Source organism: Diadema antillarum, unplaced genomic scaffold, assembly GCF_040938485.1.
Source record: "Diadema antillarum isolate AM-2024a unplaced genomic scaffold, OU_Dant_1.0 seq00000381_RagTag, whole genome shotgun sequence".
In the NCBI taxonomy this organism is placed as follows: domain Eukaryota; kingdom Metazoa; phylum Echinodermata; class Echinoidea; order Diadematoida; family Diadematidae; genus Diadema; species Diadema antillarum.
This window is the reverse complement of record NW_027271379.1, coordinates 1-72,089: the sequence shown is the minus strand read 5'-3', so window position 1 is coordinate 72,089 and position 72,089 is coordinate 1. Positions and strand designations below refer to the sequence as shown.

Genomic DNA, 72,089 nt, shown 5'->3' with positions numbered 1-72,089 from the left:
ATCTTTGCGCGTTGCAGAATCATGGCACGAAATGTTGAGTTAAAATAGGGTTAATGTTCATTGCTATTGAATCATTCCCCCCCCCCCCATTCTTCCTTGTGTCTTTTCAATCTTATGTAAAAGAGTACAATTGTGTAATATTTTCCTTGCAAAGCTTGCATGATGATTGAATATTGTTCAATAAAAGAGCTCATGTCCCTGAAAGTGGAGTAATCAAAGGTCATGCTTATGTTTAATTCATTTCAGTCTAAGTCAACATTTTCATTTTTTTTTTTTCATTTTTACATTGTAGCTTACCACAATTTTTGTTTTGCTTTCAGCTGTACTGTCATTCACACATCCGAGCTTTACATCTTGCAATATCTGCACTTCACAAGACTTCACGCACATATCTTTAAATGAAATACCCTTGTGTTTTGCCTCCCTTCAGCTCGCAGCATTCAGCGACCTCCTCAGGAACCCCGATTCCCTGGTTCGTGCCTATTGCCATGGCAACGTGAGCTTGGAACCATTGTTCTCCCTGCCACAGGGCCTGGACGACACCGTGCTGAGGGGAGCGCTGTGTAAAGGAAACACCACAAGGCTGCTTGAAGCTGTCCTAGAAGAGGTAATTTTATTTCTTGACCCCATGAAATAATCCATACCTCTTGCAAGAACTTCCTCTGTGCTGATGTTCAGAATGCCAGTGAATGAATTTCAAAGGAAGATAACTACATTGTATATTTATCCTATAAAATTTACCAGTGTGTGTGTTTGTGTGTGTGTGTGGGGGGGGGGGGGGGTTAAATGCCTTAGGATATTTTCCAATACAGTGTACCACACATCTGCATTCATAAAATATAATGTTATATGTGAGAATGGGCGGTTTAGATTAAAATTTTCATTGCAGGTTTGATTGTTCATGAAAATTCAAAGGTTTGAAATGCTGCCAGGGATATATAAATTCGGGGACCAAAATGTGTGTGCATATCTGGATACAGTAATCTGAGCCTTGTGCAGTGTTGAATGCCAGTCATGATTACCCACATGGCTTTAGTTAAGTCATCCATGGAAGTACTTTTTCGTATTCCTGTTGCTTTGCCTTTCAGCGGCATGAACGGCAAAATCATCTTGCCCTTATTTCAAACATCAATTTATCTTGATAGCATGAAATTTGGCACAAGGGACCAATGTGTGATTTCTTTGAATGAGCAAAACACATCTTTGTCATTGTTGAATAATGTATTGCCATGGTAGCAACATTTTTGTTAATCAAAATGAAAAATCTGCAAAAATGTTGTGGATTGAGCTAAATCCCTCAGTTTTTGCTGAAGGAGTTACATGTTCTCCTATTCATTGATATTTCTAGTTATTTCGAAGTAATTACTCATGTGTGTTTCAGATGATTTGATTTCCTGTGGCATTGCTATTTTAAGCTGCATGGCACTAGTGTCCGTGAGAAAAAAAACCCCCAAAACTCTCCTCTTCCACTACATACCCCACTGTGCTCAGACAAAGCTTTCTAGACCCTTATATTCATGGTTATGTGTGCCTGCTCACACCCATTCTTACATTCTCCTTTTATATTCCCTTTGCCCTATGCCAGTTGGCCGACCTGCAGAATGGCTTTGTGTTTGACTTGAACGGCATCCTGGGGTCCCTGCTGAACCAGACTGGGCAGCTGGGGGAGCTCTTCGACGACCTGCCCCCTTTCCTCCGCGACTTCCTCTTTGGGTTCAACACCACTCAGCTCGACCAGCTGTCCCCGATCTTTGACCTTATAGGACTCTTCTCCAACCAAACTGGAGCACCATTTGTGGATATGTGAGTAGCTTTTCTTTTCAGTCTGTTTTTATGTGATAAAACTGAGCTGCCTGATCTAACATGCTACCAGTTTCATACATATTGTGTAAAGACCAACAAAATAGAGAGAAGGGAAAAAAACCCCACCAAGTCACCATGATGTAAGAGGGTGTCTTCAAACACTATGAAATTCCAATACTACAAACAGATAAGTCCTTCCATTCTTCACCAATTAGCACAGACACAAGTATCTGGAAACTACAAAAGTGTAACTGTCCATGAACAGAGATTACCTAAGCCTCCCCGATCCCTGTTGTTACGTAGCCTTTCTGTTGGACTCAAGGCACATTGTTACACCTGAGTTAGTCTTTTGACAAGGCCCTCTCGCTCTATGATCTATGGCTATTATGGATGAGCGAAGTGAGGCCAGGCGTGCATGACAGCGCGAGGCCCCACACTGTCCAACTCAGCTGAGCTTGCTTTGTTTGCCCCCATTCACTCACAACCATACAACAAGATGAGGGCTTTGGCAAAAGACTACACCCAAGTGGGCTCGCTAAACTTTGCAGCCAGGTCAAGTTTGGATAGATTACTCAAAGCTGATGATAAAGCTTTAATAGCAAGTTAACCCGTTGAGGACGAGTCCCGAATATACTCGGGAAAGTGTCTATGGGAAATGCATGTTGTAGCAAAATCAAACCGTCCTCAACGGGTTAAGCTGAGTACCAGGGTGCATATTTTAAAAGGGTTAATGTATTCAAATTCATGATTTTCTTCCGTCGACATGTTTTCATTGCAACTGATTGACAAATTGCCCTACATCGACGTAAATAAGCACTGAATTGATCAGTGTTTTTCGTAGTAGCCATGATAAAAAATCATGGGCGTACATACTCGAGCAGGATTTGAACCTACGACCTCCTGATCACCGGACAGGCGTCATCTCCACTAGACCACCGAGCTTTCGCCCGAAAGCAAGTGTTGGTTCTAATCCTTATAGCATGCAGCGGGTACTGCTTTGTTATTCAAATTCATGATTTTCTTCCGTCGAGATGTTTTCATTGCAACTGATTGACAAATTGCCCTACATCGACGTAAATAAGCACTGAATTGATCAGTGTTTTTCGTAGTAGCCATGATAAAAAATCATGGGCGTACATACTCGAGCAGGATTTGAACCTACGACCTCCTGATCACCGGACAGGCGTCATCTCCACTAGACCACCGAGCTTTCGCCCGAAAGCAAGTGTTGGTTCTAATCCTTATAGCATGCAGCGGGTACTGCTTTGTTATTCAAATTCATGATTTTCTTCCGTCGAGATGTTTTCATTGCAACTGATTGACAAATTGCCCTACATCGACGTAAATAAGCACTGAATTGATCAGTGTTTTTTGTAGTGGTAGCCATGATAAAAAATCATGGGCGTACATACTCGAGCAGGATTTGAACCTACGACCTCCTGATCACCGGACAGGCGTCATCTCCACTAGACCACCGAGCTTTCGCCCGAAAGCAAGTGTTGGTTCTAATCCTTATAGCATGCAGCGGGTACTGCTTTGTTATTCAAATTCATGATTTTCTTCCGTCGAGATGTTTTCATTGCAACTGATTGACAAATTGCCCTACATCGACGTAAATAAGCACTGAATTGATCAGTGTTTTTCGTAGTAGCCATGATAAAAAATCATGGGCGTACATACTCGAGCAGGATTTGAACCTACGACCTCCTGATCACCGGACAGGCGTCATCTCCACTAGACCACCGAGCTTTCGCCCGAAAGCAAGTGTTGGTTCTAATCCTTATAGCATGCAGCGGGTACTGCTTTGTTATTCAAATTCATGATTTTCTTCCGTCGAGATGTTTTCATTGCAACTGATTGACAAATTGCCCTACATCGACGTAAATAAGCACTGAATTGATCAGTGTTTTTCGTAGTAGCCATGATAAAAAATCATGGGCGTACATACTCGAGCAGGATTTGAACCTACGACCTCCTGATCACCGGACAGGCGTCATCTCCACTAGACCACCGAGCTTTCGCCCGAAAGCAAGTGTTGGTTCTAATCCTTATAGCATGCAGCGGGTACTGCTTTGTTATTCAAATTCATGATTTTCTTCCGTCGAGATGTTTTCATTGCAACTGATTGACAAATTGCCCTACATCGACGTAAATAAGCACTGAATTGATCAGTGTTTTTTGTAGTGGTAGCCATGATAAAAAATCATGGGCGTACATACTCGAGCAGGATTTGAACCTACGACCTCCTGATCACCGGACAGGCGTCATCTCCACTAGACCACCGAGCTTTCGCCCGAAAGCAAGTGTTGGTTCTAATCCTTATAGCATGCAGCGGGTACTGCTTTGTTATTCAAATTCATGATTTTCTTCCGTCGAGATGTTTTCATTGCAACTGATTGACAAATTGCCCTACATCGACGTGAATAACAAAGCAGTACCCGCTGCATGCTACAAGGATTAGAACCAACACTTGCTTTCGGGCGAAAGCTCGGTGGTCTAGTGGAGATGACGCCTGTCCGGTGATCAGGAGGTCGTAGGTTCAAATCCTGCTCGAGTATGTACGCCCATGATTTTTTATCATGGCTACTACGAAAAACACTGATCAATTCAGTGCTTATTTACGTCGATGTAGGGCAATTTGTCAATCAGTTGCAATGAAAACATCTCGACGGAAGAAAATCATGAATTTGAATAACAAAGCAGTACCCGCTGCATGCTATAAGGATTAGAACCAACACTTGCTTTCGGGCGAAAGCTCGGTGGTCTAGTGGAGATGACGCCTGTCCGGTGATCAGGAGGTCGTAGGTTCAAATCCTGCTCGAGTATGTACGCCCATGATTTTTTATCATGGCTACTACGAAAAACACTGATCAATTCAGTGCTTATTTACGTCGATGTAGGGCAATTTGTCAATCAGTTGCAATGAAAACATCTCGACGGAAGAAAATCATGAATTTGAATAACAAAGCAGTACCCGCTGCATGCTATAAGGATTAGAACCAACACTTGCTTTCGGGCGAAAGCTCGGTGGTCTAGTGGAGATGACGCCTGTCCGGTGATCAGGAGGTCGTAGGTTCAAATCCTGCTCGAGTATGTACGCCCATGATTTTTTATCATGGCTACTACGAAAAACACTGATCAATTCAGTGCTTATTTACGTCGATGTAGGGCAATTTGTCAATCAGTTGCAAAGGGTTAATGTATTGTTTTCTTGTCAGCAAGTGCACTGACCATATCAAAGGTGCATCTCTGTCTATGTTTCTCCTCTGGCAGACTTGGGGATGCCTTGGCAATGGTTGAGGGGATGTTCATGCAGAGTACCTGGTGGGATGAAGTCCGACGTCAGCTAGCCATCCAGTCCGTTCTCCTCGATGCACAGATCTCCATGTGGCAGAAAATTCAAGGTATTGTAACACAAACAAGCTGCGACAGCAATGCCTCGTCGTTGATCCCATTTTACATGGAGTGGCAATGATTGTTGGTTGCTTGTGATGAATTGATTCTGTCTGGACATGTACAGACCAGAAATGCACAGAACTGGTCTAGATTTAGCTTGAGAATTAAGAAAGAAAATTTTGATTGCATATCATTAATGCGCTTGACACATCACATACAGTGTACAGCTGTGAGCCAACAGACATTCAATCCTGAATTCACACTGATACATCCATGTGGAAGATACGCTTTGGTTTCATCATTCATAAATTGCGCAGCGTTTTGGATTCATGCTGAAACAACAACAGTCCCTCTAGATTTTAAGGAAAATGTTTCAGGCCTCCAGATGAGAGACATTTTGTTTGGAATTTGCCCTCACCAAGCACAACTGAAGTAGTCATATCAGCCTCTTATTTGATATGCAATGTATCTTTAAATATGATTCTGTACCCCCCCCCCCCCCCCCCCCACCCCACCACTTTCTTGCAGTATCTGTGTACGATGTAGCAATTGAGGCTTGGAATGATTATCATACACTTCTATTTGACAGTTTTGAGACTTCCATTAACCCGTTGAGGGTGAGTCCCGAGTATACTCAGGCAAGCATCTATGGGAAATGCGTGTTGTAGCAAAATCAAACCGTCCTCAATGGGTCAATGCGCCTGAGACTGTAACCGTTTTACTCCCTCTTAACCACAGATGGTACTTTCCTGGAGCCACTCTTGTTGAATCCGTACAGTGAAGCCATTGAGCTCCTTCTTCAGTTGGGTCCCAATGTCACTGAGGCTGTTCTGTCCACATTCATCAACCCAGCAAAGATTGAGGTAAGGTCCACCTGGCATTATATAGTCTCCATGTAACTTTCATGTCAGCGCAATTTTTCGATCGCCTTTAATAGACCTAATATAGTGTGATGGCATAGACAGTTGAATATATAGGCAAGAATATACATCATAAATGATATACCATGCATGCAAGAATGTCCAGAGAGAATGGTAAAACATACAGTGTAATCCATGGTGGATGTAAAATTAATGAAAGAATGATACATATCCTTGACGTAAATTGCCCATGCAACTATTTACCCCATTCATATATCATATGACTGCTTACTGTGATTCGTCTGCAATAATTGTAGTTTTCCTGCGTTCTCGTGATTGTGTACTTTGCATCGCCTAACTTGTGTAAAGACATTTCAGATTATCCTAATATCGTCTGAACTTTGCAAAATGAGTAGATATTACACAATATACTCACACACATGCTTTCATTTTTTTTGTGGTCATTATTTTAAGTGGTCTTTATAGACCAGTGGACAATCATATTTTGTTTCCTTCTTGGTCAAAAATGTTGCTTTGTCCTCTTCCAGAAGAGATGCATGACTCTGGTAGAAAGATATCGTCTAATTACACCAATGGATACGAGTCCGTTTTGAGTCTGTGGCAACTACTATGATTGTAGATTAATATGCAGGGAAATGTATTGCCCATTATTTGCCTCTACAGGCTGTATATGCAAAGAGTTAACATGCAATGTCTCTACAGTGCTTAAAACAGGTGGCCACTTATACAGGTGGCTGCTATCAACAGGTTTTACCTCACAAATAGCACTTTCATGTACATGTGTACATCATTCGTGTGAACTATTTCTCCCTGTCGTACAGGAGCTGATGGCCTTGCCTCCAGGGGAACTGGCGCTAGTCTTCTGTTCAGACTTCATCGAGTATCCAGCTGGTCTGGACGTGACCCACGCCCAGGAGCAGCTGTGCAAGCTATCTGTCAATGCAACCTGGCTAGACGGCCTCCTCTATATAGGGGCGTCTATCTTCCCGGACGTTGCCCATGCTGTAAGCTGCGATTTTGTGTCTGTGTGGGCTGTGAGTCAGGGGGTTGGATGGGGTAGCAACTGGGAATGTGGGGGAAGAGGATGGAGAAGAGAATATACAGTGTGGAGATGCACCAACATTAATCATTCTTTTAATATCAATGCTACATTTGGCAGTTCAGCAACTTAACTACATGTATACAAGAGAAGTGTGTATTTCTCCTTTTTGGTAGTATGTACTTAATTATTTAGTACTTGACAGAGCATATTCGATGCGTGAAGACTTTTTGATGTTGTAGACTAGTCTATACTTTTTTCAGTGTAGTTATAGAGCATACCTACATTTTACATCACCTCATATGCACATGGGCACAAGTAATGGAACATGAATAGTAACTTCAATGGATTGAATTTAAATCCTATGATATGAATAATTGTTTTATTCTATTTATTGTACTAGTGTATGATATTTGAGTACCTTTACACTGCTCTATCCCATCATTTCTAGCTAATGTATGTATCTTCTGTTGGAAATGATCACTGACGAGCATATTACGTATATTGAGTTGAATTCATTTAACCCATTGATTATGGGAGCCTAGTGGATCCTGCACAGAGTCTATGAGTGCTTCAGACTTTAAGAGGGGAGGGGTTGATATAAGTAGTGGCCAGGGCGCTCAGCTGTGGAAGTTAATATGTAATTGATATCTGTACTTTGGTTTCTCTCCCTTCAGATTGAGACATACTTTGTCCTCACAACGGCCAACGTGTCGTCACCAGCGCTGAGCCACTACTTTGAGAACGCCACCTTCCGCAACATCCTGCACAAGCAGCAAGAACTCCAGGATGCCATCTGGGCTGCTCTCAGCCAACCCATTGACCTGGGGGCCCACTTCGCCGACCTCGACCTCAACATCACGGGCACCCCGGAGGAGTGGCTCGCCATGCTGATGCGACTCCAGCAGGCAGCCACCCCCCAGCTCCAGAGCAACTTGTGCGTGCCACTTTGAACATATTCTCTGTAGCTTAGATCAATACTAGGGAGCTTTAGATTTTCGCAACAGGGATGTTCAGAGAGAAAAAAATGTTCTGAGCTTGCACTAAAACATGCGTCAAGTTGATCTATTCATAGCTTGCGTCCCCTGAAACTTTCCACTACGCCTTCTGGGCTATTTTTATGTCCGATCAATTCATGACGTATAGAGCTACTTCATGCACCCATCAAATGGGGGGTGCCATTTTATTTTTTATAGGTTGCGTCTCTGCATACTCTAAAGCTACTTTTCAGCACGACGCAGGGAGAGAAGAGAATGACTAGCGCAATCGTCGTCTCAAACGTCCGCGCGTCAAATCTAAAGCCCCCTGTTGAGCCATAATACAGAACTGACAAGTCTCCTTGTTTCGGCAGGGGACATTTTGATCATCTCTTCAAGTGTCAACAAGAGAATATAAAATAATACTCCCTGATTTTGAATCAATTTTCACCTTTTGAGTAGTCTATGATATGCAAGTACCTATTAGATTGCCCTTGGGAAACTCCCTAATTATGATGTGTTAGCAGTCATGGTAATTGTTAGCAGTCATGGTAATGTTCCTCTTTATGAAAAAAAGAAGAATGTTTACATAGTATCACATGTTCAAAGAATCTCTAATTATCAAATAAATTATGTAACTGCTCTTTAGGTGTTGGTAGCTTAAAATAGTGACTTATCCCCTTATGGAAATAACAGAAAAAAAAAAGAAAATATGTCAAATTTAATTGAAGACCTGGATATAAGAATGACCCAAGTCCAATTTTTGACCAAATTCAGTTTGACATGGGAAATTGTAGCTTATGCATGGACTCATCTTGTGTATAAATGATAAATCCTAATTACCCCCGGAAGTGCCTGAAATAAATGAGTTAAATCTTATATGAATGTAAGAATGAAGGACTTGGGTCATTCTTACATTCATATTATAGCGCCCTCTCTCGTTCTTCTCTCATCTCTATAGCAGAATATCATGTATATGAATCAAAGAACGACCCAAGCCAATCACACAAAATGGCCTCTCCACAATTAATGTAAATGTTAATTGTCATAATGTTATACATGTATGTTCTAATTTGTATATACAATGTTGCCTTCCCATCACAGTTAAATAGAATATTATTGGACAAATAAAAAAGATATGAAGTTTTTTAAAGTTTACTCGAAATGGTCTTCCATGGACTTGGGTCGTTCTTATATTCAGATACTCAATTGCATACAATTTACAATAAAGATTTAAGCATTTACTAGTTATTTTAACTCCAAAAGGTAGAGGGCTATTGGGTCCACTGTTCATGAATTCGTTTAGACCTTTTGCGTTACACCTGTATTTCAATTTCAGTATTTATGACAGGACTCTGAAAGAATTTCCGATGGTGCTTATTTTGTTTGAGCATTATATGATTCACATTAACCTACAATTTGATGTATTTTAAAGAGGTATGTGTACAAAACTAACTGACCCTAACTGCCCTATACATGGTTTACATGTGTACTTAACCCTAAAGAGACTGGGCTATTTTGGTAGCTCGAAAGACTGGGGGGGGGGGGCCTAAAGGGCCCCCCCTTAAGATCTCGGCCGTGGATCGCGCGATCGCCGCGGAAATTTGCACAATGGTAGTGTGCGATGTAATCTACAAGATCGTATATTTAAATTTTCCAAAATAGTCTTCTTTTATTTTATTTTGATTAATTATGCTAATTTATGCGAGAAATCAGACTTTTTTATCAGACATCAGAAATCAGAAATCAGACTTTTTTATCTAAATCAGTAAATAAAGCTCCAAAAGTGCTCTTTTTTGGTCTAGATATTCTTTGTAGCATTCTTAGCAAATGTACTTGAAAAAAAATTCGGTATCAAAATTAATTTCTTATTTATTTTATTGTTTTATGAATTTCTTATGTATGTCTTTGTTTTTTCGACCTTTTGTTTTTGTTGTTTTTTTCAGCAAAATTTGTGGCAGACCCTTTTTGAAGCATAATACTACTAAAACAAATTGATTTTAGCCATTGAGAGTAAAAATAAGCATATTTATATGAACCATGTGATAAAACTCAATTTGTATTGACTTTGTACACAAAATCACATTTTTGAGCCATTTTCGGTCTCACGTGCATGTACAAAAAGTTACGTAACTTCAGAACCGTACCCCCGGGCGTCACAAATTTGGTGTCAAAATGTGCGGGAAACTCGAAAGAAAAAAGTCATAGAGCATCGCGGCGAGAGCATTGTGTGTTGCTGAGTAATCGCGCGAAATGTCGAGGGGGGGGCCTTTTAGGGCCCCCCCCCAGTCTTTTTAGGGTTAAGTGCCAACGGAACAGTTGAATAAGATGTGGTGTTCTTTCTGCATTTGTGACAATTAACAGTCTGATGGGACAATTTGAATCGATCTTTGAGAGCTTGGATGAGATTCCTGAGGTTCAGAAGCTCTATGCCTTCCAACTTGCCCAGGACGTCATGATTCAAGATGCCACTATCATCTTGCACACAGTCATCTGTGAGTATATCATACTTGTATCTTGTAGTTTTTTTTTGTAATCATGATTATATCCAGTATTTGCATTGTTATTATTCTATCTTCGTGAATCATGTCTGAAAATCGATTAGTGGTAGAGCCGAGTTTAGTAATTTTCTTCATAATGTAGAACACATCGGCTGAGTGTAAGCTCAAACACTTTCACTGTATATACAATGAACTCTCTCTTTTTTCTGGATACTCAACTCTTATGCATATCTTAAGAACAAAATTTAATATTGTTATTTCAACTAGAAAGCATTCTGGAGTCTTGCAATCACTTGCCAGAGTTTCTGACATGCTATTCACATGGATTTACCCATCTTGTAGAAGAATTTCTAGGTTCATGTATAGACTGCTTCAAATCTACAATTGCACCTGTTTTAAAAGGCCATGTTTGTATAGTGGTCACTACAAACTCTTCCACAGAGGAATGATGTCTGTCAGACCTTGTGTACAGCAGCCACCTGTCTAATGTGCCTAGCATCTTTGCTGGATATTCTTTTGTTGGCAGTATGTCATTGTGCTTAGCAGCTACATGATCTCTCAAAACTTTGTATGGCAAGCAGCTTTCCTACTTGTCGTAGAAGCACAATGCCTCTACATGGCATTTTATGTGTTTTCATAAACAGCGCTGGCCTACGAGGAGGTTCCCATGTACGGTGGCGAGACTGAAAAGTTCTTGGAAGGCATAGTGTTCCTCACGCAGCGAGGTGGCGCTATTCAGGCAGCCATCGCGGAGGCGTACGAAGACCCAGCAAAGGTCAGAAAATTTTCACAAATATCGAGAGTGATGTTGATTTCAGTTGTGGGAGAGGTGTATGGGTATGGGAGGAGAAGGCAACTGAAACATACAAAGTGTGGATAAGTTTTATGTGATTCAAAATGATAGACTCAGGTGTATGCAAATTTAAAGTATAGACAATAGTCCAAGCATGAGGTGGTAAATGCCCCAAACATGTGGCTTGGGGTTCATGGACTTCAGATGAAAATAATATAGCAAAAAATTCAAAGGGCCATCAAGATATGCGACGACATTTAAGTCTTACAAAATATGCTTGTTCCTCTTTGGAATAGTGTCACTAAGCATTAACATTATTCGTTATCCGCACCCAAATGTGTAATGCGCACACTCACTTGCATACACAAGATCATCTGCCGTATTAGATATGCTTGGATGTAAATGTTTGAAATTGTTCAAGCCATGCTGTTGACAGTCTGTGGAAAATGTGTCAGTGTCCAGTGAAAATTGTGTGCTTCAGGAATTCACTTTGCACCATCACTGGGCCTGATTTACAGTCTTGTCTCATTGTTGCTTGAGCTTGCACTGTCTGTGAAACTGTAGAATAGCGTGGCACGCACCCAAATTAATATTTTATGAGCACAATCACCGCTGTAGTGCACACAAGCATGAGATGTTTGTTGATAGTCTGTCACAAAGTGATACTGCAATGGCTGCTTAGAAGAGAGTTTGTATGATATCAGTATTTTCTAATTAATGTGTGTGATTCTCACTACCACCACCAGGTATTAGCCCTTGCAGACATCGATGATTCCGTCATGTTGCTCTGTAACGCCACCCTCCGCCAGTCCCTCCTGGAGCTGCCGGAAGAGGACTCCCAAGCCCTGGACAGCACCCTGTGCGGAGTGGACTACGGGCTCCTTGGGGTGGAGTTCATGGACTTGATGCAGGTGGAGGAACTGCAGTATTTGGTAAGCGTACCTCCAGGCTTCACTACTCCTCCTGGTCATCATCCTCCTTTTCCTCCTCCTCAGGTCCTCATTCTCATCCACCCTCTCATCCCCCTTCCCATGCTCCTTTTGCTGTTGTTGTTTAATCCCTGATTGTGTAACTTACATTGTATCTTTGTTCTTCTCATTTGTCCTATTCTTGTCAGCCTTATATACAATTGTACCATATTCTTGTTTCTGTTTGACAGGTTGTTTGCCATCAAAGAAATATACGTACATAACAAATTCCAAAAACAATACAATTCGTTTCTTTTTTTTTGTTTTTTTCATGATGTACAATTGTTGAATATGTTACAACAGATATACAACAAACTGTACATACCAAAATGCTTTTAATAGATATACAACTGTACATACCAAAATACTCTCAATGCTTTTAATTTGTGTGTGAAAGGCTATATGATAAGATCTTTAGCTTAATCTGCCTCATTAGTTTATTCAAGCCAGAAATTGATGATTTCAACTAATTTTAAGGCATTGTCTTGTAGATTATGATGTCTGTGTTGCATGTTGCCTGGGGGTGGAATCTGCCTTCCCTAGATATAGCATAGCCAAAAAAGCCCAACAGCCTAATTAGAGTCATTACTCTTGCCCTCTCATTCTTCCTCCTCTGTCTTCAGCTCGCCTATGCCTTCCATCCAGAGTTCAATCGCACTGAGCCGCTCTACTGGAATGTGACAGCCTCCTCTGTACTCTACGCCGACCTGCTAGGGCAGGTCGAGCGCCTTGGTCCTGCCCTGGAGAAGTGGGCTCTCGTGTTCAATCAGACTGGATTCATGGCCTTTCTGCCGGCCCTTACCCCTGCACAGATGGCGGATGCCTGGAACATGCCTTGGTGAGTTTGGTTGTCATGCCCATTGGCTTGCTCCATCAGCATTTGATAAGCATTTTTATTTACTTGCATTTATTTTTCTTTAAAGGATAAAAGAAAAATAGAAAACAAGAAAAAGGAAGGAATCTGTGCTTGCAAATATGTAACTGAGAAACAAGTTGAACTGTTTTATCTTTATTTTGAATGATGGCAGATGCGTCAAGGATTCAGTTAGCAAGTTACTTCTGCACTTGGCATGCCTGGAATTTTGATATGCGATTGAATGTGCTGACGATGTGGTTGATCATTTTATGTCTGAAATCATTTTTTTTTCATTGCACTTCTGATATATTTGTGCAGAATTGTAAATGAACTATAATCATTAACCCTAACTAGGCCGGGGGGGGGGGGGGGGGGGGGGGGCTCCGAGGCCCCCCCCCTCGACATTCCGCGCGATGTATCGCAATCGCAAAAAGCTATTGCCGCGACGTTTCATGACTTTTTTCTTTCGAGTCTCCCGCATCTTTTGACACCAAATTTGCGACGCCCGGGCGCGCGGTTCCGAAGTTACGCATCAATTTGTACATGCATGTCAGACCAAAAATTGCTCAAAAACGTGAATTCGTGTACAATTTCAATGCAAACTGTGCTTGCAGGCAAATTTCATAAAAGCATGATTATTTTGGTGTTTTATTGATTAAAATCAGTGAATAACAATCACATATTTTCTTGTTTGGAGCAATGTCGTGAACAAATTCCATCGAAAAAACAATGAAAAACATAAATTCGAAAAAAACAAAGAAATACATAAGAAATTCAAAAAACAATAGAATACTTAAGAATTTTTTCTGATATCACAATTCTTTTTTATTACATTTGCTAAGGACACTAAAAAGAATATTTACACAAAAAATGTGCCTGTTTTGAGCTTTATTTTGTGATTTATACCAAATAGTCTGATTTCATGCATCATTATGCATAAATTAGCATAATTTAGCATAGATGATAATTTTTTGAAAAATTAACTTCATGGTATTTTAGATTACATCATAGGCAATGTGTGTGCCAATTTTCGTCGCGATCGCGTGGTCGACGGCCGAGATCTGGAGGGGGGGCCTGGGAGGCCCCCCCCCCCCCCCCCCCCCCGGCTCTATCAACTACCTAAATAGCCCGGCCTAGTTAGGGTTAAGACACTCAGTGTAATAGGGATGATTACGTTAGCAATGATGATGGTTATGACGATAGTCTACGTGTATGTATGTATTCTGCAATCATGAAATTATCAGTGGTAGTAGTTGTGGTGATTTCAGTAATGATAACAATAATAAAATTAGTGTATGATTAATGACTAGGATGGCAAGTATGTTAAAAAAAAGATCAGTGTAAGTACTGCTACTACTAAATATTAATGCAAATCATTATGTTAATGTTGCAGCAAAAATAATAACAATGAAAAGATGTTGAAGCTGCTAAACCTTGTAGTACTTGTGACAATGACAAGTGGCTGGAGATTTGTGTGTTACAGCTGAATAAATTGCCATCAATGTTCTAAAATGTTCTTTTTATCAATTTCTTCATTATCAGGTCCTTTGAAAACATTACATCGCTGCTGTCAAGCATGTCTCCAAGAGAGTAAGTACTTAGAGGCTTCAAGGCTGGCATCTGGTTTAAAGTACATTGTACATGCAATACAATGATCATGTTGTATTTTTGTGGTTATAAGTAATCAAATAAAAGTTGAAGTGAAATCATACTCATGCCATCTGTGTTGTTGTTACCCTTGGTGAGAGGGCGTGTACAAAATGTATGTATGCTGCTCCCAAGTTGTGGGAGAGTTTCCCTCTGTTTGTAAGGCAATCAGCCACCGTTAACGAGTTTAAGACCAGGTTAAAACTTATTTTGATTAAGTACTACTTAGTTTGAAATATGTATGTTGTGACTTCTGTTTTGTAATGCACAGTAGAGTTTCTTATCTTAGTAGCTTGGTGATTTTTTCACCTCTTTAGTGATACCGTAGATGGGCATTTGTGATATCAGAAGCAATATTTTTTTGCAAGCTTTTACTTTTGCTACTTTTAGTCATCTCAAAGAGATTTGCTTTGATGGAAATGAACATCTTATCATCATTGGGCTATATCTGATTTCCATGCTTTAGATTTAGTTTGCTTGTGGAGGGCCTGTTGAACACGACGGTGCCACAGGGGCTGGACTACATTTATCCTGCGGCTGCTGGCCAGAATGCAGGCCTCCACATAATGACAGCAATCAACAGGGTCTATGCAGTCTTGACTGGTGAGCCATATTTCAATGTGTGCTATCTTTTTTTCTTCAAATTACTACAAATTGTTTTAGTCACTCCCTCTTTGTTTGTGAAATAAAGGCTTAATATCTATGGTCTGGTGCCATATTTCATAAGGCCAGATGAATTTTTTGCAAAGTACTATTAATTACCTGTACCTTGTCATTGAAATACAGGCTAATATCTACATGTACAATCTGGCACCATTTTCCAGAATGGTGGAGGGGGAATGGAATATGGCACCATACCATAGCTATTTCCTTTATATTGTGAAAACAACCAGGAGGTAATAATCTTGTGTAGTATTACATAGTAGATCTGGATCTGGATGAAATACAATATATGTAGTGTAATCTCATTATCACAGTTTTGATGAAAACATAATTCATATTTCAAAAACCTTGGACTACTCACCACTTGTGCTTTTGTGTCTTTTTCTCGTACAGTAACTGTTGCAGTGCTGCTACAACGCAGCTGTGATATCGTGAACCCAAGTTCCAACAACACTTCAAAACATGAAATACAACAGGGCAATAATGTCATTTACCAAATGCAGGAAATATTGCACAGTGCTTTACTTCAAGAGAAGTTTTTGTTTGCAATAGTCATGAGACCTCTTTCTGTATGGGTTATCAACTAATTATACATGGTGTACACAATCATTGGAAAAGTGTACCACTTTGTATAAAAGTTAATCTTGTGATCACTGTCTATGGTATACACGTACAGTACTGTACATATGCAGCAATGCCCTAGACATTAAGTTACTACAATTACCTCACAGATGCTTTTGTTTTTATATTCCCCCCCCCCCCCCCCCCCCCCCCCCCCCCCCCCCCCCCCCCCCCCGCAGGATTGAGTCAGGGAGAAGTCATCCCCGCCCTCTATGGAACCAAGACAGAGGAGCTATTGACAGCCATACTCAGCCTTGACCATGTGGCCCTCATCACTGCCATCTCAGAGGCCACGATGGACCCAGCGCTGGTAAGCCTACTCTTTCTGGCAGGGCATGACCAAACGAAAAAAAAATTAGATATTTTCTTTCACTGACATTGCCATAATTGGAATTTCTGTGAGAGCCTCCAAACTGTTCATGGGCAAGTACACATTCACATTGTACAGTATGTCCCCCCAAAAAATTACAATCGAAGTTTCGCATTGATAACACTCAATATGACTGAACTGCCTAAATGCTACATAGGGTTTTAAAATATAACATCTTAGCTCTATTTTGCAGAAAACCCCATTCAATTTGGTTAAGCGGTCACAGAGAAATGTGAAAAGTTGTAAAGCATGTCATGAGTCTGATTCTTCCAAGTTTAGCACTTCAATGCTTTTGTTTGTGAATACAATAGACAGAACTTGGAGGGAATAGATTCTTGACATCCTCTACCAAATTCCTCATTTCTCTTTGACCACTGGAGCAAATCGAATGGGGTTTTCTGTAAGATGTGGGCAATGAGTTATAGTTTCATACCCTGAATTTGTATTTGCATTGATTCACTGTTTTTAAAGATATCATTGCGGAGGGTCCGGTTGTGATTTTTTTTTTTTTTGTATGCCAAACGGTGAGTTTTAGCTTCCTGCGACAAACAGTGTTGCTTACTTTCCTGGGGACAAGCAGGCATGTACTTTTGTAGTGCCCTATCAAAGCTGTGCACGCAGTTCTCTCACCAGTCTTTAGAAACTTTAACTTACTTAACTTTACAAAATTGAAGAAGCAAGAATATTGCTCCGTCCCATATTTTAAAGATGCAATGTCTTTTGTCAGATGCACAGAAGGGTTGTCCTGTTCATGTAATGATCACAGATTGGGAAAATAATAGACTGATCATCTGACAGCTTTGGACATGAGCTAGCTTGAATGAAGACTCATTTTATGATCTTGCTCTGACCATGATAGCTGGTTGCTTTTTTAGCAGAGACCATTATACTTCACACTACATTGTACATACCTCCATAGGGTTAAGGAAAGAAGGGTCATCATGGATGACCGTCAGGAGAGTGGTATTATTTTGACCAGGGTGTGATTAAAAGACAAAGCAGCAACTGACCAAGCAGTGTTGAGTAATTGAGTAAGGTACATACACTGTATAATAACTAGGTAGACAGTAGTAGACATACCGGGAGATGTCCAAACCTTTAAAAAACATATTGATGTATATCTTTTAGTGCATGTGATCATGATGTTGTAACATGTGACAAGCAACAAGCACCACAACCGTAACAAAGGAATCCACCACAAGCAAAAACGACAACCACAACGATGTTAGCCTTTGCCAACAACAGCAATATCACAACCTCAACCATGATTACATCCACTACCACCACTACCAACAAGCACAACAATCACAACAATATTCACCACCACCAACAACAAAAACAGCAATGACAATGATATCCACACCCCTCAAAAACAGCATCAACTACAGTGACATCCGCCAGCACCACAACCAACAAAATTGACATCTGCCACCAACAGCAACAACCGCAACCACAACATCTACCTCCATCACCATCTACATATCGTACAACTACCACAACCACAGCGACATCCCCTACCATATCTACCACTGGCATCAACAATAACAACAACAACTGCAACGACAACAGCAACAGCAACAACAGCAGCTGCAGCAACAACACTAGCAACAACACCACCACCACCACCACCACCACCACCACCACCACCACCACCAAGAACAACAACAACAACAACCAGAAAACATAACATGAGCTTTTGTTCAATTTTCTTTTCTTCCAGTCCCAACGTCTCATGCAAGTCACAGACTGGCAGGCAGCGTTCTGCAATGCCACCCTGCGGGATGACCTCTTCGGCTTCACCGACAAAGGTGTTGACGCCTCTCTCTTTGAGCAGATGTTCTGCCGCACAGACTGGGACACGATCGCTCAAGAGTTGTCCGTTTACGTCGATGCCGGATCCATCATCTTCTGGGTGAGATTTTAGTGTGACACTCACACACCAATGCTGTGTCAGTACCTCTTTCACATGAACATTACTCTATCACTTCTATTATTACCTCCATCAATGAAATCATGCTTTCCCGGAGTTGTTTTGTATGCTTGGCTGTCTGTCTGACTGTCTGTCTGACTGTCTCAAAAAGTTGGCAATGAACTTGAATGAAGATTTACTGAGAAAATTGATAATGGCACATGGAACAGATGGTTGAATATAGTTAGTGATCTAGACCATTGTCTGGATCCAGGAATTTTTAAAAAAATATTTCTGAAGGATAATCATTGACAAATAGGGCCATCAAACCAGTGAATTCAGGTTGCACATATTTGAGGTGTGCTCTGAGCATGTGCTCAAGGGGCAGCATGTAGGAAGCTAATGAGGTAGACGCTGAGACACTAGAAAGACTTCGTGATTACTGGGAAGTAGGACGATTAGCAGCATGTCAGTATATGGGTGGAAATGAGCTGCATGTAATAAAATATATTATCATCTATATAGGACGTTTTAGCGGCGCATTTAAAATGCGTATTGTAGTCTGCTCAATTTTTACCGTTCAATATCAGAGCATATTGAACGAAACGCATAGGCCAACATATTAATTCCCCATAGGCTACCGTTGTTATTGCCATTCAAAATCACACCATATTCAGTTCTGTCTTGTTTATTGCGCGAGCGCTTACAGAATGCGCAAACGCTTGCTACTAGTGCGCGTCATTTTGTTACAATTCACAAGCGCGCAAACATCTTGCTAGTTGTTTCTTTCATACGCAGTTTTAGGGGTTTCCCCTTTTCAGCGCTGGGATGTGACTGCCGAGTCAACTTCAAAGACGAGTAGAAGGCGGGTAATTTTGTGCAGTTTATGCTTGCTCTACTTGATTGTATAAATGATAATAATTATATTGGATGGCCTTCATTCATGGGATACCAGGGAATATTGCACTCATTAGGGTCAATATTGCACTCATCTTCGATTCGTGCAATATTGGCCCTAACTCAAGGTGCAATATTCCCTGGTATCCCATTCATAGCCATCCAATATAATATAAATATTTTCAAACATGTGTCACTTCCTGAAATATGTATCAAATGATGTTGTGGTGAGAGCTGTATTAACCTGTCGAAGACTAGTCCAGAGTATACTGGGGCAGCTGTCCATGAGAAGACACAAGTTTGAGCAAAATCCATTTGTCCTCAGTCAGTACAGAGTAATGATTTTGTAGCACTTTCATGCAATTTACACAAATAAATTTTTTGTGACAGCTTGGGCAAGTGCAGAACGCGTCGACCAAGCCCCTGTTCTCAGAGTTTGACTGGGAGGCCCAGACCGCAGAGCAGAACCTCTTGGCGGCCAACCTGGCAGGCTCTTGGGAGCTGATGGAGGCCTTTGCCGTCCAGCTCAACCTCAGCCAAGTCATTGCCCATGGCGAGGAGCTACTGACCAAGTACCTAATTGACCAGTTCGGGTTGACTTCTGGAAATAATACCGAGTGAGTGTTCTCTTATGCTGGTCAGCAGTATGCAAAGTGATCCCGTTACTTGTGATATATTGAAAATATGAATATTAGGCCTATGTTTTAGACAACAGCACTATACTGTAGACTGTGTTTACATTTCAGCGTTGCAGTTGACCTCAGCTCCATGGTATGACCTGTGGAGCTTTCTCCGAAGATCATAACATGGAGTTAAGATCCTCAGGGGGAATAGTATTCACAATGCTCTGAATAAAAGCAGTGTCTACATCTACATCGAATAGAACTAGATAAAATCATACTTGCATGATCACAATCATGCTAGCTAGACAGTAAAAGTTCAAATGTCAGTGCTGCCATAGATCTTCGCATTACAATCACACTGGACATGGACACCTCTTGCACTATGGAAGTCAAGTATTTACAGTAAATGTACATTACACATGTCCATTTAAATTACGTAACATGTGCATATCAAAGAGGGGCAGTTTAGTGCTGTGGGGCCAGTTAGGACAGACTAATGTTAACGTTAGTATTTTTACACGATTCATTTTTCATGCAGAGCGGTTCAAAACATATTCGTGGGTTCCTGAATTCGCGCTGTGCCCTTGCATTATACTCATATATTTTCATCCATTTGTAGAAGAGTCATATGCTGCCCAAATCCATTCGAATATGCCTGCCTGGAAACTATGAGTACTGCACACACACACATGCATGTGCTCAGATGAATACTACTATATATGGCACATGTACATCATACACAATGGGATCATGGAGGCACCACTGATGAATTGAAGCCCACGATTCAACCCGTTCAAAACTTTATAGAAAATTGTGAAGATATTTCCATGGGTTACTATTGTGTAATATGCATTGGCTGAAAGTAGCGCGCAATATGCGAAAAATCAATGTACTGCAACAGTTTGCATGTTTACAGTATGGGGCAGTTTGGGTACTGGGCGTGTGATTGTTGACTTTAAGCTAATGATTTCAACCAAATAATGATCAAATAATGAGATGAGGTACAGTGGTGCATATAGAAAACCTTATGGTTCTTCTCTGTCCTGAATTTGTTTTGCACAGCTGGAGCAAGGAGCTGACCACCCAGCTGATGGAGACGTGGCTCCTGATTGACGGTCAGCTGTCCAGTCTGCCTGGCTGGGAAGTCTACAAGGCCAACGTGTACCTGCTCTTTGCCACCGTTGAACAGCTGGTCAGCGGAAACGGCACCTTGGGTGAGTCCTATACACAATAATGATACGGAAATGTGAACTGAATGCACCTTGAGTTGAACAGATGCTCTGTACTCCCACACACACGCACACATACAAAGATATTCATATTGTAAACTTAGTATACAGGTCTTCTGTTGCGGACATTTTATGCTTGCTTCTTTGCTGTTGCTGTTTTTGGCATTTGTTTCTGCCACTCCAAGGATGAGAGATTACGTCAAGTTATAGACATACGTGACCCGCTACAACAAAATGATCCTAAAGTCGGGCGAGGTCGATTATTTGAAAATTGCATGATATAATCCCCTAATCTTTCTGCTTTAAATTGACATATAACACATTTTATAAAAATAATCAGCTGCGGAGATATCGATGTTTAAAAGAGAGCATGTCGAGATGTGTGGAAAATCAGTGTTTCGAGAAAAGCGCCCTAAAAGTCTTCCTTTCGACGCAATCGTGATCAAGGGACACGCAAGTCAGTTTTCACCTCTGGACAATAGAAGGTAGGCCCTAGCAACCCCCGAAGAGTTCATTCAAGCACATCAGCGTCGGCGGTCTCCTCACCAACCAATCAGTGACCAGGATGTGAGAAGCGGCTGAGCATAGCGCACCCCGCCCGCACGCACCAGTCGACTGGGCAGTGTGCGAGCTTCACGCTTCGGTTAACAGCAAGCAGCAAACTGACCAATGAGATCACTCTTGTCGTTGTTAGGGGCGGAACCTATCTGTGGCCCTCAATAAAAATTTTCGAACCAGTTTCTGCTTCGTTGAAACGCCAAAAAAACATGGCTCAGAAAAAAGCTATTTTTTGGTCTTTCCTTTGATCATTTTGCTTCAAAATTTCGACAGATGATAGAAGACATGTTAGACTCCAATAATATATCAAAATCAGAAAATCGTAAGTTTTGACCAATTTTAATGCTCCGACTTCAAACTCGATTTTCACGGCTTCGACCGTGCGCGACTTTAGGACCTTTTTGTTGTAGCGGGTCACATATACATTGTATATCTTTTACTCAAGTATCATGCGTGATTTAATGTATACACTGTTTCATATATTCTAGAAACAATATATCAACTTACATTTATAAATATGTGACCCGCTACAACAAAATGATCCTAAAGTCGGGCGAGGTCTATTATTTGAAAATTGCATGACACAATTCCCCAATCTTTCTGCTTTAAATTGATATATAACACGTCTTATAAAAATAACCGGCTGCGGAGATATCGATGTTTAAAAGAGAGCATGTCAAGACGTCTTGGAAATCACTGTTTCGAGAAAAGCGCCCTAAAAGTTCTTCTTGCGACGCAATCACAATCAAGAGACACGCAAGTCAGTATTCACCTCCGGACAATAGAAGTTAAGCCCTAGCAACCCCCGAAATGTTCATTCAAACACAGCGTCGGCGGTCTCCTCACCGACCAATCAGTGACCAGGATGTCAGGAGAAGCGGCTAGGCATAGCGCAACCCGCCCGCACGCACCAGTCGACTGGGCAGTGTGTGAGCTTCACGCTTCGGTTAGCAGCAAGCAGCAAACTGACCAATGAGATCACTCTGGTCGTTGTTAGGGGCGGAGCCTACAATGTGTGGCGCTCAATCCAAATGTTCGAACCAGTTTCTGCTTCGTTGAAACGCCCAAAAAACATGGCCCAGAAAAACGCTATTTTGGGGTCTTTCCTTTCATCATTTTGCTTCAAAATTTCGACAGATGATAGAAGACATGTCAGACTCTAATAATATGTCAAATTGAGAAAATCGTAAGTTTTGACCAATTTTGATGCTCTAACTTCAAACTCGATTTTCACGGCTTCGACCGTGCGCGACTTTAGGACCATTTTGTTGTAGCGGGTCACATATACACAGTCATTGTACTAAAAAAAATGAAAGTATCATGCATGTAGAATGTATACTCTGTATGTAATAAAGTGTGACATGCATTATGCATACCAATATGAATGTTTGTACTCCGTAATTTATTATGCACTGGTCTATTGATCTGTACTTCTACAAACCCAGGAACCGATTCAGTTTAGAGCATTTTGGCTGAAGTTGTAGTTTTCTTCAACAGTACATGTTTTGCTGTACTGGTCATGAAAGTAAAGGCGCAGATTGGGTCTGTGGATAGTGTGCATGTATCAAAGATGTATGTTGTTGCAAAACTTGAGAGAATCTTGGTTTTGTGAGTGAGAACGATGTTCATACTGTGTATTACCCCCTGTCCGTGTAGACACACCTGAGATCTCCCTGGCCATGCTGGTGCCCAATGCAACCGAACTGGCCTTGGTGCTCAGTGACGCCCTGGCACTGCCAGTGGATGTGGTGTACCAACTGATCACGATGCCCATTGACCCCAGCAAGGTAGGGACACACCTATCTCTTGAAGAGCAGGGGAACAACTGGTGTCCCCTTTGAGTCTGCAAGTTTGTTTGTTTGTTTTTTTGCACATTAGAAAGAGAATTAACCATATTGTATAAAAAGTTCACAGAATGTTAAGAACAAAGAACGAAATAGTCCATTAAAAAAGAAGATATTTCTCATTTGAATGGATACAGAATGTACATTTATGTGAAATATACGCATATGAGTGTATGATGATAATGACAGTGATGATGGTGAGATATGACCACGACGAAAACAGCAACATCAAAAACAACTGTTACAACAAGAACAACAACAATAATAATAACAAACAAACAAAAACATAATGAAACATGATTTATGCCTGGTGAACAACAAAAAAATAGCAACAACCACCAATCAGAAATGTCATTTGCTTGGAATTTCTTCCTTCCTGATTTGCAGTTGATTGAGGTGGTGACCACTAACAGGTGGAACGAGACGCTCTGCGGTCAAGAACTGCTGCCACTGGACTTGGAGCTGCCCGCCGGCCTGAACCTGACTCAACTCCAGAGGGCGCTGTGCGAGGTCGACTTCGAGAACCTGATTGCTCAGCTGTCGCGTGGGGAAGGAATCGACCACTTCATCTCTCTGGTGAGTTGAGAGAAACTCGACCTGGAAGATTTGGACCACAAATGTTAACTGAAATCCTTGCAAGGATTTTAGCTGTAATTGTTTGCTGTGTTAAAAATCTAAAGCAACTAAAATGCAACAGCAAATACTTTTGAGTGCCACTGTAATAATCCAGTTGATTTTACATCAAATACAAAGCTGATATGAGTTGTTTTTACTAGGGGAGAGACAAAGGTAAACATTTTCCTTTTGAAAAAAGTTTTTTTTAGAATGCAGATTTAGAGCCTCCAACCAAAATGTTGTTAAGATATTTTGTTTATAATGTTTCTTTCTTCCTCTAAAATACAGAATATGTTTTAAAATGAATCAAATTTTTTTCTTTGAAATTGAATTCAGCTTGCATTATGTGTGAACATTACACATATTTCTGAGTCAAAATTCTTTTCCTTCACAAAATCATTTTTATAGTGTATCAGTATGATGATACAAAATATGTGAATTTATAAACTGTATCCACTACTAAATATTTTCTTGTCTCTTTCTTCTGTTTTATAAACCAAAGCTTATTGCCGAGCTGAGAGCATTCCAGATATCAGACGATCTAACTGGCTGGGTCTCAGAATTTGAGAGGATCCTGGCATCTCTGGACCTGACCAGTGTGCAGGGGTGAGTCTCTGAAACTTATTACACTTTCTCTCTATTTGCTCATGAATTGCAATATATGTTGAGGATATCTTCAAAAAGCAAAGATTATATGGCCTCGCTGACTGCATAGGATGATATTTCAGGTGTCATACTGTGAAAACCAGCTTTGCTGGTGATATTTGAGTTTTTGTGTGATGACAATGATGATGAAGATGATGATGATGAAACAGCATTCTTATAGCACCATTTATCTGTAGAAACATTCAAAGGCATCTGGGATCGGTCTTCAAATCAGATTTGAAGGTATTTGAAGAATTTAAATGTATGAAAATAAAGTTGCTCCTCTTGATTGTGGTGACTGACAGATGCCCTGAGTATTCAAAGTAAATACAAAAGAGAAATGTCAGAAAATATACTTCAACATTTCTCGATGCTATGAAGAGGCATTGATCATTTCAGTTCAGTTATTTTCTCTCACCAAATGTCATTGCTGAAATTGATGCACTGGGACTATTTCTGATGTAGATCAGTCAAATGAGCCATGCATAGGGCAAGTGTCAGTTGATACAGTGTATACTGCTTTGCAGTCAACATGTTGCTTCATGATGATTTATGCAGTATATCCCCCTCCCCCCTCCCCCCAAAATACACAATTGGATTTTCGCATTGATAACTCTCAATATGATTAAACTGTCTGAATGCAATATCAAGGTCTAAAACTATAACATCTTACCTATATTTCGCAGAAAACACCATTAAATTTGGTGAAGTGGTAACAGAGAAATATGGATCATTGTAAAGCATGTCATAGGTCTGTTTCTTCCAACTTTAGCACTTGGATGCTCTTGGAAAGTATTACATATCAATGTGTGAACACAATGGACAGAACATGGAGGGAAAGGATTCCTGACATGCTCAAACAAAGATCCTCATTTCTCTTTGACCACTTTAGCAAATTGGATTCTGGGGTGTTCTATAAGATGTTGGAAATAGTTGTAAAGTGTAGTTTTATACCCTGAAGTTGTATTTGGATATATTTACTATTTTAAAATTATCTTTGCAGAGGGTCCCATTGTTTTTTTTGTTTTTTTTTTGCATTTAATTTTTTTAAATGGTATGACACAAATGGCATTCTCTTTTTCTTCAAAAGATTTCTCGACTCCTTCGGCAAGGAGTTCTCCACTTTGGTGGACAACATCGACAGGATGTTTGTCAATGCCACGCCAGGTTGGGATGCCTTCGTTGCCAACCTAGACATCATCACCACTGTCCTCCAGTACACCACACCCCTTTGGAACAGGACAGAAGGTGAGCTCTGGACGGACGAGATACCTCGATGTCTTAACAAAAGAATTTAGCAGTCTCTCTAATTTAGGGATTATTTTTCCTCATAGATGAACATATGTTAAGGTATATACAGGGTATATTTCCTCATTCAGGTGCATATGTTGAAGTGCATATAATCACTGAGGTATGTATGATGAGGTACATGTAGATATGTTGATCTATATCTATTTTGTCATTTAAGTGCTTATATTGAGGTACATACTCCATTTCATCATTGAGGTGCATCATGGTGAACATAATATTTCCTCATTGAGGTGTATACATGTACATGTACAAACAGTTGCATGTTCAGGTTCATGTGTTTCCTTGTTAAGATGAATATACAATGTATTTTCTCATCAAGGTTCATAAGTAGAGGTACACAATATTTCCTTATTGAGATGCATGTAGAAGCAGATATCTCCGTAATTATTCACAAGAATCTCCCTGGTTGTTTTTGCAAGTGCAATTTGTAAATGTTTTGCAGCTACTCTGTACGAACTGAGAGAAGAGAGATTAACGTGAACAATTTTGTATAATCCTGTTTTCCCACTCCAGCCATGGAACCGATAAGTCTAGCCTCCCTGGTCCCAGATGCCGATCAGTTGGTGGAGGTCCTGACTCCGCTCGCCCCACTCAACCCAGAGATTATACTTGCCATCATCAATGCAGAAATCAACCCTCAAGCGGTGAGTCATTTATTTGCTTGAGGTGTCTGTGTGTGCAGTGTGTCTGGTTTGTATGTGTGAGGAGGTTGATGACAGCTAGCGGCGCCAAATCTTCTTGATTCTGAAAAATTAACCATTTCGTTACATCCTGACAGAATATATTTCAAAAAAATCTCCAGATTTTGGAATCGCTATTTTCTTTTTAGATGCATGTAACAGCAATTAACACCAAGACAAACTACATTGTTCAATTAGAAATGGATATAGAATTATGTTCTGAATTTCAAAGCATGCTTATAAAACAGAAGAATTCAAAGGGATGATTTGTGCAAAAAAGCAAAAACACTGAAAGTGGCTAGTTTCTTTTTTTTAACTTTCTGCTGCTTGAAATGGAATTGTAGAAAATGAAAAACACATATATAATGGTTTAACAGAATAAATTTTCTAGATTTTCAACTATTTCAGCTGCTGGATACAGCAGTATAAACATCAAAATGAACAATCAAGAATAACTTTGAAAGTTTTCATCATGTTTAAACAATATTGTACAAGTTACAATACCTGTAAAAATCAAAACAACTTAGAATTATCTTAAAGTTATCCAAGATGTAAATGATACTAATATTGTGAACACATCTTTTTTTTTTTAAGCATTATCACTTACATATGTAAAAATCCTGCATTGAAATTCTTGTAATGTTTTTAATTGTGCGATTAAAATTGAATTGAATTGAATTGAATTAAATTGAGAGTGGCATGTTTTTTTCCTTTCAGCTTCTGGAAATGGCAATCAGCGGTCAGTGGAATGAAACACTGTGCAGCGAGGAGGCACTCAAGCTGTTCTTTGTCAGCCCTGAGTCACTGAACCTAACCCTGATCCATGGAGTGCTGTGTAGCCTGGATTTCCAGCAGTCTCTAACAGAGCTGATGCAGGACAGCGCCTTCCAGATGATTTGGAGCGTGGTAAGGGAAATCCCCCCCCCCCCCCTCCAGCTGACCTTTTTATACTTGTGTGTATGTGTGTGTGTGTGTGTGTGATAGTGTTTGTGTGTGTTCTTTATGCACAAGCTGCTATGTGGAGCACAGACTTCAGTCCTTGAAGCTCTTGGGTTTGTGGAAGAATTCGAGCAAGCAAAGGTGTACCCCACAGATCTCACAGAGCAATGTGTTTAAAGGATGTGTTTGTGTAAATATGTGCAATGTGCATGTATACATGTATCCTTGCTCCACACATCTGAGTAACAGGATAGCAGATGTGGGTTTTTTTTCTGTAGATATTTAAGATTTTGCAAATTTCATATGTTTTCTAGATGATTCTACTCTGTGACATCATGAACTTTTGTAGCATTCCCATCAAGAAAAGGTAGGATGTGGTAATGGTGAAACTTTTAATAATAGAAAGTCATGACCTTTGAAAGGATTGTTCCATTTTGCTCAAACTTTCACCACACAGGTCACTTATCATTTTTTTTTTCAGTTGTTGAATCTACATTTATTTGTTGAGGAGACTCATCCCTTTAATGTTGTTCTTTCTACATATTGTACAATGTGCGTGCTACTCTTTTTGACACATAGATTGTGGATCAGCTCTACCTAAGCATCATCCCAGATTTCACCATCCCAGGTCTGGACCTCCAAACACTCCTCCCCCAGATCTTCACCTTCGTGGAGACCCTAAACCCAGCTGATCTTCAGAGGTGAGTTCACTAACTCTTTATGTGCCATGGTGTAAGCCCCCTGTGTGCCACATTATTCTTGGCCTCTGAGATGGCAACAGAGTCATGCTTTAGGAAAACATTCTGTTATTCAAATCAATCATTATCATAATCAATTATTGTCAATGATATCATTGCTACAACATGATGAATATGATAATGATGCTTATTATTATCATTATTTGTAGTATGATCATCATGACAGAGTCTGTATTATTAATCATCATCACCATCATCACCACTATGGTTAACATTTTCATTATAGTAGCTGTCATCATTGTCAGTGTTGAAGTCATGCATACTCTTACCAAGCTACACGTATGACTATACGTTGCGGTGTATGTCGCGCCTGCATATGTACAACGTACTTCTACTACTACAGGCATTTCCTATCATCACTTTTATTATAAGACAGGTTTGAAAGACAAAAGCTATTGTTTCCTCACTTAATTAGACCATGTAACATAATATGTGAAGGGATTGTTATGTCAAAATTTAAATCCCAATTGACCTTTGAGTTAAAAGAATACAGTGTCACACATAAAATTGTTCTGCTATGTTTGCTCAACAGCTTGGAGGGGCTTCAGGCACTGTTTGTCAATGAGACATGGTACCAGGAAACCGTTAAGCAACTCCAGTGGATGACGGCCCTCAACAGGATCCTGACTGACAAGCTGGTTATGCTGGAAGGTAATCATTTGTTCACTGTCCCATATCTGTATAATCATTGTAGTCTGTGCTCTCCCTTTATCACACTGTGTACATCTACACAGTTTTTTAGATGTTGTCATCTATGGACCCCCAGACAAATACATCCCGTTTTATCTATTCTTCAGTCTTTATCTCTTTTTTTGTCTTTGATAAATGAAAAAGAAGGGAAACTGACCAGAAATGTGATATGCAGCTGAAAAATGATCATCAAAGAAAATGCAATTCCGTATCCAGATGGAATCTTTAGCATTTTCTTGGCTGATTTTTAATTTTCTCTCATGAAATATTGCACAATTCAAGATAACAGAATATGTGAATTTCGTAAAAATGAAGGGCTGGTGTTTCATGCAGAATCACTAAATTTATCCTCTATTAATGGTGAACTTTGTTTCCACCTGAAGGAAGTTTGTGGCACCATCCTTAGAAACAGGTTATGAAAAAAGTTAGTCTCTGAATTATGATTCCCCTTTTCTTGCTTCCAAGATATTGTATAAGATGCTTTGGGAAATACTGACTTTCCAAATCATCTCCAGTGACCACCCAGGAAAATAAAAAAGTTGGCTATTATAAAGACCTGTCTATAGTGGCCACCTGTCATATACACATGTACAGCCACTTAATGAATATTGCTCTGGGGAGAAAAGCTATTTTAAAGACCCTGTACAGAGTGGCCACCTGTCAATAACAGCCACATTTTTTGTCTCCCTTGGGCTTTAATGAAATGTCATCATTAGAATTTGAATAATTGCACAGTACCGGCTGCAGATGCTTAAGGATTAGAACCAGCACTGGCTGTCAGGCGAAAGCTCGGTAGTCTAGTGGATAAGACGCCTGTCCAGTGATCAGGAGGTCGTACAAACATTTGTAGGTTCGAATCCTGCCCGAGTATGTATGTACATTGTATGCAAATACAATAAGCTCTCATGTTGCTTCTTTTCTGTCTCCCCCCCCCCCCCATGTGCCCCACCCCTTCTCTGTCTTTGTTTCCATCTCAAGGCCAAGAAATCATCTTCCCCTACCTGGGCAACCTCTTGGCAGACGCCCCCGAGCTCCAACGCATTCTCCTCCAGGACTACCAGATTGCTCCTGGTCTCGTTGAAGCCATATTCTCGCTCAGTCTCCAGCCTGACAAGGTATCCGTGGCGACGTCAATTTTCCTGTCAAACTTGTACACATTTTAGGAGGAAAATCTTTGTCTATTAAAGGATGAATATGCTAAGAAGGAGGTGTACAGCAGGATTTCTGTTCAAGGGTCTGCAGCCATGACTACTCTTTCCATTTTACTAATATAATCGACTGAAGAGACTGTAGGGAAACATGCAAGTTATGCTCAGTGTTGGGGAAGATGTATTCAAATATCTCAAGCTAAATATTGGTACTTAAGTAATGATTGACAGATACAATAGCAACGCTGACAGAATCTTAGTTTGGAAGGCTTTTGTTAGCATGTTCAAGTACAGTAATCTAAAGAAAAGTAGTACAAAAGTTTTGTGAAATACAAGCTGTATTTATATGACTTACAGTGTATATTTGAATATTAATTTGGCTAGAAATATGGTTTTGAGGGTATGATGAATTACTGCATTTCAACATGCGTTTACATTCCATACCATAGTTCCTTTGAATATGAAACACTAAAGCCCTGAAGAGAGAAAAAACAGATCAAAAGACGCAGTGCCAATCAACAGAAATGTGGTTTCTTGGACATTACCTTCTGTATTCATTTCATTATGAATGTCTCTTTCAGATGCTGGTGTTCTTCAACATGACCAACCCTCTCTTGACCCTGTGCGTGAGTGGACAGTTCTCCGCCTTCTTCTACTCGCCCCTCAACCCGGACTTTGACGTGGCGGGTCTGGAGACGGCGTTCTGCTCCATCGACTTCGAGGACCTCACCGCGGAGCTGAAGGAGATCAGCTCTTACGACGAAATCTTGGCAGAGGTGCGAACAAATGTCGCAAATGTGGCGAGTGAAGTTGACCGAAGCAATGAAAAGATGTATGAAAATCTTTAGCGCGTGATTTGGTCGTCGCTTCAGTCAGTTTCTGGGTGCTCAGATATTGCAGAAGAATTAAGACTCTGTCCCTGACCAAATGTGAACAATAAGAGCATCTTTAGTTACTTTTTTTTCTTTTACTAATTTCATTCCCATGGTATGATTATATGAACACTTCTTGTAACTGTGTTCATATTGAGTTCAGTGTAGATGTGGCTTATCATATCATTTATCAAAGAAATTAAAGCCTTTATGTGCTGTCTTGCTCAGATTATGTACATGTACACTTCTATTTCTTTCAATTTCTTTAAATTCAAATTGTAATTTTTATTTAAATTGATAGAATCCATTTCGCTTTTTGCTCTGTAGTAATTTGTGTTTTGTTCTCTCTTACGATGTTTGGTCTCTAGTACCAACTACTGATCGACCCCACTGTCCAAGTGGGGACATTCAACTGGACGGCGTACGCCCTCAGCCAGGAGGAATGGATGGAAACTATCCAGCGCCTCATTGCCGCCCCACCCAGCTTGACCTTTGACCCCGCTTGGCAGAACAAGACGGTGGCCAACCTCGTCGCCCTGGCGGAGAGGATGAACGCCGCCCAGCAGAGACTCATCACCGCAGACGGCATGGAAAACCTGGCTAAGTGAGAACTCACTGCACTGTGCTGCTCCTTGCTTTGTGTGCTACGTATACCCACTGTTATACATTGTACTTCAGATTGTATTTCTGAAGCTGTCGCGGCATATGACACCCGCAACATTTATGCAGTTCGAGATCTAGCTTTGACTGTGAAAAATTTGTTACAGATTTCTTCAGTCTTTAGATGAATGTACAATTTTTGAGCATGCGGAAGATTTAAACCTCAGTCTGTGAGTAATGACAGTTGTGCTCAACATGATTCAAGAAGCTGCTTGAAATGTAGGCTGAAGACTGTACTGTACATTTAAAGCACTACCTAGTATTTGGATATTACATAGTAAATATATTATGTGAGATTCTATTTCAATATCAATATGACTATTTCCCTATTTTTTTCTGCAGGAGAACTTTGGTGTTATGCACTTCAAATGACTTGTACAATTCAGATTCAACACCACCATGAAACAAATGAGAAGAGAGCTCACCATTGACTTTCTTTAGAGGCTTTACCCGCATCCTTTAAAGAGGCCTCCTAAATACATTGACATCATCTCTTGTTTTTGTTTGTATGTTTGTTGTTTTTTTTTCACCTGCAGCTTGGCAGCACTCCTGGAGTCTGGTCTGCTGACCAACCAGCCCTGGGCCATTGAGCTGGAGGCCGCTCTCAGGACGATGAACGCCATCGTCGCCTACAGCAACGACTACCTCCTCCGCCTGCCAGGTGAGCTTGGCTTCACTCTGTCATCAGACATACCTTCTTTGCATAACCCTTTAGTTTATGGTTCATTTATCAATCTTATTTTGTATATTTTTGACAGTCATAATATGTAACACTACGAATCTCTTTCTGTCAAGGTTAATTTGTGTTATTACCATGTGGAATAATTCTGTGAAAACTTGATTTTTCATTTCTTTGTCATCTGCTATATTGCTGCATCAGTGATTAAACTTGGTTTCACAGAAATTTCATCTTTGATATATTTCTCCTTCTGAAAAAAACTTTGGAGAACATTTTCTTATTCGGATATGTGAGCATGTGTATATAAGCTAAGCTTCACGGTATTTTATACTTCTGTACTATTTCTTCTTCGTGAAGGTTCCACTTTTCTCATCACCCAGATTTCTGCTCCTATATCTTAGCTCATGTTCTCCTCTTCATATCTTGAATATTCCTACTGTGGTGTAAGTTTGATTGCACCCTTTCTTATCTTGGATATATCTGTGTCTGTGTAAGCTTTGTATTGACCTTCTCATCCTATATGCAGTAGGTCGTGAATATGGTGACACATACATGTATATACACATATGTTCACCATATTTTGTTTTGCCTTTGACTTTTCTCAGGGAGGAACATCACCCTCAATGACCTGATGCCGCCATACGCTGCCACATACTTGGAGACGAACTCTGACCTCGCTCCCGACGTCATCACCCTCCTTCTCCACGCTTCGGTGAACACAGAAGCTGTGAGTGAACAGACTCCTTGGGGTCCCCTCCCCCCCCCCCCCCCCCCATTCCCCCTGTGTGATCAAACACCTGTTGCAACCATCAGTCTTTCCCCCCAGAGATGTATGGTGGCCTTGTAACCACTACTTACTATGTGTTTTAACTTGTCGAAGACTAGTTTCGGCAGTTGTCTTTGGAAAATTTGGGTTATAGCAAAATCAGCCATTGTAGATTAGTGAGAGTATTATTGAGCTACAAACACAATATAGGGCTTCTTCCACTGTCCCAATGTCCAGTGTATGCAAAGCATCATCACTTGGTATATCTGTGCTCTATGCAGTGATGTGTACCATTGTGTAGTAGCATTCATAAAAAGCATTAATAATATGTACATGCATAAGCATGTCTGCATCTCTCTGTCGATTGAATAGAGTTGCAAAAAGAGAAAAACAACCACAAATGTAGTCTTCATGTCCATTCAATATCTGTATATTACATAATATCTTATGTGTTTTGTCAATTTAGAACATTTGATTTATTTTTTTTTTCTTGTTCGTAGGCCCAGTCTATAGATTTTGATATGTCAATTGATTTTGCTGTATTGAAATTGGAGTAACACACATACATGTCTTTTTTTCCCTATGGCTGTAGCACATTTGCCGGAGCTTTGTGTGTCGCATAGTGCAATTTCTGAACTTATTTTTCACAATCTACCTCCAACCAATCAGATCCTTGCCAGACAAGGAAACAGGACCTGGTTGGAGACTGTATGTGCCGACATCGAGGATCTTCCCCTGCTCATCGAGATCCCGGCTGACATCGACCTGGAAGCTGCTCACCAGGCCCTCTGCTCGCTGGATGTCGAGGCCTTCCAATTGGCCTACCTCCAGGACTTGCAGGAGGTCATTGCTGAGGTGAGTCCAACTCTAGGATACTGTAAACATAATACAAGTTGTATGTACATTGTATTTGTATACAAAATGTATGTATGTGTGTTTGTGAGTTTTGTGCTGTCTTGCACTATCACTGGAACTTTAACCCATTGAGGATAGGCTGATCTTGCTACAGTATGCATTTCCCATGCACACCTGTCCGAGTATACTCGGGACTCATCCTCAACTGGTTAACATGCCAGATTGCTTTGGGAGATATTACATGTACACTATGAAAAGGAAAAAAACAAACGATCTCATCTGCCAAATTTACAAGCAAACTATCAAGTAAAATTCACTATTAACTCATTATAGCAAAAAAAAAAAAAAATTCACCACACATGAGATGTTTCACTTTTATAGTTCCTTCTTGTTAAGTCTTCATTGGGAGGGTTTGCAGTGGTTGCAGTTATGTACTATAGCAACAACCTCAGTGCTTAAAACTGATTGGTTGTTAAATACACATACAACTGTACTGCACTATAATACTTCCAATTGTAGTTTAGGAATTGATTTACATGCACAGTGCGTTATGAAACAGGGACCTAGTGGGTTGCTGTTGTGACTTCTTGTGGATTTGCAATCGAATTACCATGGAAGCGAGTATATTATGTACTAATTGTTCTTCTGAAAAGCGCCTTTCAAATTTGGGCTGTGCCTTCTTATGAATGCTGCCCTATCAAAATGGGAAAGTATGAAGTTTTTGACAGATCAATGTCTTTGCCCCCCCCCCCCCAAAAAAAAAAAAAAAAATGCACTGTACGTGTATATCAAGGCATGCAGCACTGTCTCATAAGCACAAAGGTGCAGGAAGATATTTCTTCTGACTGTTTTTCTTCTCTCTTCTTTTTTTTTCAGATCTCAAGCGGGAATGCAGTCAATTTCACAGCCCTCTCGCAGAACTTCCAGACTCTAGCCTTTGCAATCCAGTCCCTTATAGAAAACCCACCCAACCTGCTCAAATACAATGAAGAGTGGTTCACAACAACACTCGGAAGGATAGCGACTGTGCTGGAGGCTAACAGTGTCAACAACACTTCCCTCATGTAAGTGTCTCGTGCTTGCTTGTTTGCCTTGTTTCTTGATATATTTTTGACATGCAACTAGATAGATAGAGTGGCTTTAGTTGCTATTTCCATAGTTGTTTATTGCCCATTTTTCAGCTTTGTCTTAGTTTATGTATTTAAGTTTATTACGTGTTTGTGTTTACTGTATAATGTATTTGTTACCATTTTCTTGTCTGTGTGTGTGGTTCATGTCCATACAGATTTTGTACTTTGTATTTTAAGTGGGACTGAATAAATGTAAATGTCAGTGCATCGTCCAGAACACATCTCGTAGGGTTCTGTGAGGTGTAAGTGCTGCTGCGACAATCGCTCCCATGAAATATCTGTGTGTTATTAAAAGCCCAGCATAAATTCTACTGACAAAAATAACCCTAACCCTAATCCTAATCCTCATATCAAACTAGTAAACCTAAAACCTTATCACGACCCTAACTCTAACCTTAAGTCCTTGGAGAAAATAAGACCGAAGCAGTTGTCGCAGGAGCAAATGTGTCCCCATCCAGTAGACAACTACGTATGTATTGCAGGATTAATTGAGTTCTATTTGCAAATCCAACAACTCGCAAAAAAATTAGCTCCGATCCCGACATGGGTACAACGTGCACACATGCATTTTAGAAGATAAAGCTCTGTAGAAACAGGACAAGTAACCAGCATGGTGCTGCTCAGTGATTTCCTACATATTTGCCCCCCACTGTTTATTTCAATCTCTCAAATCCTTACCTCCACCAACCACATGCAGGGACCCCGACTTCCTGAGCTTCGTCTTTGGCGACATCCTGAGGCAGATACCCTCGGAGCTCCTGAACTCTGAGCCCGCCCTCCTCGTCCCTTTCAGGCTGAGTGACTACATCACGTCGGTACTCATCGATATGCTGAAAATGGTCCAAGGTACCGACATACAATTGTATGGGCCCCCTCCATGTTATAGTTGATGTGCATATACCCATGCCAGGCTCAAGTCAGCTTTAGCAAAATAGAGTAATATAAAACAAGAACAAGAACACTTGAAAAAACAAAAAATAGAAGAGCAATGCCTTAATGTACTCTGTGCAATGTCTTAGCCAGCTATAGACAAATATTCTTGGAAGGTTATGGAATTTAAAAAGTTCTGTGTGCTTCTCAAGAACAGTGACATCAGTCTGAAAGGGATAGGCCTATGCATGTAATGCACATTAGATTAAAGGGACTGTACAGTACTGGTTGAGGTAGGGATTCATGTTTTGAACATTCCTAAGTGAGATAATGAAAAGCCTCTTATGAAATATGAAAGAGCATGTAATTTTAAGAAGGATTCAACATTTATTTGATGAAAATTGGTTTTCAAATGGCTGAGATATCAAAAAAAGTGCTAATAATAAAAGGCGACATGCCACAACTTTATTAGGATCTCTTTGTTTCACCTTGTTTTTGGATATCTCAGCCATTTCAAAACCGATTTTCATCGAATAAACTTTTGATACCCCTTAAAACTGCATGCTCTTTGACATCACATAGAGTGGTTTCTGAATATCTCGCAAAACGTTAAAAGCTAAATCTACACCTCGACCAGAACTGTACACACCCTTTAAGGGATGGTGTCACTCTTTTGGATGAGCACTTACAACATATACATGTATCTGACAAAAATACAGGTATGAACACTAGAATGAATGAATGTAATTGCAAGTTATACTGTGAAATATTATAAAAGGGGGATGGGGAGAATAATTAAATTTGATTTTGTGATAGCTTTTTTGCAAAAACATGACTGTACTTAATGTTTGTCAGTGTGCATTGGACCCTGTGAAAATCGGTACTGTTGAAAGGGCCAAGAAGTCAGTATTAGATGAAGAGCTTGCATGCAGGTACACTTGTGCATTGCTCTGTATTTCATTGGCCTTGAAATTCTGATGGTACATTTTTTGAATATTCATTTATTTTTTTCCTATAGGACAATCCTTTACACTTCCCACCCTCGATGAGCTGTTTGTGAATGCCACCCATGTTCGCGAGCTTCTGGGCCAGAGCGACGTCGCCCCCGAGATCATTGACACCTTCCTCTCTCTCAGCATGCAAGTAGACAAGGTAGGAGGAGTTGCCATGGTAACCAGTCACCCATATTTTTTTGACTAAAATCAAATAAGACTATTTGTCACCTTGCATGGGAGTCATTGCAGCTACTTGATGTGCATACATGTATGTCAACAACTTTTTAAAACCTATCTGTACAAAAGTAAACTTATTTTTAGTTTTGATTTGATTGCAGTATCACAGAGATCAAGTCAAGTTTAATGTCATTGTTCGTTTGATTTGTTTTGTTTCGTTTTGTTTGGTTTTTCTCTCTTTTGTTTAGTTCAGTAAAGAAAGTGATTGATTTCTTGTATTTTGTTGTAATTGTTTGAGCGCTCTAAATCTATTTTGAAAAGGCATTATGTTAACACTGATTATCATCATCATTCTATTTAGACTTTATTTCTCCTCTCGGTTAGCTTCATTATTATATTTCATGCTTCAACAATACGAAATATTTTGTAATTTGATATCATTTTTATTTGAAAAGTGTAATTGTGTGCGATGACTTGCTAGTTCCCTAGAATACCAGTAACTTTTAAATGATTGAAGCTTATTTCTTTGTCTTTTCTCTTTTTTTTTTCCCCCACCAGATGACCTACTTGTTCGTTACACCTAATGCCTTCGCGGAGCTCTGTGCATCTGGTCAGTTTGCAACTTTCTTCACCCTGCCCCCAGACTCGCCCACCGACATCAGCGTGGTCGAGGAAGTTTTCTGCGGCACCAATGTCACGGTCCTGGTCTCAGAGCTGGATGACGTCCTCAAATTCACCGACATACAGAACGAGGTAAGAGCATGTCTCAGAATTGACTGTGGTAAAGCCTTCACTCGGAACAAAATTTTAGAAAATGCAAAGCAAAATAAATTCTGCTTCAAATTAAGTATAATTCCAGTGCCGAGTTATTTTATTGTAACTGATTGTTGAAGTGCCCTTTATCGATGTAAACAAACACAGATTATTCATTGTTTTTGACTCACAGCCACGAGGAAACCATGGGCTTTGCATACTATGACACTTTTCTAGCAGTTTGGGTTGGATTCTCACCAAAATCAAAATCAAGGGCATACACCAAAATCAGGGTTTATTTACATTCATTTGATGACGGACATTTGTCAGTTAGTTGCAGTTTAGATTCTGATGTGTCCATTCATGAGTAGTTCATAAGCTCTCCTGCCCTGCATATACATGTACATGCATGCTGTACCCAGTTAACTTGAAAATCCGAACAATCGTGTACTATCATTGCATATTTTAATGCCGTAGACTTTCTTTGCTAGTATTTCCCATTTTGCTCTTGTCTTGCTTGAAGTGCCAAGAAAATTCCACCCAGGGAATGATGAATGGCAATAGAACAGGTCAATTCTTACTTTCAAGATATCATTGTGTTCGAGCTGCAGTCAAGCTATGAATGAACCTAGAGATTTGTAATCACGGAAGAAACTGGACATATTATAACTGCAACAACAATAGGAGAGTTCTGCATGTTGGTGAGGTGTCAACCCTGTCATGTCAAAACACAATCACGTGTATGACAGAAATTCAGAAATTTGAAAAAGTTTGTCTGATACTCTCTTGAGGTAAATCTTGAATCAAAATGAGCGAGCAGGAATCAGAATTTTGAGAAATTTGTTGTAGTGTTGTGCATAGCTGAATGTTTTTATAGGGCACACCAGACGTTTTGAATCTGATTATTTATTTCCCGTCATTTGCAGATCAACAGGATCTTGTCCCTGGATCCCACCCTGCCGCCTTTCAACCAGACAGCCGCCACGCTCCGTCAACAAGAGCTGGCAGCCCTCATCGCAGCCCTCGTCGCCGATCCCCCTCAGGTGGTCGTCGATCCCGCCTGGTGGTTGACCGTCGCCAACCGGACAGAAGTCATCCTGGCCCAGTGGCTGGCCAGGCTTACGGAACAGTCCATGTCGCCGGACACCATTCCAGGCCTTGACAGGTTAGCTCTACAGTTCCTTATCTCCTAAATACTAATACATTGTTAGCACACTTTGTTATTCAGGACAGTACAATCAGTCCCATAAATTCACTCTACTAATTCATGATTAGGATTATCAGTGTGGAAGTGTCTCTGTATCCTATTGTTTCATATACCCACCGTAAAGGTATATTTTAGTAGCTCATGGTTCTAGATGAATTTCTCTTTTCGGAACTACCGTGTAGATGATGTGTCAACTCACGTCTACATTTAAGACTACAAGCAAACCAGTATTTACTCTGCTGCCTTCATCTATAAGGAATGTGATAGCAATATACATATTATGCTGTCTTTTTTTAGATCTATTTGCCCCCCCCCCCCCTCAAAAAAACAAGTGCTAAATATCATTCAAAACATTCATGATGACATCATCATACATCATACCATGGTCTCTTTCAGTGGTCACTCTAATATTGCCATTCTTTTTTTTTTTGGGGGGGGGGGGGGCATAAGATTTTTTTTTTCTTTCCTTTTTTTTTCCCCTCAGCAATCTATCAATCAAACTAGGCGGCTATTCTGAAAGTGAGGTACTCAACATGTTATGTAAAAAAAAAATTATTTTCTCTTGTTCTCCGTGGCAGCCTTATCGCTCAACTGAGGATGCTTGAAATGACTGGGGAGTCCCCCCAGTGGTTCAGGACGATCCTGGCACAGCTGGAGCTATCCCAGTACGTCAGCACAGCCGTGACTGAGTGGCTGGCTCGATCCAATGGTGAGAAGAGATTCATACATACCAGGACAAAAAAGAAATCATATTGTCATCCTAATGACATCCAATCATGACTGTATTTTGCAATTGCAAGGTTCTTACTTGCTTCCCAGATAAAAAGTAAGAAATATACAGGATGTATGATACTTTTTCTTGTAACCACCTGCTGTTTGAAGTTTGTTTGTAAATGTTTTAAAATCTGTTTTGTTTTGTTTGTTCTTAGGAAGGGTGTTATTGAGGTGGTCTTTAATAGCTTGGATGAAGTGAATAAAAATAACACAAAGAATGATACAGTTATTGCTATTTTTCTTTAAATAGTCATTTGATTTATAGACACACACACAGACACATTCAATCATGTACATGTACATATTCACCACAACAAGAGATCATCAATTTTATGACAGGAAATTTTTGCATCTTATCCCAATGAACAGGAACAGTGCAGATGCTGCCCACATTCGAGGAACTGTTCCCGGATCCTGACATCATCAGGCAGCTCCTGGCCGAGAGCGGTCTCCCCGCAGAGGTCGTCGAGGGATTCATGGGCTTGGCTCCTCTGTCCGATCAGGTAACTATCAGTGATGCTGTTGCTGACCTGTGACCTGTCACTAATCCACCTTAGTACGACGTGTACTTTTCTCTTCGTAATGGAAAATGAGAGATTTACCCTCTAGCTAGTGAACCAACAGTAGCTGATCCTCTCGAAACATCTTAGAAATGTACGTGTCATTGAATTTGCCTTCATGAATATGCATTTGTGCAAAGTGGGTGTGGCCTGTTGGGCCCACGTTGGAGAAGAGGATGGATCGAGACTGGTGGATGATGGTGCTTGAGGCGAGGGGAGTAATCAAGTTTTGTTGAACATACTTAAGTGTGGTATGGTGGTGGTGACTTGTTCGTTGTCAGAAATGTGTGACATGTTGTTGTGCCACCAATATTTTCCTCCCTTTCGTAATAGCCTCCTTCACATGCATTAATGTCCAAATATTTTCACACATTCGTTCACTTATGTCGTAATTCTTTCCTCCTTTGTTTCTTTTATTATTATTATTATTATTATTATTATTATTTGTTCGGCTTTCATTCACAAATTTCATAGTACATATTTCGAAATCAGAACATACACTGGAGTGGTAAGGGTGCACCAGGTTGGGCAGCCCGGATCTGGAAAGAGCCAACTAAATGACTTGGGCCCTCAGGCCATCCTCCCCAACCCACCTGGTGCACCCAAAACAGTCAGCTTACAATATAAAAAGATACAAATTTCATTAACAGGCATACATTTAAACAAAAACAAAAACAAAACAACCGTTTCTTTATAAGTGTCAATTAAGATATGTGTAACTACCTATCTTTCTTATTCCATTCAAATATCAGAGGCCATTTTCTACATAACAAAACTAAGAAAAAATATTAGATACATTGCACATATGTTTGTCAACTCTTGAATGGCTATAGATATCAAAACCTGACTCACTTACAAATACATGCAGTTAAATGCAGTTTTTTTTATCACATTCTTTTTTTGCAGTGGATCAACCTTTTCTTGACCGAAGAACCTGTGGTGGCCATCTGTCAGACCAGCCTCTTCCAGGACGTCTTTGAGCAGACGGTCAATGCCACGTTCGACGTCCAGTCCATTCAGGCCGCCCTCTGCTCCATCAACCTGACGTCCATCGACAACGTCCTCTCCTCCATTTTCATGTCGAACAGACTGACCATTGAGGTAACCCCCGGCCAAACTTTGATCGCCAATTGCTGTGGCAATTGTTTGTATCTTGTAGCTGATTGCCACCTAGTGATGGTAAAATAATGTGCATTCATCAAAGTTAGAAATGGTCCAGTGCATCATGATGTACATGTGCTGTATAAGCTTTAATTTTCACTTACAGATAAATTTGCAAATGAGTAGGCCGTGGACATTTTTGCAGGATGTTGATCTTTGCGATTTTTGACACCCAGGCTATCATGAGTGCACCGTTTTCTGTCCGTTTGAGATATTTTTGTGTGTAGTTGAACTCACAGTCCAACAACAATGATTTGTGAAAAATTAACCCTCACTAAAATGACAGCTTGTAAAGTAGGCAGTTCAGAAATAAGATCTAAGGCAGACAGCTGAGTTCTACCCAAAGTTCAGAGGTCAGGAATCAGGTGGGGAATCTTCCTTTCAAACAAAATGCTTTGCCATCTCTGTACAGAAATTTCATTGAGACACACATTGTAATACAGTGCACTCCCGTTATAACGAACACAGTTATAACGAGATTCTGATTACAACGAAGTAAAAATTCAGGCAGTGATAATATCCATTCTATTTTTTTTAATTGTTTATTTGTTCGGTTATAACGAAATTTCGATGTACTGAATGAAAACTGCTGGTCCCGAGGACTTCGTTATAAGGGGAGTCCACTGTACATTGAAATCATTTATATGATACTCTATTCAAAGGTTCACAAGTATTAAGCATTATTTCTGTTTGTTTGTTTGTCTGTCTGTCTGTCTGTCTTTCTGTCTGTCTGAATGTCTATCTGTCTGTTATCCTCTTTTGCCAATAGCTGGTGCAAGTTCTTTTCAATCTGCCTGATGTGGAGGTTCAGCTGGCCATCAACATCAGCCAAGAGGCCTCCCAGATCATTCAGTCCCTGATAGCAAACCCCTTGCAGTACAGCACTGAGTTAGCCAGGTTTGATGCCCATTTTTACCATCCTTATTTTACCTTTAAAATGCATAGTTTAATTTTTTTTTTTTTCCTGTTTGGAAGCAAAAAGATATTCCCTTTAATCATAGATCTTGTTAAGTGATAGTCTATTTTGCTGTGATCAGCTAATGATTTGTCTAAGACTAGAGCACAATTTATGGAGAAATACAAATGAGAGTATTAATGCATTGTAGAGTTTTATGAATCCAAAAAGTATTTATGAGTACATTCTCTAATACTTTGCATACATACACTGTAATCTTACTTATTAACATTTTGAAGGCAAGTCAACCCTAGTAGAAATGCCTGAAGTACATAATTATACTTTTTTTTATAGTTGTGTATAATTTTAGTTTACCTCTCTGTTCTCACATCTCATGTTTGATTTGTATACAATGAAAAGTTTACTGTATACGCTGTTATTTTTGCCTGCAGATATTTTTTGCGAATTAGGAGGTCATAGACATTTTTGTGAGATGTTCTTTTCGCGAACTGATGCCGATGCTAACATAAATGCATTAGTAGCCTACAGCTGTAGTACATGGAGACATTTTCGTGTGTTGTTAAATTCATGGTTCAACTGTGATTCGTGAAATCCGCAAAAATTAAACTGTCGCAAAAATAACAGCTTTAATAAACAGTATTGTTTGAAGTTGTCCATATCTAACCCAACAACTGAAAAACTTTTGATAGGAGTCATATCAAATGGATATGTATAGTATTGCTGTTTTTCCTCACTTTTGTATGCCGAAGTGCTTTAATTTCTCCCCTTTCTCTCTCTATTATATATCTCTCTCTCTCACCCCTTTTCGCTATATGACAGAATTATTGAAATACTGCAGGAACTTGTTCCAGACCTGGACGTGAGTGTGTTCCAGAGTTGGTTGGGACAGGTGCAGCTGACAGACTACATCAACGAGGCCATCGCTAACTGGATCATGGGAAACAATGGTGAGAAAGAGATTCTATGGCCCAAATTCACGAAGGTGGTACAATTGAAATCTTGGTTTAAACCATGGACAATTCGTATGGAGCGCCAAATGTCGCATGGCCTATTTCGTAGTGAAATCATAGCAAAATTTATTCTTTTTTACTTTATTGCTTATCTACTTTTTATTTGTGCAGTCATTCATTTGTTAATCTATTTATTTGTTTAACTATTGAGATTTTATGTATTTATGTATATATTAATTATTCAATTATTAATTTATTCAAATGTGTATTTTGTATATTCTGTCATGACAGGAACCGTGACTAGCATCCCCACGTTTGAGGAGCTGTTCCCAGACCCAGACATCATCAGGCAGCTCCTGTACCAGACTGGTCTCCCTGCGGAGGTCGTGGAGGGATTCCTACAGATGGCTCCCCAATTTGATCAGGTATGTGTACATGTACATGGTTGGATAAACACGAGATCTGTACACATGAACACTTGTATATGATATGGAGAATTTAATCGCAGAACGGGTTTACTACATGTCATGTGGCATATGATCAAAAGAGCAAAATTAAATATTTCCAGTGGTAGCTCACTTGATACATACATATGTAACTAGTAATATTCTTGCTGTTATGTTAAAACAGTCCCAGAATTTTTTTTGTGATTTTATGTTTTTTTTTTTCATATTTTGTATTTAGTAAGGTTTGATTGCAAATATCTTAAATTGGAAAGGATGGAGTGAATTCCTTTTGTGATCAAACTCTGAGTTCATGTAAAGAAAAGACAACAAACATAATGTAAAAAAAGTTGTACAAGTGTATGAACAGAGTGGAAAGAATAACCTCTTATTTTGCATTTTTTTGCACAATATTGTTCTACATACAAGTGTATGCCCTTACTGGGATGAAAGGTAACTCCAAGACTGTATGTCACAGTCAGAGTAATGTCATTATGGAATGTGTTGCTCCAGAATGAAACTGTCTTCATTATTTAGTACAGTGCATGAGTGTACGTATAAAGAGAACACGTGTGTCTGCCTTTAGATATTGAGGATGTACTTCTCAATTTTCTCCAAAATCATAGACTTCGGAAGTTATGCTGTAGCAGATTGGTTGCATTAACCCTTGCCAATTGAAATGTCAGTGCACATGTTACATGCAATACATTAAATATTGTATTTCGGTCAACCATTTTGTTTGCAGTGGGTCTCCCTGTTTGCCAGCCCGGACCCACTGACCGCCCTGTGTGACACCAGCTTCCAGGACGTCTTCGAGCTGTCCTTCAACGCCACAGTAGACATTGATGCCATCCAGGCCCAGCTCTGCTCCGTCAACCTCTCCTCCATCGACAACATCCTCAGCACCATCTTCATGTCCAACATTCAGATCATAGAGGTGTGCCCCCGAAGTTGTTTTCTGTTTTTGTTTGTGTTTTTTTTTTTGGGGGGGGGAGGGGGGGGGGCGGGGGTGGGACACATTATGATTATGCAACCACATGCAGAGGCAAAGCACAAAGGAGTGTATGAATACAATTAGTTAGGATGAAATTTCTTGTAAGGATAGCAAAGTGAAGTAGCTGAATAATGCAAGAAATGATGGCATTACATTAAAAGACAGAAGTAGCATGCCTGATAAATGTGCACAATTTTGTGTACAATATTTGCTATAGATATACTGGTACTTGTTTGCAGCACTTAGGGAAGAAATAGAAATATTTCAGTCCGGCATTTTGTCATCCGTGCTAGAATATACAACAGTGTAAGTGTACGGGTGGGGACCTTGCCATTCCACTTGCGTGCTTGGGCAATGTGCCTTATCCAGAGACTCCAACTCTCCCGTTTTCGACGGGAGATCTCCCGCCGAAAACCCATTTTTGCAAAATCTCCCGTTCTCCCGTTTGAGATTTGATTTCTCCCGCCCTGGCTCTGTGTCTCCCGTTGGAAAGGATTTCTTACTTATTGCTATTGTATGTTGAAAAAAATAAGCCTTACATAGCACCAGAGAGCATCTAGAACCCTAGGAACTTTGCGCTTCGCACACATCAACTTGGAGTCTCCCGTTTGCTAGGGGTTTCAGGCGGGAGAATCTCCAGATCAGAAGGTGCTTTGGGTTGGAGTCTCTGCTTATCCTCTGCATTTTTCTCTACCAAGGCATATCATTGGGTAGTTTGTAGGAAACCGAGCATGAGTGCGGTGGGAAGGAACATTTGTGAGCTTGTAAAGAGCAGGTCAAGTTGGAGCAATTCTTAAGGAGTAAAATGTGTGCCTTGTAAGTCACAGTTTTGATTACAGTGACCAGATCATTGATAAACTGTCAAGCACTTTGACCACCTCGACAAAATGGAAAGCTCATAAATGATTTTGTCATCATCACTATCAGCATCAACTTCGTTCCTCTCTTTCTTTTGCTTATCATCATCGTCATCATCATCATCACCATCACCATCACCATCATCATCATCATCATCGTCATCATCGTCATCATCGTCATCATCGTCATCATTGTCATCATCGTCATCATTGTCATCATCGTCATCATCGTCATCATCATCATAATCTCAATCATTAATATTGTTACCAACAATTTATACAAGTCAATGTACAAAATTTTTTTTCTTCTGTATTCTTGTTTTATTCCACATCAGATGGCTCAGCTCATTTTCAATCTACCTGAGGTGGATGTTCAGATCGCCATCAATATCAGTCAAGAGGTGGCCCAAATCCTGGCATCTTTGACCGAAAATCCACTGGAGTATACCTCAGCACTTCAACGGTACGTGGATTGCCCTGCAATTGTAAAATGATTTCATCATCATTAACAGTAGATGAATGGCAATACATATTGCTGGCTTTTAGTATTTTGTGATCAAAGAGATAGATGCAAATATAATTACTGATTATCCTCCTTAGCCATGCCTTTTTTTTGTGAGTAGATGGGAACTAATCAACAAAGATAACCTACAATTTGCATTCCATTTGATATTGTTCATGATGGGCCAATTTTAGGTAGCGTTGCTTGCTTGTGAGTTTGGAGATTGAAGTAACGCTAGACAAAGTTCAATATCTCCAAAAATGTTGCCATTTACAAAATACTGTAATTTTTTAATACTGCAAGTAGCACAAAATTAAAGAAAAGAAAAATCCACGCAGCAAAATAACGCTGAGATTGTATAATCCTCGTAAGATTTCTATTTTGTCACTGTGACAGTTAGCTGGAATGTTTGTGTAACTTTTACTTGAGTTGTTGATACTTTTTAAGCACTAACTACAACCAAGACTTCACAGAAATAAATAAAATGCCAGTGAAAAGGCTGTAAGAGCTGTTTAACAACCAAAGGACAGGGGTACATTAAGGGTTAATACCAAAGTATCAAGAACCAAAATGAGATGCTTTTCTTGTTTTAATACTGGTATTTAAAGCAATTGACAGCTTGATGCTACTATATTAATCATATCAAGAGGCCAAAATTGAACATCATCTTGTCACCAGAAAGGAATTGATTTTTTCTTATTTCACAGAATCATGGACTTGCTGCAGCTTTACGCCCCTGAGCTTGACCTGAGCGCACTGGAGAGCTACTTGAGCCAGGTCCAGTTGATGGACTACATTGAAGAGGCTATCGCCGACTGGCTGACAGAAACGAATGGTGAGTTGGAATGCGTAGGAACCAACTTTTGCCTTTGCTGATGTGATTGGCATATTATTATACATGTATGTACAATTTGTATGTCAGTACATTGTTTCATAACTATTGATGGATTCAGACAAAAAAGTTCAGACAGTGCCGTAGAGTATACGCTGACAGAGACTCGTAGTTTTATTTGACTCGGATGCTCCTTCTTCTGTATGTGCTTTCTCGACCATGATCTCTTTCAATTTCTATTTGCCACTTCCACGTCTATTTTCCTCCCCATGTATTTATTTTCATTTGAAATACTTTGATTACATATTCACTGAGGAGTTTCTGCAACAGAAAGAAAACTCATGACATCCAAAATCAGGAACACAAGGTGCTTGCTGCATTCTTGGCATTTTACTTCTACATTTTCACTCACAAAATCTGAATTCCATACCTGCATTTGTCTGACTCGCAGCATTGGTGCCTAGGAAAGCTGCAGGTCGCAAAGTCCACCTCAGTAGAGTTTATACAATAACACAATTGCGTTATTGTAGTTTACAACATGTACATGCTTATTAAGTAGATTGCATAATGAGATTTAACTCTGCTCTTCTTTCACAACCCTGTAGTTTAGAGGGTCCTAACATGTAGCACCTGTAATTTCTCATTCATTTTTGTGTTAGATACAGTGTACTGTAAAAGCGGATATTTTCGCGTAACTAATTTTCTCGCATGGCAGAGTAAGAAGAGTTTTGTGTGTTTTTAATCCCTTGGAATCAATACGTCAACTGCTGGAACGTGTGGCAACAAAAATATTAGTGTGCTTTTATATTCGTGCTAGTTTCTGGTTGCACGAAATGCGCAAAAATTTCAACACTGCGAAAATTTCCACTTTTACAGTATTCTTATTTACCATATATTTCATTTGTTGATTGCATCTTTTTTTGTGAGCATTTTGCATATGTGTTTGTATTTGGCAGGAACCGTGACTAGCATCCCCACGTTTGAGGAGCTGTTCCCAGACCCAGACATCATCAGGCAGCTCCTGTACCAGACGGGTCTCCCTGCGGAGGTCGTTGAGGGATTCCTACAGATGGCTCCTCAATTTGATCAGGTATCTTTGGATCAGCCTCCCTTTTTCTTCCCCTCTCCCTCCGCTCTTCACCCCACCCCAAACCAATGAGTCCTGGCTGCTTTCAGGACTATAGCATGCCCACAATATCTAATTTCTACTACCTATGAAACTCTTTCACCTCTGATTTTCCACTTGTCCCAAGATTTTTCTCTTTTTTTCATATGTCCTGCGGAATGTTGTAGATAAAAGCCTGTTGGAAAAAATGAAATAAGACAAAAACTGCTTGAATCTTGTAAGGTATGTCACCAAGATATTGCAACTGTTTAGAATGATCCCCTCACTGAGCTTATAACTTATATGTAGGTAGTTTTAAAGAATTCTGAAATGACATGGTAAATGTATTCTTACTACATTTTATCAAGAAATCTCTCACTGGGTTTAAGTGAGGCATAATGATGATAATAATAGTATAAATAGTGATTGTGATGGTAATGATGATGGTGATGATGGTGATGATGGTGATGATGGTGATGATGATGATGATGATGATAATGATAATGATGATGAATTTGTAATATGATGATTTAAGTCATTATGTTCATCATTGGCATTATCATAGTAGTTACATGATAATGATACCACTGATGATATAATGATCATGGTCTCATACCATACAGCAATGTACTGTTGTACCAAGGGTAGCCCCTACAGAGTTGGCGCTATTCTCCCAAAGGGCTTTCCCATCACAATTACAAGTAGATACTGAAGTATAAACACACATAAATCAGGATCTCCAGCATAATGGTCCCTGAGCCTTTCCAGATTTGCTGTAATTCTTCAGGGAATTGTGTAATATTGCACCTGCAGAATTTCATTTCAGCAAATAGAATGTATAATCATCTTTGCACAGTTACATTTCCCCATTGACCTGTGAATACAAATTGTGATATTTTTGCTTTTAACTCTATCTGTATATTTGCGCAGTGGACTGCGCTGTTTTCCAGCCCGGACCCTCTGGCCGCTGTGTGCAACTCCTCAAGCTTTGCAGACATCTTTGATCAGTTTGTGAATGCTTCAGTGGACATACAGACCATCCAGACCCAACTCTGCTCTGTAAACCTTACATCAATTGATGCTATCCTCAACTCCATCTTTATGTCAAACAGGATTGTTGCAGAGGTATGTCTAAATTCATTTCTTATTTTATCTGCTTATTTACAAAGTGGTTTGTTTTCATCTGCAATCATCTAGTGTATAATCACATTGAAGAATTAAGGGGAGCATGAATGTTATAGTGTGAATATTACATCATTCTGTCTATGTATCTGAGCAAGACTTGAATCGTATCTACTGTAAAAGTGGATATTTTCATGGGAGCTATTTTTCGCGCTCGGCCGTTTGAGATGAATTTCGCGTGTTTTTAATTCCACAAAATCAGGACATGAACTACTGGAACATACATGTATGGCATGCAAAATATATTCATGTGCTTTTATTTTCACGCTAGCTTCTGGTCGCGGGAAATGCAAAAAAATTTTCACATTTACAGTAATGCATAACAAACAGTTATGTGAAAGTCTTTTTCTTCATCTTGATTGCCAGTCTTAGCCAGTTTTACTTTATTTCAAGAGTTTCTTTATTCAAAGTTATTTTATGTGTTTACTACGAATATTCAATCAAAACTGTTTCCATTACTCCTGAAGATGAATGAGACAGCTGATGAATTAAAGGGATGCTTCAGATTCAGATGAGATGGGACTTCCAATGTTTTTTGATGATGATTTTTTTTGAAATAGTGAGAAACCTTTCATTGAATATGGAAGATCATATAATTCTAAGAGTAATTCAAATTTTATTTGATGAAAATTGGTTTTGAAATGGCCGGTATATCCAAAACAACACAATAGTAGTAAAAGTGGGACCTACCTTTTATTAGGATCACTTTGTTTTACTGTGTTTTTTCGATATCTCGGCCATTTTACAAGCGATTTTCATCAAATAAACTTTGAATATGCTATATATATATATGCTAGATAAGTTCAAACAGTGTTCCACTTTAAGTGATTTTAAAAGGAAGTATAAATTTTATTTATTAGAGAAAAAATAATATGTAATATATTGTGAGGTATCTTTATGTTTTATTGATTGCCTGTTGTTTGTTCATATATTGTTTGTTATTGTTGTTGTAGCTCATTAGCTTGTTTGTATTTGTCTTTTGAGTTTAGTACATGTAAATCTTGTCATTGCTTCTCTCTATCTTATTCTTGCAATGTTCTCTACTGTCTTTCTTTTTGTCTCCGTTTATGTTCTGTGATTTAAACACAATTTTTAAAATGCAAATTTGTAAGATGCAGTCCATCAAGGGTTTGACCTTTGACAGGCCAATGTCCTTTTGTCATTCCCACACATCTGCTGCAGATCTTACTGTTTTTACTGCGTTTATACTTCATTGTAACTGTCCTTGTACTGCTTATGCTTTGTTTTGTGTATATTTCTGTGTTCTGTTCTGTACATTTTATACATATATGTATGTCTATCATTGTGTGTGTTTTTTCTTAAAGATGTGAAATAAATTGAATTGAATTGAATTGAATTGAATTGAATATCACTTAATAGACTTGTATGCTCTTTAACATTTCATAACATGGTTTGTACATGTAAGTATCTCGCAAAAAATAGTAAAAGCTGAATCCTCACCTCAACCAATAATATTCCATCCCTTTCATATATAATTTTGTGAGCTTTCTTCTTGTGTACAGAAATGCAAGGTGTTTTACTTGATATCATTTTCGTAATTATTCTCATGCACCATCCTTCCCCTGACAGTTGGTGAGAGTCTTCTTCAATGTTCCTGAGGTGGAAATCCAGCTGGCAATCAATGCAAGTCAGGAGATTGCAGAAATTCTGGGAAATTTCCTCTCTAATCCCTCGCAATACAGCATTGATTATGCACGGTATGTCTAATGCTCTAAACACCGTCAATTTTTGTTTTTCTGAAATTTTGAGGTTTGTTGATATATTGATTTATGCATTTATCAATATGTCTTCTACATATTCATGTTTCAGTCTTTTTATGCCTCCGCCACGAAGTGTCAGTAGATGCATTATATTTACAGACCATATCTATGATTAACTTATCAATTCATTCTTTTAACCTTTATGAATAGACTGAGTTTGCTACAATACTCATTTCCCATAGACCCCTGCCCAAGTATACTTGGGACTCATCCTCAACAGGTTAACTGATATTGCAACTTATTGTTCTACTGGCAGAGGAGTTACTATAATACTAATCAGCAAGTGTTTGTTACTATTAAATATTATCAACTTTCCTTGGAATATTTTGCTATTCCTGAAAGTATTGTTATTTCCAGTTTTGTTCTACAGAAGAGTACAACTTTCCTAGTGATTGAAATGTGAAGATGCAAGAATGGATGATTTTTTTTTTCTTGGTGGGACAGATAACCATTTCCAGAACACGTATGCTGATTTGTTTTGTGTTGATACTCCTCTGTGGACCATGTTTGTGCTTGTTTGCTATAATAATCATGGATTGTCCTTTGTGAGAACTGCATGAATACCCTAGATTTTGCCAGGGCAGTAATGTAGCCAAGGAATGACACGACCCTTTCACAAAGATGCATCTCTACTATTTTTGTTTGCTTCTGATATGTGTGTTTAGGATTGTGGAGCTTCTTCAACAGTTCCAGGTCCCAGGACTCAATGAGACCTGGGTCCAGAACTGGCTGGCCCAGGTCCAACTCATGGAGTACGTCAACGATGTCCTCACCCAGTGGATCACGAATGCAAATGGTGAGAAAAAGGAAACAAGAAAGGAGAAAATCACAAAACTTGATATGAAATTTTTTTTTTTTGGTCTTAACCCTTTTGCATGTAGAGTTTTATTGCAATGCTTTCCGGCCTACTCCTGAAGTTCGCAGGAAATTTCACACTTTTGCATTAGTGTACATAGACAAATAAGTTATCTTGTACATGTATAATTATTGTATTCATGGACTTAAATGAATTTCTGTGGTACACTTGTGGCATGAGCCAGGTGGAGAAAGACACACAAGTGTTATTTCTGTGCCCTTCATATGTACACACAAGCACCCAGAGAGATACACACAGTATAATCAACTTTTGTGTGATGGAATACCAAATGTATCCTCTTGACCACAAACTGTGCAATGATAACTCAGTTGATGGCACAGAGTTGTAATTGGTGCAAGACAGGAAATGTGAATGATTGCATTAAATTCTAGTGAGCAAAAGTGAAAATGCAAAGATCCTAGATCTCAATTTTGCTTCCCTAACTCTCTTTATAAGTATGATTAACCAAACACCTTCAGACAAACATAAAGAGCAGAATAAAAACAAAGCAAAACAAAACACGCATGCCTCATGGCTGCTAATACAGAGACTGCTGGTGATAATAAATACATGTACAACCACTAGTATATAGCTGTATTACAAAATTTTTACTGACTGTTGCAGTTCTTTATGTTGTGTTCTCCATTGAAAACTTGAGCAATCAATAACAACATTTTCTTGGTTGTCATATCGCTGTTTGTGTGCTGTGTGTGTTTTGTGTTCCAATATCTATACTGTGAATCTTGTCTCTCACTTTGATCTCTATGTATGTTGCATGACATGCCCTTTGCTCCAAGCCCGATACCATCTGTGTCTCTATACCCCTCTTTCAGGCACCGCGATGCCAGTGCCCACGTTTGGAGAGCTCTTCCCCGACCCCACTGTTCTGGCCGACCTCCTCCGACAGCTGGGCCTCCCGGAAGACATGATAACAGCCTTTCTGGATTCGGCCATCCAGGCTGATAGGGTGAGTGAAAATCCATACTGGATTCTAAAAGAGGTTAATTTTAATCAATTCCAATTCAATGACTAACTTTGCTACATGGGCTAAAACAAGTGTGAACTGAACATATTTTGCATGCTATGCACATTCTAGTGTGGGTTCATCATTGGTTGTTTGGAGGTTATCTGATGTGTCAAGTAAATTTATTCAAATGCAGTATCCTTGGACTAGATTTAAAAAGTATCTGCTAATTTGATCCCTAGTGACCCAGTCTTTGTGCAAATGAAACTATGACAACAATGACTTGGCATGTATCATTCACATCAAAATACATGTATTGTGGTATTTGTAATAATCTAGCTATCATAATGGCTTACAAGGAGAAAGAGAATTTAGAAATTGCACAGAAGTAGTAGATTTCTGACAGAAATGTGCATCTGCTGTATATTCCAAGAGTGTCATGTGCCTCCAGTCACAAAATCAAGTAATCATGAAGCATCCTCTCTGATGCTTTGGTTACATGATAGTTGATACTCACGCATGGGACATACATTTGTAGCTGCATGATAATTTCCTTTTTTCTTTGGTGTAATGTACTTCCCCGATCCATCATTGGGAACTTTCTTCCACTTGTCATCATCACTCGTATCCTCCAGTGGAACCAAGTGTGGATGTCGGAGGATCCTCTGAAGACCCTCTGCGAGGCCGGTGTCCCCCGGGACACCATCGCCGTGGCGATCAACTCCTCCGTCACCGCCCAGGCCATCCAGGACGGCATCTGCTCCGTCAATCTCACCGATGTCGATGACCTCCTCAGCTCCATCTTTGACTTGGACACCCTCATCATTGAGGTCAGAAACTGAGGAAGGAGATTTTGAAAGTCATTTTGATAGAGCAGCTTCAATCATTATTACTTGTAGTTCATTTCTTTTTGCAATGGTTACCTTTTGTGTATATTGTTCTGTACATAGTAATGTGTTCCACTACCAGAAAGTCTAATCATAATTGTGAAAAGAATAAGTATAGGAATTGTGTGATAGAAGAATAATTGATCTTGCAAGGTTAACAAATGTGATTGTTGTTGTTAATGTCATTCTGCAAGTACAGTCCATTGCACAAAAAACAAAACAAAACAAAACAAAAACCTCTGGGAGTGTGTATAGAAGTGTAAAAGTCTGTAACATATCAGATACAGTGACAGAATAAGATACGTGTATGGGTATACTGATCATGCTGTGATGTCTTTAACATTCTGCTCTTACAAGAATACAGAATATCTACAGTAGATATGAATATCTGATATATTCTCACGGGCATGATCATTGCATATCATAAGATAACACTTTCAACATTTGTTTCTCCCCATCAATACCCCCTAAAATTCAATAAGGGAATGCCATGCTCTCATTCTGAATGAAACCTTTTAATGAAACCACTTACTAAGTTTAAATGCCCTTATTGACTCAATGATCATATCCTTGGTTGTAGGTATCTCGTATCCTCTTCAATGACCCGACCCTGGACTGGGAGGGGGCCCTGAACCTGAGCAGACAGCTCTCGGAGAACCTTCAACAGCTGTTGGCTAGCCCACCTACAACTGCTGAGGATATCGAACAGTGAGTGAAGAGAATTCAAGAGGGTTAACTCATTGTATGCTGCATACAAGACTCTGTTAGTCCCACACTTAAACTTTACTGTTTTTTATTTAGCACATCCCCAGGTGTAATTTCCTCAATGAATGACCCAGGTAGATGACTTGAAACATACTGTTCCTACTGGGAAATAGAAACTACATAAGCCTGTAATCCCTGTTGTTTTACCATAACTGCAGTGTTGTTATATCTGAGTGGGTTTCTAACTTTGCATGTAAGTCAAGGGTTGGGGGATTACAATTTCTCTCATGCCAGTGAATTTCATTTCAAATTTGCACATTTGTTGTAGTCAGAAAGAATTTCACAAAACCTTTCCACTTAGTGGGTAGGCACTTAGAGGGTCGAAGAAATTTAAGGATCTGAATTTCACTGTATACAATGTATCTCATCTTTTTCAAATGATTAGATGGTACCATTTGAAAACATTAGAGTTGTTTCAGTCAGAGAGAAATCTACAAAAATTTGCACATTTTAACAAGACCCAGGAAATTTAGCCTTCTAAATTGTGTTGCCAATTGAATAATCATTTTATAGATATATACAATGTATTATGGCTGTATCCAAGTGATTTTGAAAATTTTGTAGCAGACAGCAAGAAGCTTGAATGAAATAGAAAATTCTGCTCATCCCGAGGAAACAGATAAAAAAAAAATAAAGATAACAATTATAGAAAGATATGGCAGCAAACCACAGAAAAGTGATTCTTAGTCCTGAGACTTCTGGAGAACAAAGTCTTTAATCATGTTCATTTTGCTGAAGGTTTTGTTATGGTTCAGATTGATGCGTACACGTAGAACTCATCCTCAATCATCAGATGTTTCATTCCATCTTCCACCTCCCCTTTCCTCTCTGCCTTCAACCAACAGAATTTCCTTGTCACTACTTGATGGCCTTGAGGACATCCTCAGGATGTTTGGTGTATGGGATAAGGTCAGACCTTATCTCTCCCTCACTGAAGTCATCTTGGGGACTGCTGAGCACTACCTCGATATCACAGGTCTGCACTTCGTTCTTCTCCCTGTTCCCAACCAAATGTTTGGACTGATGTGCACTCGAAATTGAGCACCAAGAAATGAACACAATAGCCATGAAGTGCAATGAAATGAAGCCTTTAATTCCCAGATTGTGGCGTTGATAAATTTTCATAGTAAGCAAGATCTTACAGAGGAAAGTACTGCAGGTGTACTATGCCAGCGTGAATGTGACAGATTATCATTTGTGTGTGAATGGGGATAATGTCAGCTTGAATGTACAGTGTAAGTTGTTACCACTTGAGCATGAACTGGATTATGGTCAGTGTGCACAATAAAAGTAATAAATGGGGTTCAATATTGCCAATTTGAGATGAGAATTGTTTTTTTCTCCTTGCACGAGGTGTATTTGTAGAAAATATCATTTTGCATATTGTTCATGGCAGTACTGTATGTCTAGATGCAATATTGTTGGTTTGCTGAATCGCAGCACATGTTTCAATATGCTGTTTTATGTGAGATTTGATCTAGAGGCTGAAATATCTTACCCTGTGACTGCTCTTGTCCCACAGATGACATCATAAGGACTGTACTAGACCCTAATGCTCCCCTGGAAGATGTGACGCGTTATCTGAACTTGACGCAGGAGGAAATACGGATTGCTCTCCTCGGCGACTTTATTCACCTCACTTATGTAAGTTTTAGAATGTGACTCTCTTTCATTCTTTTGAGAGCTCCTGCATACACATGATAGACAAGCTTACATGTACTTTGGAATTTCACTGCTGGTATGGCAGTGAAGTGATGAAATCAAATTTGGTCATTAACCTCTCTACAAAGAGCACCCTTGCGGGGTCACAATACAGAGGTTTACATGTAACTCATCAATCCCACCATGGTTGTTTCTGTGGAGATGACATTGGACACTGGTAATCGTAAAGTCCCTGGTTCAAGCCCACAGGTAGCAGCAATTGTGCCCTCAATAGGCAAGGCATCTTATCTTCCGTGCCTGGTCTTTTGGAAGGGACTGAAACCATTGATCCCATGGTGGCATGCTCATTTAAGAACCTAGATTTGTAATTATTGATAAGGATTTTCATAATTCTTATAATCTGTTAGTTCTCGTAGCTGATTTATCATATGAGTTTTAGCTCTAAAATGCATTTTGTTTATTATACAATGTATGTTTATTATATAAGGATTGTACAATTGTATTATAAGTGTTTTGATTGAATGTTTAAATTTCTTGTATAACACATGTAGCAATTGAGTATCCATTTAACACACAAGGTAACATGTAATGTAAATGTAATTTGCCTGTTGTTATGTACATGTATGTTGTTTATATATTTTGTTATTGAACATGTCGTCGTTATGCCCAAATTCTACATCATGTTCATAAACAGTAGTTAGATGAATAAAGAAAGGAAACAAAAGGAAATGAAATGACATGCTTTCAAAGTGGCCACATCAAATAATTCCTCACTATTAAAGGTGCATGGTCCCGGTGTTTAGTCAAATGCGTACGCGGGGGCACGGTGCAAGTTTCCTATAGAGACCTACGCTATCGACTCCTCTTTAGCGCTTACGCTTAAGCCCACTTCCCGGAGTCCGAAGAAGTCCGATCCACTGTAGTCAGTGGTCCGATCACAGTTCGGCTCATGATTCGGCGGAGGGGGATGACAGCTTCAGCAAACTTCTTTTGTGATGTCATAATAAGAAGCACATATGCACGCACCCTGGCATTACTACAGACTGCGTGATGCGCAGAGAAGACAATGAAGGCACCGTTACTTATAGCAACACCTACGCGCTTTACTCTTGATGACTGCTCAATTTCGGCAATCTTCGTATCAATGCTAACAGTGATCGGCAGTATCATCAACAGCGCCCTCTACACTACCTGGACCATGCACCTTTAAAGCGGTCTCGGTTTCTCCAATCTCGGTGTCTCACCTTCTTTCTTCTTTGTTCCTCTCGATATCATCCCAGCTTGCCGATTACTATCAGAACGGACTGCTGGACACTCTAGTGTGCCAGGAGGGCTACTACAATGGCGTACATCTCATCCTCCGTTTCGAAGTCGGCTTCATCAACCAGACCGCCCTGCAGCAGTATCTGTGCTCCGCCGATCTCCAGGAGTTCTTTGCTGACGCCAAGGATCTCTACGGCTTTGACTTCCTGCGATGGGCCGAGGTGGTGAGTGAACTAGATCTTGCAGGGGTTGCAGATCATTGGGGAGGGATAGGGAGTTGGCGACGGGTTGACTGGTGACAAAAAAAAAGAAGTAAAAAATGGATTGTGGGTACAGAACAGACCAAAATACCGTCAAAGATTTGGGAAAAAATAACTTAAAAACCCACTAAAATATAGGACTTTCCAACTGCTACATTGCATCCCTCCAGAATTTACTGAATCCATCCTAACATCCCCACCACACACCTAAATTTAAAATTAAAAGTATTAAGATAGGCCTCTAAAAGCCCCCGCATGGACAACCTACAATATTGTGGTCACATGGTTGAGGTCGTAAGACTCCATTGCAGTAACCTGTGTTAGAAAATATTCATCCTAAGCACAGTTAAAGGGTGAAAGGCTACATGCCCATTTCTTGTATGACACTTCGGTTGACTAAGCTGGTGAATGAAATCAAGACTTGATGAATTAGAAATTGAAAGATGAGAGAAAAAGTTTTAATGATGACTGACTGACTGACTGACTGACTGACTGACTGAATGAATGAATGATCAATGGGATGGACAGACAGATGGAAGGGCGGATAAATGAATGAATACAGATATGTGAGAAATTATTTGTGAAAATGACTGAACTACTGGTGGGTGACAAAAGTGATTGTATGAATTACTGAATGAATGGGTGAACTATTGAAAAACTGAATATGTATAATAACTGAGTGAAAAAGAATGTGTGAATTAGAGAATGAATGAATAAATGAATGAATGAATGAATGAATGAATGAATGAATGAATGAATGAGTGAGTGCATTAATTAAAAAATAATTGCTTGAATTGACAAGTGAATGCCAAAATTAAAGGGTACTATCTCACTGCTTGCTGAGGACTCTGTTTGAGATTGTGTCAATGACCTCAAATTCTTCTTACCCTTTTCCTTCCTAGAGCGGGTCCATCTTCCTAGACCTCAAGGCCAACTACACGGTAGACAGCTTTGCCGACATAGCCAGCCTGGTCCTGGACTTGACCGCCATGGTCCAAGACCTTGCAGCCCTGCCCGAGATGCTGACAGGGGATATCGACATGTATGCCCTCCTGGCACATGTGAACAGCCTCTCTGCTGCTCTCCAGGCTCAAGAAATGGAACTGTGAGTGGCCATTTTGTTTGGTTCAGTGGACCGGACAACCTTATGTCAAACCTTTTCTAGTGAAACTGAAATTTCCATAGAGTTTGCACACCAGCCATTTAGGTACAAGTACCAGTAGGAGTTGGTTTCAGTTTGCAAAGTACATGTATTTGCAATCAGGGTGAAATACTTTCTTTTAAGAGCTGCTTGTAGATCCGACCTGTATATGCCTTACTTGTGGAGCTACTGGTGAACTGCAACGTTCAGCACCCAAGATGTGGAAAGATTGATCATGCTTTCTTCCCTCGTAGTCTATGGTACCTCCTGTAAATTACCAACAGCTTCATACATGTATGCTTTGAAGAATGCATTTTGTGGATTGTGGTATTTGACATTCGGTGGTTGTATGTGTTATCTGTCATCCAAAAGTAAAAGTACTGTATACGTGGTTTCTTTCGCGGTGGTTTTATTTTCGCGCTTTTCGCACTTTGAGGTTGAACCGCGAATTTGACATCACGCGAAAATGTTTGGAACCCGTCGCTTGTTATAGCGCTATCATTACTGACCGCGAATTTAAACACACGCGAAAAAGTCGGCACCGATGGAAACCGCGAAAGTTTCTGTACGCGAAAGAAACCACTTTTACAGTATTGTGTTCTGTATACGGATATGCACTGAAAGAACATGAATTGAGATGAAAGTCCCAGGTACATACTGGATGTGATCGTGTCTCCCTCCTACTCGAGAATACAACTCAGTGGATTTCATTTTACTTGATAGACTGCGTGAGAGATGAGAGCTGTTGTAAGATTTGAGCTTGCAAGTGAAAGTGGTACCACAGTACAACAGTAGTGCTACATGTAAAGTTAAAAGCAACTGATGGTGGCAACATAGTCATGTATATTGCGTGTTAACCAGAATATCTGTCCCAAATTCCAGTGCATGTATGGAGGAAAGCAGTCTACACTTCATCAATAGTCCCTGTAATTCAGTAATAGGTTGGTGTATGAAGTGTATTCTCAAGCTGGGATAAAGTAGGCAAATGTGTGGAAGTACATTACATTTTTGTTATTTATTCATTCATTTTTTTTTTTAGCGGGGGAGGATCATGTCTCGAATTTGATCAGTGCATAGTGTTACGATGCAGTCTGTGTAGTTTCGATTGATCTTGATTATTTTTTTTTGTACCCCCTCTCTCATTAGGTTGATTAAATCCTTGGAAGAACTTGCACCCTTCCTCAATGACCCTTCTGTGATTAATGAAATCAGGACAGCCTTAATGAGTGGAGTGGCCTTGATGCAGTGGTCAAGCAGCCTGCCGACAGACCTTGAGTAAGTTTGACCGACCGGGCAGAGATAGAGATGTAATTTTCTGTTCTTTCAACCATTATTTACATGACTGCTGTATTTCTCAAGCTGGTGTCGACTTCGTACGCCAGAGTAACAATGAAGTATTGATTGTAATGTTTTGTATCTCAACCCTTGTACACTGAATGTTTGAACTCCCCCAGCAAACACCATTCTAAGACGAGTTGCCATTGTTTGTAGCCTTCTTACCCTTAACCTGTTCCTTCCGCACTCTCGGAGATCCTTCAGTGCCTCCAGATGAGATTATTTCTGCCCATCGACAAAGAATGGGCAGGTTGGTAGTGGCCCTGTGCGAAAGCAGTCAAGCAGTACACATAATCCTCTTTTCAACTGCATGTGCCATCATATGACGCAAATTATAGATCAGTTTTGAAATGTGAATAGAGAATGCACTGGGCTGACAAAGTCTTTTGTGATAAAATACAAGGCCACCCACACAGGGTCAGTGAAAGTCAAAATTTAGTGAGCTCAGCCTTGATTCCTATGTACATCTTATACAAGTTTTGCAGTGAAACAATTCCACTGCTATTACAGATGTACAGTGTACATGTAAGTTGGAAAATTTGTATTGTGCAAAAGTGCATGCACCTCTGTGAAAGGAAATGACTACTTATCGATAGCAAAAACTCTAATCTTTTGCTCAAAGGGATGATATAGTTTTGATTTAGATGGGGCTTCAAGTTTCCAGCTTTTTTTTTTTTGTAAGATAATGAGAAACCACTTGAAAATGTTAACGAGCATACAATTATAAGAGGAGTTAAAAGTTCATTTTATGAAGATTGGCTTTGAAATGGCGGAGATATCCAGAAATAAAGAGTTCTTAATAAAAGGTGGGACCCACCTTTTGTTGTGGCCACCTTATTGTACTTCGTTTTTGGATATCTCATTCTTTTTAAACTGATTTTTATCAAAGAATGAACTTTGAATTCCTCTCAGAAATGTAATACTTTTTGATATTTCAGAGGTGGTTTCTAATTACAATGTATCTTGCAAAAATGTCCAATTTGAATCCGCATCTCAACCAAAACTACAGTGTATACCATTCCTTTAAAGTTATTTTTCTATTCAGTATGACACAAATGAACATGAATTTAGGCCACGAATACAAACTGAATCCTGTACGAGGTGATGCTTCGGGAACCTGTTATATCTGGATCCCATGAGGAATGGGTTAGATAACAATAGTATTGTGTTGGTCCTTATCCAGCGCTGTGGCCTGGCTCCAGTCGGCCCAGGAAGCCCTCGTCGAGACCGGTCTTTGGCAACAGGTGCTCCCCATCGTCAACTTCGTAGACCTACTCATCGAGGGCCAGCTGGATGCCTTGATGCCACTTGGTGAGTTGCATGTCCTGCATCAGACCCCTGATGGCGCTGTTATCATAATTTCCTTCATTCTATCATTCATTTCCATCATTCAATATCACTATACAGAAGACAAAACGAGAATAATATGTGGTACAAATGATTTGACTCTTTTGTGCTTGCAATGAAAAGTGCGGGAATATGAGGAGATACAATACGTAGATGCCCTAATTATGCCCTTCTCATCAACGTCATTTTATTCAACTTCACTTTTCATGTTGCCATCGTCCATAAGAGGGCATTTTACAGCTGTATGTACTCTAATAGCAACTAGTACTGGAAGGACTGTTACATACAAAATGTATAACAGATTAAAAATCTGAACAATTATTTGCTGTAATGTTGCTGTGTAGCTTGCATTATTAGTGGTTAACAACTGCATCAACATGTCCATGCACCATGATTTTACTGATTTTACTCCCCCCACTAAAAAAAAAAAGGATGGAAGAGATGATTTCATTTGATAGATAAATCCCCTGTAATGTCACACTCTTTATGTCCAATACAATCAATGGAGAGCAAAAGAAAACCAAACAAGCAAAAAAACAGACAAACAATGAAATAAAAAGAAAAATCTGCCCATCTTGTCCTCCAGGCTTCTCCCTTCCACACCTCTTGACCAATGAGACCGTGCTGAACAAGTTCTTGACCGAGGTGCTGGACATGGCCCCCGAGTATGCTGAGGCTCTGCTTCTCTCTGAGATAAATCCAATCATGACGGTGAGCTTCGTCGTTGTTGTTGTTGTTGTTGTTGTTGTTGTTGTTGTTGTTGTTGTTGTTGTTGTTGTTGTTGTTGTTGTTGTTGTTGTTGTTGTTGTTGTTGTTGTTGTTGTTGTTGTTGTTGTTTGGGAGGGGGAAGGGGAGAATTGGTTATACGCACTGCTGGGGGGCAGATCCTTTAACCCTTTTCATGACAGGGAGTGTGGACAGTGAGTACAAATCTATGGGGTTTTCTGTGCCAATCAGCACTCAAGGCAAACAAAGGGTTTCCCAGTAATAGCATCTGGAGAGTTCATGAAATGTCATCCTCTATACTTTAAAAAAACAAATATTTTATTATCACTCTTTTGACATACTGTACTTGCAGGTTTACTCAAATGAATTGTGTATTGACAGAGATATATTTTCAGGATACATGTTTAGCAGAGAGAGTGAGTACAGAGTATTACTTTGTTTGGAGTATTTTTTTTGTTGCCAAAATTACTATTTTTCCCCACATTGTGTACAGACAATTTTTTTTTCCAGGAATGTTAAAAACTAATGTTGTTGTTTTCTTCCACAAAAAAACAAACAAAACAATATACCCTATCAAGCCTGGAAATATTGCAGTGCTGTTTATCATGTTAATATTAAAAGGTGATATTGAAATAGGGATTAATTAAATCAAGCAAAAAGAGATCTGTGTATTCACACACCACATCCTATACACATGCACAGAGGTAGCAATAGGTGTTTCAGTTGTTGTTGTTTTTATGAGGTGCAGCAACTGCTGTCCTTGAAATCTAAAGGCTCAAAGTCAAGAGATATATTTCTTCTGTTACAACAGTCATTTTTTATGCCTCCGCCACGAAGTGGTGCCGGAGGCATTATGTTTTCGGGTTGTCCGTCCATCCGTCCTTCCGTCCGTCCTTCCGTCCGTCCGTCCTTCCGTCCGTCCGTCCGTCCGTCCGTCCGTCCTTCCGTCCGTCCGTAATGAATTTTGTGGACAAGGTAACTATCAAAACCTGTTGAGGTATCCTAATGAAACTTGGCATGTATGTGTATTAGGGGGTGAAGTTGTGCCTATCAACTTTTGGGTGCACATGCTCAAGGTCAAAGGTCAAAAGGTCAAGGTCAAATACATAAAATTTCACTATTTCCTTCATATCTACTGAATGCCTGAAGATATTTTCTTGAAACTTAGTGTATACATGTATTACCCAATTAAGATTCTCTGGTGAAAGTTTGGGTCATGAGGTCAAAGGTCAAAGGTCAAAAGGTCAGGGTCAAATACATCAAATTTCACTATTTCCACCATATCTATTGAATGCCTAAAGATATTTTCTTGAAACTTAGTGTATACATGTATTACCCAATTGATATTCTCTGGTGAAAGTTTGGGTCGTGAGGTCAAAGGTCAAAGGTCAAAAGGTAAGGGTCAAATACATAACATTTCACTATTTCCACCATATCTATTGAACGTCTGAAGATATTTTCTTGAAACTTAGTGTATACATGTATTACCCAATTAAGATTCTCTGGTGAAAGTTTGGGTCATGAGGTCAAAGGTCAAAGGTCAAAAGGTCAAGTAAAAATATTAAAACTTCTTGTTTTTCTCCGTACCTTGGAAAATTGTTCAAGGTATCTTCATGGAACATAGTATATACATGTACTGACTGGAAGTGATTATCTAGAGAATGTAGAGTTCATGGGGTCAAAGGTCAGGGGTCAAAGGTCAAGTGCAACACTTCAAAATTTTACTATTTCCCTCATATTTATGCAATGCCAGCAGGGTTTTTTTTTTTTTTACACTTGGTGTATGCATGTGTAACCTAATAGACATTCTCTGGAAAATTTTTTTTTTCTTCTTTTTTTGCCTCAAAGGTCAAAAGGTCAAAGATCAAGTGAAAGTGCTCAATTAACTTTTTCCTCCATATCTCGGAAGTGGCTAAAGTTATCTTGAAACTTAGTACATATTATTCATGTTCTACCTGAAAGTGATTATCTTTTGAATTTTAGGGTCAAGGGCCAGATGAAAATGGTAACAATTTACTATTCAATTCAGAAATTGCACGTTTTCTCCACACCTGTACCTTGAAAATTACTCAATGCCTAAATGTATGAATGGGGCAAAGTCAAGTTAAAGTCCTTAAATCCCTAGATACATGCTCTCCTATTCATCCAATTAAACCTAGGTCAAGGAAGGTGAACATTCAACACATTTGTGACAAACTTGTCATTTCAATATTTTGCCAATTTTGTGAAAATGTAATCACACATTGTCCACATGTACTATCTAGACCTATTGGGAAAATCATGCATTATGGCGGAGGCATACCAGTCGCCAGAGCGACATTTCTAGTTTTTTCAATGATTGTAATGATATGATTGCTCATGAAAGGGTGGTCGAGGGCGGATGTTCACTATTAGTCCGACTGCATTGTCTGATTGATCCTTTTAACCTATTGAGGACTAGGTGTATATCCCCTATAATTCAATGTCCTTTTGAACCATATCGTCTTCTCTAACTTAATGCCTCCTCCAACTGAATTTCCCCTTGAAGTGAACATCCCCTCTAACTAAATGATCCCTTGCACTGTCTGTCTCGTAGCTGGCCGAGCTGCACCTCAATGGCGAGTGGGAGGAAGTCTTCTGTGCAGGCGTTCCCCAAATGACGAACAGCTCCGAGGCCGAGTTCTATCAGGTCTTCAACGTGTCGGCCATCTTCTCCCACCTCTGCCACCTCAACAGGACTCAGTTCTTTGAGCACGTCAACTCTCTCCTCAGCGTCGACATCCTCAGGCTTACAGAGGAGGTTTGTTCTTTGACTTTAAAACATTTCTGAAATGAAAATCCACTTTTTCCAACATCATAAGTTCTGCTCCAAATGCCATACTTAGTATTTTTCCCCACTCTGTCCTGCTTTTTCTCTTATTGCTTCAAACAAGTACAAATTAAACTGCAAAGTGCAGTAATTGATATACTGTAAAAGTGGAAATCTTTACAGTGTTGAAATTTTCGCGCATTTTGCGCAACCAGAAACTAGTGCGAAAAATGAAAGCACGCGAATATTTTTGCATGCTATATGTGTTCCAGTGGTTGCTGTCTTGATTCTGCGGAATTAAAAATATGCGAAATTCTTCTCACCTGGCCAAGCGCGAAAAATTAGTTGCGCGAAAATATCCACTCTTACAGTATCTGTTATAGTAGTGGAAATGTTTTCCAATGTTAGAATACTGGTATTGACTTTTTATGACCATGCAAAGTAGCTCATGCAAGAAATATTTGGTACATTGAATACATGTATACTTTGTAACATTGAGATTTGATTATTTATGCGGCTAAAGGTGATAGGTACAGTGTACAAGTGTATGAGTAAATTGCATTCACCAGTGTAGCTTAATTCTTGTTTTCATATTGCCCAACTACTGTAAGAAGTCAACCGCCTGTACAATACAATGTGTATATCCTTTCAAACTAGAGTGAGGTTCTATTATATGTTTATTTTGATCATGACAGGTTCTATAACCTGTGAAGGAGAAATACTGTAGTATAGTATAGTATGGCTTTACTTCCCTAATGAAGATTCAAGGAAGTCCACAGCTGCTGTAGGCTCCAAAGTGACTGATGAGTCTGATGCAGGACAGGCATTGGATATTACAGTATATACTGTACAGTGTACATGGACAGCATGCTTGGTATGTTCAATGTTATACATGTACACTGTTCCCTTCTCACTCTCTTCGTGCAGTTTGCCAACTTGTTGAACCACTCCCAGACTGGTTCCGGCTCTGGAGAGCTGTACGACTGGCAGTCACTGGTCAGCAATGTCCAGCGCATCATTGACACCTACGAGACCCTCTTTAAGCTGGACACGTTCGACCCCAACGTCAACCACACACAGATCGAAGAGCTTGTGATGCGGTTGCAGCACGGGCTGAATACATTTGACATGGAAGTGTGAGTTTGACTGGGCTGTTTGCATTTAATGGCTCTAACATAGCATGATTGTTCATTCCTCTTGTGTTGTTGCTGTTTTTTTTTGATATACTTTGTCCACAGCACAGTCCTACAAACCACCAAAGGCGGGCAGTGTGACATCTTATTCTAAGCACAATAGAATTGCAAACTGCTTGATACGTGCAAACCATTTTCTGAGCAAAGTGTAGGGGATCTCTCACACCTCTCTCTCAGATATACTTACAATGTATGTATATCTGCATGTATGTGACCCTTCACCACAAAGAACTGATAAAGTGCCAAGCAACTTTGGTGTTTCCACCTAATTATTCTATTCTCCAAACTTTCCAATGATGTACTGTTTATTTTGTTCCATGTTGCATTTTAATTGTTTGTATTATCAAGAAACATGTTACTACAAAGTAGGTACTAGAGTTAACCCTATGTTTTTAACTTTATAATATCTCAAAACAAATCTGGCACTGAAGAACCAGTACTTCAGATCTGGCTGAAAACATGGGGTGCAAGTAAAGAGTTTGAAGACATATTTTCTATAATACATGTATGTTCTTTTCTCTTCTACAGTCTGTTTGAGTCCATGGAGCTGCTGAACAACCTGCTGTACTTGGACGGAGAGTGGGACCAGATTAAGGGCTACATGAACACTGTCACCAGCATAGTGGAGTGGATGAATGACCAACTGGACAACATTGATGGTCAGTGAATGTCATGGCATACATGTTCTTTTGCAAATCATGAGAAAATACTCATCTGGGAACAGTCTTTAGTATTATTCTAATACTAGGTAGAAAGTAATCCTGCAATACCTGTAAGTTTATAAACACATAAAGAGGTGAATACAAAATGCACGATTACTGTTAAACGAGGAATATTCAGGTGCATTTTAAATTCACGAATTTTGCAAGGGCCAAGATTTGCGAAATTGATTTGCACGCGAAAGTTCTTACCTCACTATATGCAGTGAATGCCAGTGGCAATTCCTGAAAATTTCATGCCGTGAAAAATGCTGTCGGCTCCAATTTGCAAAAATTTCATGCCAGGAATGTACAAGTTTATTGTGTTTTACTGCAGGTACAAGTGTACATTTGATCCTGAATCAGTATTTGACATACTATTGTATTTATCACCTTCTCTTTATTGTGGTTGGTAATATGTAGTTTTCTATGAGTGTGATGAAGTTTAGTGTCTCGTTAAGTGTGTAGAGTCACTGACTTAAGATGGTAATCTACTCAGCTTTGCACCAAACGTTTGATGCTATCACCACTCCTTTCATATCTACTCTAGATGTGATAGCAGCACATTATCACAAACAGTACTGTGCCTCCAATAAAGGGGAAAGTGAAAAAGATGGTACCATGTTCAGTAATCAATGTCTGATCTCACTCTGTGATCATGTTCATATCGATGATTCAGGGAATATACAGTTAAATTTCAAGATGAGATGACAAGGGAAGACAGTTTAGAGAAATATCTTTTCGTGATGAAAATAATGAAGCCTTGTAGCAAATTGGTGTGGTGTGACACATTTTAACCTGATAGTTTCTTGTGCTAGCCTTGTGTGTGAATCAGTTAATTACATGTAGATGCTATCTTATTGTGTTTATTCAATATTCTCTTTTTTTCAGCTCACAACATCAGCTTGTTTGAAGCAATCACCCACCATGAGATGGCTCTTCAGAATCTCTACCTTGCTGTGTATCCCGAAGATTTCGCCATTCTTGCCACATCCACAGTCAACACTGAAATAGTGAGTCTAGTAAATGACAGTCATTCTGGACCGAATGAAAATGCTGTGCTATAAACTTTGAAGCTTTTTAGGAGAGGATTTTTTTTTTTTTTCTGCGGGCCAGTGTCAAGTGAACTTTGCTTTTTTTATGCTGTGGGTTAGGGATTTCTGTGCCAAATTTACACTCTTGAAATTATTTTTTTGGTGTCATTTATCTTGATAGAGTTCAGTGCAGTGCAAAATCATTGAAAGATTTTCCCACCTCAAAATCTCTCATATTCATGGATGTTAAGGTTGCAAAGTTTGTGCTTGGTTGAGCAGTAAGCAAAATATGCAAAGTTGGCTAGCTGTCGACTGAGCTGGGCATACAAACAGGGCACATTAAGAGTTAAAGATGATGTGATGATGTTGGCAATCTCAGTGATGACTGCTGCTTGTATTCTCAATTGTTAAAGTACCATTCTCTCCCCTTCTTTTTACTCTCTTATTTTCAAGGCAAATGCGTTGCAGACTCACGATGACTTTGAGCGAGTTCTGTGCGACCCCGCGGCCTTCAACATGCTACTGACCCCGGTCTTCAATGCCAGCCTGGAAACCCTGCAGGGAACACTCTGCGCCGCCCTCCTGGCGGGCCATGAGACACTGGTGGACGACTTGCAGACCCACTTTATCACCGCCCCACTGCAGCAAGATGTGAGCTCATGGATTTAGTCATACTGTACTTGGTCGTACACGAGGGGATTACGCTGGGATATTGCTACAACTGTGCACTCCTGTTATAACAAACATGGTTATAATGAAATTGCGTTTACAATGAAGTAAAAAATCAGGCCCCTACATTATTTGCTCTATGTTTTCTATATTGTTTATTTGTTCGGTTATGAAGGAATTTCAATATAGCCATAGAAAACTGCAAGTCCCAAGGACTTCGTTATAATGGGAGTCCACTGTACAGCAAAATATCCACAGTACAACACATGTTTATTGGTCTGTGTTTTCTATTATACAATTATACCTCACTTTCAGAATTTGTGAAAAACTTTGACTTGGGACTTGAGTCTTTGGCACCACCCTTTATGTATCCTACAGTTCTTCTCCAGAGACTCCAACCCTAAGCACCTTATAATCTGGAGATTCTCCCACCTGAAACCCCCAGTAAACGGGAGACTCCAACTTGATGTGCGCAAAGTGCACATCATGAGTGCGAAGCGCGAAATTCCTTGCAGCCGGGGTCAAGGGACCACTTGGGCCCTGGAAGCTCTACGGTTCTACAAATGTAGCTGTTCTCTCATGCTATCTATGGCTTATTTTTCAACGTAGTCGGTTCTACGATGAAATTAACTAAGAAATTACTTCGAGCGGGAAACACAGACCCAAGGTGGGAGAAATTAAATCTCAAGTGGGAGAATGGGAGATTTTGCAAAACTGGGCTTTCGGCAGGAGAGTTGGAGTCTTTGCTTCTCTCCTCCCCGTTTGTCAATCGTGAGACTAACTTTTAATGTACTTGTTTGTATGAGAAATTAAGAAAAATCATATTTTTCCCCATGAATAATTTGGCTTGGATTGATACGATATTTCCTTTGTATTCTTAAGCGCTATTCCTTTGCCTGTGACGCACCAGGGAGTACATGCATGATGTAATTTCATTCATTCTAATTCTTCTCCCTGACAGCTCATAGTCCTCGCTACCAACAACCACAACCACGGCTTTGTGGACCAGGACCTCGACATGCGTCACATGATCAACGAGATCCAGGAACTCGGCGACGGTCTCACCAACTCACTGACGAAGGAGTTCTCTGCCGTGGATCAGTCGGGGACTGTGGAGGACGTCATATATGACATAATGATGGGGTTCAATGAGAAGTAAGACAGACAAGAGACTCACATGTTGGGTCTGCATATTTGTTTATATCCCATGGCAGTGGCACAGAGACTCAAACTCTCCTGCTTTTAGGGCCATTTTCTCAAAATCTCCTTTACCCTCCCGCTAATTTTTGATTTTCTCCCACTTATGCCATCTGTATTCCGCTTTGATGTATTTTCTCCCATTAAAATTGCTTTCTCCTGCTCAACTGTACTTCTGTCACAATCTTCAAAATACTGATAGGCTAAGATCACACAAGAGAGTATCAGATTCCATACCCCTAGAGCTTCCATGCATGGGCAAAAGAGACATTCACATAAATATTATGTGTTTGTTCCCACTAGTACAACAGAGTGTGAGTACAATTGTAGTTCACAGTCTTTTACTAACATTTAGATAAAAATCAGAATATTGCCGTATTAATGAATTTAAAAGAAAAAATGAGATGACTGATTTTTGCTCCTAAATGTAACTTTTATGAGTATTGTAAAGCATGGAAAGCCATGAAGATCACTATAATTGTTCTGTTTTTGTCTTGTTTCGTCTTTTTTTTAAAAGCCATGATGGCTATCTCCATATCCTTGATTCATTGGAAGTTAAAGCACGACATTCAGTCAGTCAAGTTACAGTTTGTAAACAATCCTAAAATATTCATCCTCCCATTCATCTGTCAGACTATGCCTTTTTCTTTTTGCCCATTTACTCTTTATATGCCATGTTTGTACACATGTACGTCCGACTCAATCGAGGGCGTATCAACTGCGCAAATGCACAAACCTGCCCAAACTGATCAATAAATTGCCAAATGCCTCAGTACAATAAAAGCGTTTCTCATGCTTCCGTTCCTCTCACATATAGCTTGCATTTAATGTTGTGATTGACTAACGAGCGGTGTTCCATACTGGATTTGTATGTAAATTCTAAGTTTCTGTCATTGTTTTGTGTGCAAACAGTCGTGCCATTACAGTAATTTATCTACTGGTCATCTGAAAAAAAAAAAATCATAGATAATTTGTTATACATACAATTTACATCAATGCAAAGCTTGGCATTTTCTTTACAACTTTACTCACTATATTAATTATGTCCACCTTAACAGAAATCTATAGAAGTAACATAGATTTAAAAAAAAAGAACAACCAACAGAATGTTTTCTCAAAGCATGACAACATTGGTGTCTCAGAATAATGTGGCACACATGGGGTTTCCACCATGGCACATGAAGAGTTAAAATAATTTTTTTTAGTTTTTTTTTTTCAAAATTAATTCGTGTTTGTTCTATTAAACAGTGCGATCATGAAGATGGTGTTTGATGCCGTTGCCCCGACAATCATGAACCTGACCATCTGGCCGGACTACCTGCACCCCATTATAGGTAGACTGGATCTGGGCATGAGAATGGTGGATGACCTCTACTTCACACTGCCGGGTAAATACACTTGACTACATGTTGGTCTGTGAGAAGGTATCACTAGTCTCCTATCTTACATTGTACAGTATGTGTATGAGGTTCAATGAAGTTGGTTGTGAAAGGAATTAAATTTTTGTCCATGCTCTAGCATAAATGTGACAGTGTTGTTTTACATGAGCCAGGCTGTCTATGACCTGTTACATGTTTGTATAAAAAAAGTATCAAGTTACTGAGAATAATTGAGTTTGTCAAAGATGATGCTCACATGATGCCTAATGTACCGGCATCAAACCCTAACCTGACCTACTCTCCTCTACTGAAGCAAATCAGTCGCCCACTTGTCTTGGGTAGGTTCATGTTAAACAAATTTTAGCTCTGAGAGCAGGATTTCATGCGATAGATACGGACACAAACAACTCAATGATGGTCTTGCAATGAGCACTTGTATTTAGGGAAAGTTTTTTCGTCTTATATTGTTTAAAAATGAAATGAAAATAAGTTCAATCAAATAACACTTTCAAATGAACAATTGATATAGCTCAAATATTCTGA

General features: G+C 39.7%; 5 protein-coding genes across 5 annotated transcripts; all 5 read left to right on the top strand.

Moving 5' to 3' along the window:
* Window positions 1-25,930: 25,930 nt before the first annotated feature.
* LOC139731576 (uncharacterized) lies at window positions 25,931-29,407 on the top strand. Its single transcript, XM_071642466.1, has 5 exons — window positions 25,931-26,083; window positions 26,660-26,790; window positions 27,544-27,732; window positions 28,345-28,466; window positions 29,056-29,407. Exons 1-5 carry the CDS (start codon window positions 25,981-25,983, stop codon window positions 29,390-29,392), a joined length of 882 nt encoding a protein of 293 aa, XP_071498567.1. The 5' UTR covers window positions 25,931-25,980; the 3' UTR covers window positions 29,393-29,407.
* Window positions 29,408-29,522: 115 nt separating this feature from the next.
* On the top strand, window positions 29,523-33,813 carry LOC139731584 (uncharacterized). The gene is made up of 7 exons (XM_071642473.1): window positions 29,523-29,529; window positions 30,192-30,328; window positions 30,943-31,137; window positions 31,602-31,837; window positions 32,430-32,554; window positions 33,178-33,299; window positions 33,805-33,813. The coding sequence occupies exons 1-7, from the start codon at window positions 29,523-29,525 to the stop codon at window positions 33,811-33,813; spliced, it is 831 nt and encodes a 276-aa protein (XP_071498574.1).
* A 1,706-nt stretch (window positions 33,814-35,519) lies between these two features.
* LOC139731583 (uncharacterized) lies at window positions 35,520-43,185 on the top strand. Its single transcript, XM_071642472.1, has 10 exons — window positions 35,520-35,548; window positions 36,021-36,169; window positions 37,212-37,345; window positions 37,924-38,118; window positions 39,045-39,283; window positions 39,904-40,034; window positions 40,469-40,602; window positions 41,566-41,760; window positions 42,590-42,724; window positions 43,168-43,185. The coding sequence occupies exons 1-10, from the start codon at window positions 35,520-35,522 to the stop codon at window positions 43,183-43,185; spliced, it is 1,359 nt and encodes a 452-aa protein (XP_071498573.1).
* Window positions 43,186-44,575: 1,390 nt separating this feature from the next.
* On the top strand, window positions 44,576-66,516 carry LOC139731592 (uncharacterized). Its single transcript, XM_071642481.1, has 20 exons — window positions 44,576-44,596; window positions 44,875-45,066; window positions 46,316-46,465; window positions 47,209-47,317; window positions 48,271-48,404; window positions 49,350-49,544; window positions 51,192-51,319; window positions 52,048-52,178; window positions 53,072-53,205; window positions 53,838-54,032; window positions 54,670-54,797; window positions 55,700-55,830; window positions 56,377-56,498; window positions 57,797-58,003; window positions 58,942-59,144; window positions 60,327-60,455; window positions 61,699-61,826; window positions 62,449-62,573; window positions 65,164-65,367; window positions 66,304-66,516. Exons 1-20 carry the CDS (start codon window positions 44,576-44,578, stop codon window positions 66,514-66,516), a joined length of 2,979 nt encoding a protein of 992 aa, XP_071498582.1.
* A 587-nt stretch (window positions 66,517-67,103) lies between these two features.
* Window positions 67,104-71,983, top strand: LOC139731575 (uncharacterized). Its single transcript, XM_071642465.1, has 5 exons — window positions 67,104-67,228; window positions 68,159-68,280; window positions 68,755-68,952; window positions 69,932-70,125; window positions 71,416-71,983. Exons 1-5 carry the CDS (start codon window positions 67,111-67,113, stop codon window positions 71,567-71,569), a joined length of 786 nt encoding a protein of 261 aa, XP_071498566.1. The 5' UTR covers window positions 67,104-67,110; the 3' UTR covers window positions 71,570-71,983.
* The last annotated feature ends 106 nt before the right edge of the window (window positions 71,984-72,089 follow it).

Bases quoted from the DNA above. Each gene is read 5' to 3' on its own strand.
- LOC139731575 (XM_071642465.1), top strand. From the start codon at position 67,111: ATGGAGCTGCTGAACAACCTGCTGTACTTGGACGGAGAGTGGGACCAG. The intron at 67,229-68,158 runs GTCAGTGAATGT...TCTTTTTTTCAG, and splicing joins CCAACTGGACAACATTGATG to CTCACAACATCAGCTTGTTT. The intron at 70,126-71,415 runs GTAAGACAGACA...TCTATTAAACAG, and splicing joins ATGATGGGGTTCAATGAGAA to TGCGATCATGAAGATGGTGT.
- LOC139731592 (XM_071642481.1), top strand. From the start codon at position 44,576: ATGAAAGGTAACTCCAAGACT. The intron at 48,405-49,349 runs GTATCTTTGGAT...ATATTTGCGCAG, and splicing joins TGGCTCCTCAATTTGATCAG to TGGACTGCGCTGTTTTCCAG. The intron at 65,368-66,303 runs GTTTGTTCTTTG...CTCTTCGTGCAG, and splicing joins TCCTCAGGCTTACAGAGGAG to TTTGCCAACTTGTTGAACCA.
- LOC139731576 (XM_071642466.1), top strand. From the start codon at position 25,981: ATGTTTGTCAATGCCACGCCAGGTTGGGATGCCTTCGTTGCCAACCTA. The intron at 26,084-26,659 runs GTGAGCTCTGGA...TTCCCACTCCAG, and splicing joins CCTTTGGAACAGGACAGAAG to CCATGGAACCGATAAGTCTA. The intron at 28,467-29,055 runs GTGAGTTCACTA...TTTGCTCAACAG, and splicing joins AACCCAGCTGATCTTCAGAG to CTTGGAGGGGCTTCAGGCAC.
- LOC139731583 (XM_071642472.1), top strand. From the start codon at position 35,520: ATGTCAGTGCATCGTCCAGAACACATCTC. The intron at 40,035-40,468 runs GTGAGAAGAGAT...CCCAATGAACAG, and splicing joins GTGGCTGGCTCGATCCAATG to GAACAGTGCAGATGCTGCCC. The intron at 40,603-41,565 runs GTAACTATCAGT...CTTTTTTTGCAG, and splicing joins TGGCTCCTCTGTCCGATCAG to TGGATCAACCTTTTCTTGAC.
- LOC139731584 (XM_071642473.1), top strand. The intron at 30,329-30,942 runs GTATCCGTGGCG...TGTCTCTTTCAG, and splicing joins TCAGTCTCCAGCCTGACAAG to ATGCTGGTGTTCTTCAACAT. The intron at 31,138-31,601 runs GTGCGAACAAAT...TTTGGTCTCTAG, and splicing joins ACGACGAAATCTTGGCAGAG to TACCAACTACTGATCGACCC.